This window comes from Terrapene carolina, unplaced genomic scaffold, assembly GCF_002925995.2.
Source record: "Terrapene carolina triunguis isolate 2854851 unplaced genomic scaffold, T_m_triunguis-2.0 Scaffold136, whole genome shotgun sequence".
In the NCBI taxonomy this organism is placed as follows: Eukaryota; Metazoa; Chordata; order Testudines; family Emydidae; genus Terrapene; species Terrapene triunguis.
In genome coordinates this window covers 8353224-8425312 of record NW_020664487.1, presented here as the reverse complement: position 1 = coordinate 8425312, position 72089 = coordinate 8353224, and the positions used below count along the sequence as shown (strand labels likewise).

The 72089-nt window shown below is 47.0% G+C and overlaps 2 protein-coding genes across 2 annotated transcripts in view; both read right to left on the bottom strand.

The window, feature by feature from the left end:
- The window catches only part of LOC112113544 (transmembrane protease serine 11C-like), a 59273-nt gene extending 56319 nt beyond the window's left edge, over window positions 1-2954 (bottom strand). The window contains exon 1 of the mRNA XM_026653282.1: window positions 2863-2954. Within this exon, the coding sequence (XP_026509067.1) occupies window positions 2863-2954 (92 nt within the window). The remainder of the gene's footprint in view (window positions 1-2862) is intronic.
- Window positions 2955-19871: 16917 nt separating this feature from the next.
- LOC112113542 (transmembrane protease serine 11E-like) lies at window positions 19872-40602 on the bottom strand. Its single transcript, XM_024209858.2, has 9 exons — window positions 40503-40602; window positions 38916-39034; window positions 37568-37635; window positions 37077-37240; window positions 33618-33656; window positions 25109-25286; window positions 24395-24660; window positions 23103-23245; window positions 19872-20033 (listed from the first exon to the last, which is right to left on the bottom strand). The coding sequence occupies exons 1-9, from the start codon at window positions 40600-40602 to the stop codon at window positions 19872-19874; spliced, it is 1239 nt and encodes a 412-aa protein (XP_024065626.2).
- Window positions 40603-72089: the final 31487 nt, after the last annotated feature.

Genomic DNA, 72089 nt, shown 5'->3' with positions numbered 1-72089 from the left:
AGTCAAGCTAGTGTACTCCCTTGCTTCCCAGATCTACAACGATTTAATTCGGAGATTTGCCCTGTATTTGCAGGATAAGTGATGCAATTCTTTTACCTGATCTCCAAATGGCAAGCTTCCTTTCCAATCAGAAGGAGGCTACACACTTCACTCAGGCCTGATCTATGCAGTTTTTGTACTAGCATAACTATTTTGGTTAGGGGTGTGATTTTTTTTCTTATAACAAAATAGTCACATTGTTACAACCCCTATCATGGACGTAGTTTTATCAATATAAAAAGTCCCTTATACCAGTATTATATATTTCCCGTCTCTTAAAGGAATAAGCTACATCAATATAAGCACTTTTATATCAGTATAACTGCATTCACAATAGGAGGGTTGTACTGCTTTAAATATACCATAAGATACTATTAAAATATAGGTTTCAGAGTAGCAGTCGTGTTAGTCTGTATCCACAAAAAGAACAGGAGTACTCGTGGCACCTTAGGGCTTGTCTATACTTACGCGCTGGTTCGGCGGCAGGCAATCGAACTTCTGGGTTCGATTTATCACGTCTTGTCTGGACGCGATAAATCGAACCCAGAAGTGCTCGCCGTCGACTCCGGTAATCCTGCTTGGCGCGAGGAGTACGCGGAGTCGACGGGGGAGCCTGCCTGCCGCGTCTGGACCGCGGTAACTTCGAACTAAGGTACGTCGACTTCAGCTACGTTATTCACGTAGCTGAAGTTGCGTACCTTAGTTCGAATTGGGGGGTTAGTGTAGACCAGGCCTTAGAGACTATCACATTTATTTGTCTCTAAGGTGCCACAAGTCCTCCTGTTCTTTTTATTAAAATATACTACACCAGCTTGTGTATAGACAAACCCCTGCGATGCAGTGTCACATCTAGATGCAAAAAAAACCCCTTGAGTTCTCTGCTTCGAGAAATCACAAATGAAAAACGACTGTGATGTTTTTCTATCCGGTTTCATGCTCTGAGAGGCAGCTCCATGGCCCATCTCGTCCTCACTCTGCATTAGGGTGACCAGACAGCAAGTGTGAAAAATCGGGACAGGGGGTGAAGGGTAATAGGAGCCGATATAAGAAAAAGCCCCAAATATCGGGACTGTCCCTATAAAATCGGGACATCTGGTCACCCTACTCTGCATTCCATCATCACTTACATGCACAAACTCACCACTGTGCAAGATCGCACTGAGGCTTGGTTTTCACATTGAAATGCAAAGTAGCTGAATAGATGCATATCCTATTACAGACAAAAAGTTGAAAAGGGTGCTGCTACGGTTAGGAAGGACATAGGTCGAACTAGTTCTTTTCCTTTGTATTGGTTTGCAAAGACAATGCCATATTTTGTACAATCTTAAAAAAAAAGTTTCACTGCATTTAAAGACTAAATCTCACCAACCCAGAGCCAAGATATTTTTTTGTTTCAAGCTTCCAGGGAGAGATTATAACCAGCAGTACATTTAAAATATGTTAAACTTCATCAACAGTAAAATGTCTTACTAAATTAGACCACAGAGCTTGCAATGCAATGGCATTGCAGGATCAGGACCTTATTCTTTTAACGCCATAATAAACTACTCCCTGGAGATAATAGTTTCATTGTCAATTTCAGTGGGACCACGTGTGGAGTACGGAGCTACTCAGGGAAAGGGTATCACAATCCGTCCCTGAGTAATTAGAGTCACACAGGCAAAAACACAGGATTCATGCCACGGAAGCTTTGCCCTTTAAAAAAAGGCACCTTACATTGTTCAGCTTGGGGGCGGGAGGGTCAGCTAAGTTAGGGGAAATATAAGGGAACAGCCTCAGCCACTAAGGATTTCCACTTGAATTTGCTTTTCCGGCCCATGATCCAACTCCCGCATCAAACCCGGCTCTCCGAGTCATCCCGCCCATGAGCCCCACCCACCCATCAAACCCCAGGTTCCCTTCGCATCCAGCCCGTGAACCCCCTCAAACCATGACCCCCCTTTTATCCAGACCAGTGGCTCTCAACCTTTCCAGAATACTGTACCCCTTTCAGAAGTCTGATTTGTCTTGCATACCCCCGAGTTTCACCTCATTGAAAAATGACTTGCTTACAAAATCAGACATAAAAACACAAAAGTGTCACAGCACACTAATACTGACAAATTTTTGACTCTCATTTTTACCACATAAAATAAATCAATTTAAATATAAATCTTGTATTTACATTTCAGTGTATAGTATATAGAGCAGTATAAAGTCATTGTGTGTATGACATTTTAGTTTGTATTGACTTCGCTAGTGCTTTTTATGTTGTCCGTTGTAAAACTAGGCAAATATCTACGTGAGTTGATGTATCCCCTGGAAGACCTCTGGTTACCCCCAGGGGTATGCGTACCCCTGGTTGAGAACCACTGAGCCAGGCCATTCCACCATCTTGCGCTTTCAATCTGTGACCTTCCAGTTAGTTTCCCCTCCTCCTGCTTCCCCTGCAGTGAATCCCTTCTCCTCTGGGGGTCTGTACATTTCAGAATGGTCCATCATGAGTAGGGTGACCGGATGTCCCAATTTTATAGGCACAGTCCGGATATTTGGCGCTGTGTCTGATATAGGCGCCTATTACCCCCACTCCCCTCCCAATTTTTCACACTTGCTATCTTGTCACCCTAATCATGAGCAGCATTCTGCCTAAGCATCCTCACGGGGAGAGATGGGGAGAGGTTATGCCACTGGGCTTTGGAATGGGGGAAGAGAGGAGATGACTGGGGGCCTCGCTCCAGGTCCTTCAGACACATCTTAACGTAAACAAAATATCTCCACAAACAGCATCCCTTGCTACCATTAAGCCCCCAAGTCCAGCTCAGAAGGATTAAACACGTCACCTACCTTTCAAGGTCCCATGGCACACCTCGGTAGCTCTGGTAGCCTCTTTGGGATCGACTGAAGTCTCGAAAGCACCGCGAATGCTGCTGGTACATGCAGTCATCGCATGGCTGGGTGTTGCAGGGAGAATAGGATGGTAAGCGAAGAGTCTTCATTGAGCTGCTTGTGGTGCAACACTCAGCAGCGTGTGGGTTTATTGCAAAACGCGGGAACTGGCGGGCAAATAAAACCTCAAGCAGATGGGAGCATGGAGGCAACAAGGAGACTCCAAGCTGCCGATCAGCACTCAGTTGTGCTTGACATTGATGGGCTCACATGGCAGAGTGGCCACACCAGCTGGGGGAGAAGACTTGTTCTTCACCAGACAGGATTCATAACAGGAAGCTCTTCACATTTCCCTTTGGTATTACTCCCTTTTTGGCAAGCTGGTGTCACCGGGCTGTGACCTAAATGCTAGCACCCTCTAGCGCGAACTCCAGGTCAAGTCCCCGTTCTTGAGCCTGCATCATTGGCTCTCCTGCAGCACCCCTCCTAGACGACGAGAGAGAGTAAATAAAGGAATACAAAAACAAATGGCTTCCGCCTGTCCAACTCTCCCCAGCTGCTCACTCCTCCCAGACTCGCTTGGCATCAGGGATCACAACTACGTATGCATCTGGCTGGGTAATTATATGTTAGGCACCTTGTGATTAGCATAATCCCTGCCTTTGGGCCTGCGTAGCTCAGGGCTGCAGCCCTCACACGTGATGTGGGGCAACCTAGAAGGTGTACCAAAGAGTTCTGTCTTTCATTTAGAGGGAGTGTCCATCGCTCTCCCTTGCAAAGACAACCTTGAGCCCGATAAAAGCAGACAGGAGCTGACTGCTGGGGTTGAAAGCTTGCCACTGATTTTTCCTAACGATCAGGTAATTCGCACTCCCCCAAGACAGACTTTTGGGGTCTTTGGAAATCACAGCGGTGGGTCCCTCTGTTTTTGGTTCAGTTCGCAGCTGGGTGCGGGCGCTGCTACCCAAGGTTATGCTGATAGCATTAGGCCTGCTGTATGCTCCCCCCGCAACCAGCTAACTGGATGAGGTCAAGCCCACTCCTGTGTCGGCACCTAGTGTGACTTGTCCTCACATGTAGGGGCAGCATAGTCCAGTGGACTAAGAGTGAGATTTTCAAAAATGCTTATTTCCTGAGAGGAACTTTCAATAGGATTTGGGGGTCTCACTCCCATAGGTGTTTCTGAAACCCTCACCCCAAAGACAGGTTGGAAAGACATTCCAAGTTTGGAGCAGCTCCTACCCATCTTATCTGTTCCAAGTCGAAGGTCAAGATGTACAAAACTTAAGCAAAGGGGCTGACTCCCCTTCTGCAGAAGAACACTGGGAGTCAAAGGGAATCTTTACAAACTGGTATATACACACACACACACACACACACACACACACACACAGTGCCAGCCCCCAGCATTCAAAAATCATGAATCTGGTCCCAAAAATTCATGATTATTTTTAAGCCAATGATATTTTATTTTTAAAATTCAGTAAAATTCCAAATTTTTTAAATTTATTACATTCAGGTCACATTTTAAAGCTTTTCTCTGCAAAGATGAGGGCTAGTGAAAGATGAGATTCTCACATCATAACACGATACCACCACCACATAATATCACGATCCCATGAGCGGGCGCTTTAAGAAAAACTCCAAATCTCTCAACCACAAGACATGGCAACATTCCACACGTGCACACTCACTTGGGCTATATCTACACTTAAAATGCTCCAGTGGCACAGCTGTAGAATTCTTCCATCAACATAATGCTGTCTACACACGGATTTAGGTCATCTTAGCTGTCACTCAGGGGTGGGGATTTTTCACACCCATGAGTGATGTAGCTGGTTTGAGCTAATTTTCTAGTGTAATCCAGATGAAAATGGGACTAATTAAACTAGGCGTGTCAAGGATCATCTTACTATGAATCTGTCTACACCTAGGCTATGTCTACACTACATAACTTACAGCGGCGAGCTGTACCGCTGCAGCACTTCTGATGAAGATGCTCTAAACCAATGGGGGAGAGCTCTCCCATCAACTTAACTCCTGCCTCCGTGAGAGGCGGTAGCTCTATTGGCGGGAGAAGCTCTGTCTACACCAGCACTGAGGTTGGTATAATTCATGTTGCTTATGGATGTGGATTATTCACACCCCTGAGCAACATCAATTATGAGTAATTTGTAGTGTAGACGTAGACTTGAAACGCTCCAGTGGCACAGCTGCAGCGCATCACATTTAGGGCTTGGCTACACTTGCAAGTTAGAGCGCATTAAAGCAGCCCCAGGCGCCCTAACTCATGACCCGTCCACACTGACAAGGCACGTAGAGCGCCTGGATTCTGCAGCTGGGCCGTTCCTGGTAATCCACCTCTACGAGAAGCATAACACTTGCTGCGCCTCGGCTGAAACGTCCTAGTGCCAGTGTGAACGAGGTGTTGCATTACTGCGCTCTGATTGGCCTCTGGAAATGTCTCATAATCCCCTTAAGTCAAGTGGCCACTCTTGTCATTGTTTTGAACTCGGCTGTAGAAATGCGAATATGCCCTTTCAAAGCTCCGTTTCTGACAGCCGGCTGCTTATCTGCTCTGGGACAAAGCAAATCATTACTGTGGAATGTTGCTTGCTGTGAGTGTGAGAGAGAGAGAGGCGGGGGGAGGGGGATCTGCTGCTGTCTGAACTTACAAGACAGCATGCTGACATGCTTTCAGCCCCCCCAAAACCCACTCTCTCTGTGACAGTGCCCCCCACAAGGCTTTATGGAATATGCTTATGAAAGTATATATGACATAACTAGAATATGTTTTATGCTACGTATGCCATGTAACATCTCTATGCAAAGGTTATGATCTACTGAATACATTCCTCCTATTTGTATGCATGTATCATTTTTGTACTTGAAGTTAGGAATATTGGCTGTCTACTTGCTTGATAGCCTTACTAAAGCATTTGGCCAGCAGATTAAGTGCCCAATCAAGAACCACTTAAGCCAACAATTAACTTGGAGATGCCAATCCACATCGGAGCTTTCCCAGGAATGTGGCTTGGCTGGTAAGAAACTCAGTCATGCATGGACATGTGACTTGCCCATGTGACTCCAAAACTCCATCTTAGAGCTGGACTTTGCATAGGAGAGAGGAGGAGGTCTCCACCCACAAGAGAAAGTCTATTTAAACCCCTGGGAGACCCCTCCATTTTGTCTTCAGCTTGCTAAAGATAGAGCCTCTCCTCCCCCAAAGATATCTGAAAGAGACTGGCACAAAGGACAGTAACTACAAGGGGGGTAAGTGATTGCTGGACCCAGACTAGAAGAAGACTAGTCTGTGAAAGGAAGCTTACTGGAACGGGTGAGGTTTTAACTGTATTCAGTTTTGTTACTGTATTAAGCTTAGATTTGCCTGTTTTATTTTATTTCACTTGGTAATTCACTTTGTTCTGTCTGTCACTACTTGGAACCACTTAAATCCTACTTTCTGTATTTAATAAAATCACTTTTTACTTATTAATTAACCCAGAGTATGTATTAATACCTGGGGGGAGCAAACACTGTGCATATCTCTCTATCAGTGTTATAGAGGGCGAACAATTTATGAGTTTACCCTCTATAAGCTTTATACAGGGTAAAACAGATTTATTTGGGGTTTGGACCCCATTGGGAGTTGGGCATCTGAGTGTTAAAGACAGGAACACTTCTGTAAACTCCTTTCACTTAAGTCTGCAGCTTTGCGGCACGTGGTACAGACCCTGGGTCTGTGTTGGAGCAGACGGGCGTGTCTGGCTCAACAAGACAGGGTGCTGGATTCCCAGGCTGGCAGGGAAAGCAGGGGCAGAAGTAGTCTTGGCACATCAGTTGGCAGCTCCAAGGGGGTTTCTGTGATCCAACCCATCACACTCTCCCCCCCCACACATACACACAACACACTCCCTGTCACACTCCACCCCACCCCACCCTATTCCCCTTTTGAAAAGCATGTTGCAGCCACTTGCATGCTGGGATAGCTACCACAATGCACTGCTCTCTGTGGCGTTGCAAGAGCTGCTAATGTGGCCACGCCAGTGCGCTTGAATCTGACAGCGTGGACACACAGCAGCGCTTTCCCTACTGCGCTCTCTGAGGGCTTGTTTAACTCACGGCCAGTGGCGTAGCCAGGTTCTAAGTGCAAGGGGAGCAAACATAAAAAAGGCACCCCCCCTTGGCTCCTCCTCGGGCCATGCCCCCCTTGACTCCTCTTCCAGCCGCTCCGCGCCCTCCCCCCGGCTGGCTCCTTCGGCCGCGCCGCACCCCTCCGGCTCCTGCAGCCATGCTGCGCCCCCCCTCGGACGCGCTCGGTCCCTCGGTCGCAGTGCGTCCCGGCCCGGCTGAGGAAGTTTTTAGGGTGCGGTCGGGGGGAGGGGGGGAGAAGAGGCGAGAAAGTTTCACGCGCCCCCGGGCAGGACTCACCAGCTGCCGAGCGACCTCGGAGGAAGCCATGACACCATGCCAGGCGGCCGCCGCGGGAGGGGGAGGGGAGAGGCGCGCGGGAAGCTCCAGGCAGTTGGAATGTAACCAGCAGCTAGAGGGTCAGCGCGGGGGTGCGGGGCCAAGCAAACAGGCAGGGAGGGGCGTAGTGCAGGGGGGTGGGGTCACGGGGGCGGCCCGAAGGGCGGGGCCGCGCTGTAACCGCTGCGCACCGCTGCCCCAGGGCGATCCCCGCATGCGACGGGCTGGAGTCTCGGACGTGACGTGAGCAGGGAGCGGACAGTCGGTCCCTCCCCCCCTCCCCTGCCTGTATAATGGGCCGCAAGCCGCTGCCGGGAGATGCTGCTACTGCCGCATTAGCAAGGGGCGGGGAGCGCTCGGCCGCCAAGCCCTGAGCCGCCGCAGGAGGCGGCCGCAGCGATGTTGGGGCCGTGCTGAGCGTGGGGCATGATGCCCGAGGAGCCAGCCCCCTCGCTCCTCCGGCCACGCCCCCCCCCCCCCCCCGCCCCCCCCCCCCCCCCCCCATGGCTCCTCCAGCCATGCTGCCCCCCCTTGCCTGCAGGAGCCCAGCGCCGGCCCGGCAGGCCAAGCTTCAGAGCAGAGCGTGGGCCCTGCCCACTGGCGCCATGGTAACCCCTAACTAAGGCGCCACTTTTGGAAAATGGGCTGAGGGGAAGCGGCTGCTTCCCCTGCACCCCACCTAGCTATGCTACTGCTCACAGCGCTCTACATCTGCAAGTGTAGCCCTGCCCTTACTACAGCAATGGACGGTGCTAAGTACCTGAAAGAGAGAGATTATTGCCAGTCCATTTTACATGGAAAGTGCCCAAATTTTGTGATAAGCACTAGCACAAATCTCTTAGGCATTTCTGAAAATTGTATCTCTGTCTCTCTACCTAAGTGACTGAGGCACTTTTTGCAAATTGTATCCTATATTCCCACCTAATTACAGTTTACAATCAGAAAAGTCTCTCCCAATGTACCCAAATCAATCCCGTGGCCTGGCGCTTTGCTTTTGTATACATCTTAATCCTTTAAATACCCAGATTGCATCAATGAAGACGCTGAGCAAATAGAATAAAATAGAAAATGTTCCTTGACATTTGCATTTGGTGGAGCAAGACCTTTTTGCTGCCCCCTCCCCCCATCACCCCCCTTTCCCCGTACGTTAGTGCAAACCTGGCCAATTTCCAAATACTTCATCTTTCCAAGATGTGGAATAATCTCTCTAAACAGCAACCGCTCTTCAACCAGCACTATGGTGCAGCCACCATGGCCCCCCTATAATATTAACAAAGTCCAAAGTCCGAGGAATCTTTTAAGTGAGAATCTTTACCAGGAAATTCCCAGTCCAGGCACGGAAACAGACGGCCGCAGCGCACATCTCTGCACTATGCACCAGTGCTCTCTGTCCTGAGCTACCAAGTGGTCCAGCGAAACAGGCCACACAGCACTTACCTCCGGGTGCCGGCTGGCGAGGAGATGGAGGAGCCCTTCTGTCCAACCTACACTCTGCTCTGACCTCTCAACCTGACAGGTGACATCTTCAGCATAGATGTAAGGCTTTGATGGGCTGGATTAGGATAACGAAGGTGTAACCCTTGTGTCCAGTGAGGTCGGCAGCAACAAGGGCTGGGTTCAATGTCTAGGGGGGTTTTCCAGTCAGCTCTATCTTTAAACGATGCAGAGGGGCAGGTCAGACGGTATCTAGGGCTCGTTAGGCGTCTATAGCACCACGTACAAACACCTGGCCTCACTCAATCTCTTCTTCACTGGGATTTGCCATCCCTTCCCCCTGCTTAGCAAATGAGCTTCAGTTTAGGGGGAGCCCCTCAATCAGGGCAGGCAAAGCACAGTTCTACTGCCCTTTACTCGTACACTAAGGATAATCACATTTCATTACCCCATGTCACACTGTCTGGAGTGGCTCACAACCAGGAGTGCCTAAGGTCAAAAACAGGGCAGACACCCCAAGCTGGCATAGGCGCCAACTTTCTCCGGTGCCGGTGGGTGCCCGCGCCCCCCGCCCCTTTCCCCGCCCTGACTCCACCCCATCCCCAAAGTCCCCGCCCTAACTCCGCCCTCTCCCTGCCCCTATTGGATCCCTTCCCCAAATCCCCGCCCTGGCCCCGCCTCTTCCCCCAGCGCGCCGCATTCCCCCTCATCCCCCCTCCCTCCCTGCCCCGCGAATCAGCTGTGTCGCGGCGCAAGCGCTGGGAGGGAGGGGGGAGACGCAGGACACGGCGGCGCGCTCACGAAGGAGGCGGAGGTGAGCTGAAGCAGGGGGGCGGGGCAGGGCCACGGGGAGCTGCCGGTGGGTGCTGAGCACCCACCAATTTTTTTCCATGGGTGCTCCAGCCCCGGAGTACCCACGGAGTTGGCGCCTATGCAAGCTGGTGGTGTGATCTATAATTAGTTTTCACCAAGCCAGTAACAAATGTGAACTCCTGGATCACTAAACCAGTCTTACCATGGAGTCACAGACAGTCCCCTGAGACTTTTTAGTCTATCTTGCCACCCAGACAAACTGGACTTAGTGATAAATGGTCACTTGCACCAAAGATCACACCACATTCAGGTTGCTTCCAGTCCCAAGAGATCAGTCACTGACCCCAGATCAATTGGTACCCTAGGTCTTACACCAAAGACAACACCTGTGGCCAATCCTGAAATAAACCATAAAGATTTCTTAACTAGGAAAAAGAAATGAGAGTTATTTACCGATTAAAGCTAGCAAACATATTCACACCCATGAGTTACCATCTACATCCTAAGAGTGACAGAGTTGTAGTGATTTGTCAATTCAAAGGGTCTTTCAGGGTGGACCCAGGAAACAGCCCCTGGGGATCTCTGGCTTCAGTTTAGAATCTCTGACCCTTCAGCGTTCAAAGCCAAAAAGATGGAAATTTTTCCTGTGACTGTTTTATTTCCTTCATTCAGCTTCCAAGCCCACAGGACAAGCTTCCTGGCATGTAATATTGCCCAGGTGCGGCTAGGGCCATTAACCATTCCTGTGTATTGCGATGAGCCTTGATGGCCCATCTGATTTTGATAGTCCTTCTGGATGGGCGGGGACGATTCCTGTGCCTGAATTCATAAATTCAGGGCAAACATTTTCAAAGTTATAAAGCAAAACTTACATATTTTCTTACAGCACGGAATACAGACACTGCCAGTACAATCAATGCAGGCAGCAACTGACAAGCATTTCATAGAGGCTAAACACTGAACACATTCTTATAAGACAAATAATATCTATTGTGAACAAAACTAACATACAGGTGACCTGGCTCCAGCGCCGAGGATGTCAGTTCTTAGCTAATGCCTGCAGCCTGGGAACAAGCTGACATCTGGCCTGCCAGCACCATATCCTGCTTTCAAACCCCAAAACAACCAAAATCAATCACTTTGGCAAAGCAGTTCCATTTAGGGTGACCAGACGTCCCGATGTTATAGGGACTGTCCCGATATTCATGGCTAAGGCTACGTTTTAGTCACAGGTATTTTTAGTAAAAGTCATGGACAGGTCATGGGCAGTAAACAAAAATTCACGGCTCCGTGGCCTGTCCATGATCCCAGGCCCCTCTGCAGGCTCTCATACTGACACTTTGGAATCAGACTTGAGACCATGTGACAACATAAAAGGGTCCATGGCATTTTTTTTTTTTTGCCAAGGTAACGGATTTAACTCTCGTGTCCTGTTGTTATTTATTTGCATGCTGGCAGCACATCCAAGCTCAGGATCCCATTGTGCCATGTGCTGTACAAACACAGAGCAAAGACAGTCCCTGCCCTGTTCTAAATTGTTGTGGGCCTTTAACCTGCGTTTCACCCCAGGAGTGGCAGCATTTCAGGAGTGGTGGCACAATCTCTGTGTATGGGAGCTTGTCAGAAACCAGAATCTCCGTTCCAAGGCAAATTCCAACATTTTTAAAAAAATTGTTCTGAATCGGAATGAAAAGGTCGAGGTTTCTAAATTTCCCATGAGATGGAAAATTCCAAAACTTTAATTCAGGACCATCAAAACATTTTGTTTCAGTAAGATAAAACTGTCACTTTACTAAGGTAAGAAAGGGTCATTTCAACATTATGGTGATTCATTTTGTTTTGATGTTCATATAAATATTATATTTTAATGTTTATATCCAAAGATATTAACATTAATATATGGAGTCTAAAGGGAATTAATCAAAACGATAACGCTGAAAAGAAACACTTTTGACAGATGTTGATGTTATTTAAATGAACCAAGTTGGAATAACTCGTTTAGCCTTTTCCCACCGAAAATGGCCAAATTGACGCCTTCCTGCAAAACATTTCAATTTTGCCAAACTGCAGTTTTCTATGAAAACTGTTCTGGTCCCATTTTCCCAACCAGCTCTCTGGTGCAAACCAGGCCAGATGCAGAAGTTGGCACAAGATGATGCAAATTATACTGCTCCGTAACCCCAGGCCTCTGCCTTTCTGGTGAGCTCTCCCGCTCGGGAGGGCAGGTGGTGTACCCTCCGTTGGGGTTTGTGTCATTGAGGGGGCATAGAGGAGGCGTTAGGCTGCAATCAGCGCTCCTGACCAGTCCAAGCAGTTGAGAAGGTGAGCTGAATCATATTGCCCTGCATTTTGGGGAGGGTATTTTGCCCCTACAGGGCTGCCTGGGGAAGGGGAAGTTGAAGCTGTTTTCTGGTACTATCTACTGGCAGATCTGGTGCATTGCAAGCCTCATGCCTGGATACTAGCCTGGATCTGGGCGTTGGTGTAAGTGTAGACGTGCCATTAGCTTCAGCTCTTGTGAGAATCCAAACAGCAAAGAGATGAAAAATCTTCCAGTCAGCACTTTTTATTGCCCTCCTCCAGCATTCCAATCAATGGGACGAAGCCTCCTGCATGTACTTCTCCATGGGTGGATGGGGCAATCAACAAAGCTTTTGTCCTACAATGGCCCACTTAATTTTAATAGTCCTTCTGGATGGGCGGGGAAAGCCACTCTTCCTGTCTGAGTTCACAAGTCAGGACAGGCACTCTTACAATTATAAAACAAACCTATGTTTTACCTTGTAGCCTGGAATACAGAAGTTATATGAGAGATTAATTCAGGCAGCACCTCACAAGCATTTCATATAAGAATGTCTTTAGCAGTTAGATTGTAAGACTAATACCTATTTTGAACAAAGCTAACATGCAGGTGAGCTGGTCTGGTTTCCAGCTATGAATTTTTCTTGGCTAACGCCTATGGCCTTGGCCAGCACTGGCCATTGGGTTACCAAGTACAAATCCCCAGCATGCCGGAATATATTACATAATAGGACAAGGCTGAACTTCTTGAAAGTCAGAGCCGGGCCTGTCAGTCTGGGTTACTGCACGAGGAGAGCAGACGCAGCCCATTTTTGAAATAACCAGCTCCTGAGATGCTGATGTTCTTTGTCTGCATAGAAACAGCTTATGCATTGATTAATAACACTTTGAAATCTTTACTCAGTGATTTGTCCCGACTGTATTTTTCAAATGGTTGTGTAATATTTGAGTCTGCTGGCAAGTTGAGGGGAGCCATCAAAATTTCGTGAAAGCTACATTCAACTACCCAAGAGAGCAAGAGAATCTTTCCTGAGCTCAAGCATTCCAATTCAAACCGGTCAAAAGAAACTCCACCCTCAGAGTTGCCCCAGCAAGGTACAAAGTTACAAGCACAAGAAAAGGAGAGCACCCTCAGGGGTTGATCAGACCTTTAGGTCATGATATACTTACCTAACTACTGAGCCATAACAAGGGATGCATTAAAACAATCAAACCAAGTGTTTCTTAAGCCGCCGTGTCTCTGACTTATGGCTCTTCATTGCATCTGGTCAATGCGTAGGTACTGAGCTTTGGGAAAAGCGCTCTGTGCACTTTGCCTTTCCATACAGTAATTGGGGGCATTCCTAGAAAAGAATGCAAGATGGGGAATCGGGCGCTGCCTGTACTGTTTTTGCTGGATCTTGTCTCTGCTGATGCTCTGGGAACTTCTCAAGTGGACATTGGCACTTCAAACTCAGACACCTCCTGTGCTTCCGAACGACTAGTTAGCATGTGATCCATAGGAGTCTTCATACATCCCACCTTTACTTCTAGTGAGACTACGGCTGGACCAGGCGTGCTGTATTGTTCTTGCTGGATCTCTGCGGATGCTCTTTGAATAGGCCAGGTTTTCTCCACCACTGTTAGGTGCTACGGAGCAGATCTGATGAGCTCTAGAACTTTTCATTCACAAAGGGCCCTGTCTTCCCTGTGTGAGACTGGCTTGCGCAAGGGACTGGACACCCAGTACTAATTTTTCCTTCTGCAGAAGCGAGCAGCAGGGTTTGCTCCCCTGCGTAAGCGGCAGCGGCTTCAGCCCTCCAAAATCAACAGATCTGAGAGGGATCTGCCAAAGGTGTAAACTACTCTGCACCGAGACGGTATGTCACTGCACTGCCTCCCAGCTGCTCCTCCAATGCTATCACGATGCCGGCGGCTCTCCAAACTGCTGCCTGCACTTGGACCCCACATTGTGGGGGAAGTAAGCCCAGAACACCAACACATGCTGGGCTGCCCCGTGGACCTGGGGGAAGAGAGAATCAAGCCGAGCACAAGCCTCATGGGTGTTGGAGCAAAGCTGTACCGATAGACGATGCATAGGCATAAGTGAAGAAAGTAATCACAATGAACCTGCAGACCTGTATCCTGTAAGATATTGGCTTAAGCAGTTAGCGTAAGGCTTTGAGGCCTGTGAATTTTGGCACAGTTAAATGGCCCGCTGGCTTTGGGGAACTGGGAAACGTGTGTTGAAGGGGGAAGTGTAGATCAGGTACCACGAGAATACTGAACTGATACCAGGTTTTGGCTATTTTAGGACAGGAACATCCACAGCTTTCTGACCACAAGAGTGCCATGGCAACGAATTGACATATATGGTAAACTGAGCTCATTAATATACTACCCTATGGGATAAGCGCACCCGAACATTAGTAGGGTGAGGCAATACAAATAAGGAAAGGGGATGAAACCCCTACTAAATAGGTGTTAGACCTAATGGTGTCATCAGCATAACACATCATAAAAGCTGTACCCCAGCCTGTGTGGTTGGGGGAAAGACAGAGATGGAGGTACTTGACAGCCACGGGCGATGGTGATGGCTAACGTTCCAGGTTGTTCTGCCAGGGATGGTGAGAGTATATGGCTGTTCAAAGGTACACGCTGCATTAGCTCTGTCTACCTTGCAGGGTTAGAGTGTTGGTGCAGGGTTTTCCTATGTGTGAGTGTTGCATCCGTGCATCTTGGGGTTCCCACCTGAATAGTAATTTTAATAATACTGGGCCTGATCTTGGGCCAAGACCTATCAAACCTCAAAGTGTTAACTAGGAATTCTTAAGTAATCAATATAAAGAATACATAATCTATGGATCAGGCAACACGTTCCCCAACCAAACCACATCACCTGGGGTCAGCTGCCCATCCCACACATAAGCACGGGGAAATAGAGTTTGGTGCAAACTCTCGGAGCTCCACAGGGGTATAAGTGAGGTCTTGTATCCAAAACTAACTGCTGTGGAGACCAGTAAACAGTGGAGCTGGGCAAAATCTTTCAAACAAAACTTTTTTTTGAGGCGGGGGGAGAAGACACACACAAAAATGCAGATTTGGAGACACCAAAATGTTTCACAACTTTGTGTCAGTTTCACTCTGTCAGTTTAACCCTCTTCCCCCCACACACACCACCCCAAAAAATCCCCCCCCCAAAATCGAAATGTTTCATTTTTCAAAAAGAAATATTTGGGGGGGTTTGGGTCTGAAAGGACTTTGTTTCAAAATTTCTTTTAATTTTATTGTTAAAAAACATTTTTAAAATGTAAAAAAGTTCAAACCCAAAGCAAACTATTTGCTTTATCCCCAAACCACTTTTTCCAACTTTTTGCAATTGCCAGAGAATGTACGGCCCTCGGCCGACCTTTCCAAACCTGGGTGCCTAAAGTGAGTCTCCCGCATCCATATTTTGGCATCAGACCTTTGCAGGTCAGGTCACTTCCAAGTAGCTGGCTAGAAGACCTGAGTTTAGGAGCCTAGCTCTGGACAGCCAGGTTTGAGAAATTTGTGCATCTAAGGCTTGGTCCACACTGGGGCGGGGGATCGATCTAGGAAACGCAACTTCAGCTATGAGAATAGCGTAGCTGAAGTCGACGTTTCCTAGATTGAACTAAGTTTACTTACTGCGGGTCCACGCGGCGCAGGCAAGCTTCCCCGTCGACAGCGCTTCCTCCTCTCGGCGAGCAGGAGTTCCTCAGTCGACGGGGGAGCGCTTCTGTGATCAATTTATCGCGTCCAGATGAGACGCGATAAATCGATCCCAGAAGATCGATCTCTACCCGCCGAATCAGGCGGGTAGTGTGGACCTAGCCTAAGTGAGGGACTGACTTCGCCCTCTAGTGGCCAGCATGGTAGCTGCAGAAGTTGTCTTTTACTCCTGCTGTCTTTGGAGCTGTTGTTTGTGCACAAAGCTATCAGCTACAGCTTGTCCCGAACAGCTGAATCTAACTAGGGTCTAGGGGCAGGGCCGGCGCAACCCATTAGGCGACCTAGGCGGTCACCTAGGGCGTTGCGATTTGGGGGGCGGCGACCACGGCGGTATTTCTGCGGCGGGACCTTCTGCCGCCTCTGCAGGGGGGCAGCATTTCGGGGCGGGACCTTCCGCCGCCTAGGGCAGCGGAAAAGCTGGCGGCGCTCCTGTCTAGGGGCACTGTAGGGCTGGTTTTGGCTGCAATTATCAAAGGAGCCTAAGGAAGCTAGCAGCCCATCCTAATTCCCACTGGTGTCAAGGGGGTTGCCCATGTGAGTAAGGCTATCACAGCCTGTCCCCCTGCGAGTTAGAGACGTTTGAAGTCAGAGAAAATTGAAAGGCCTGATGCTCATTTAAATGAGCCTTAAAAGAGAGAGTAGCTGCAACTTACATCCACTCTAAGGCCCCCGTATGCTACCAGAGCAGTGCAGAGCAGCCTTCGCAGGACATTTCTAAAGCACCTAAGGGACTTAGGAGCCTAATTTCCATCTTTGAAAGTGACTTAGGCACTCAGGAGCCCATGTCAATGGGAATGAGGCTCCTAACTCACTTAGGTTCTTTTGAAAATGTTACCTTTAGTGTCAATGAGAGTCAGGCCCAAAGAGCGCAGGCCACAAGACTGGGGAAATAATGATATACAATTAGTATAAACGGTTCTGAAACGTATGACAGTCCCCAGGATCCAGTTTCTTCTTATAAACCAGGAAAGACAATCACACAATGACCATTGTTAAAAATCCATTTTAATAACATTACATATGAAATTTACATTGATTTTGACACCACTCCTCTTTTCCACCATGAATCATATCAAAAGATATTTGCCGTTCCATCTTTAGTTCTGACCTGCATTCCCTTTTTCTGACAATGTTTTCTAGGACAGATACTGACCCTGGCTTCAAAAACAGGCAAGAACTTATCAGCTACAGAGACATAGGAGGCAAACAATCCAACTGTTAACCCAGCTAGTCAGTAAGGTCCTGAATTTTATGGACATGTTGCCTCCTCGGACTGCTTTGGTTTTCCGCACTTTCTCACAGGGAAAATTTCTGAAAAAACTAAAATGCTTCCTTTCCTCCAAAAACCGGATTGCATACAAGGGCCCTGATCCTGCAAAGACTTACTCACTTGCTCAAAGTTATGCTCTGTGACTAGTCCCATTGACTTCAGTAGGGCTACTCACAATCACAGCGTTAAGCATGCGCTTACGTGAGTCTTTACAGGATTGAGCTGATAGAATCCGATCCCGGTAACATTCCATCCAAGGGAGTAGGATTAAACCCACTGCTCTCACTGTAGGATAGGGACCTGTCATTAAGACGACCGATTTTGGGTGCTTCAATCTTTTGGTGCCCATCTCGAGAGGACTTGGCTTTCGCAGGCCCTACTGACTTCAACTGGAGTCGTGGGTGCTCACTAATGAAAATTAGGCCCTAGGGGGTCTCAGCTTGGGCACTCTGTTAGTGTCACCTTTTGCAAATGCTGGCTGTAACCTTTTCAGCCTTGTATCTGACCTTCTAGAACGGTTTCCAATTCAACCTTTTATTAGATATGAAATATTAGGGCCTGGTTTTTAAAGGGTCTCAACCCAGCCTCTGATTTTGCACCAACAATCAACAGCAGGTGCAAAATTATGGAGGTAAATTAGCCCATTTAGACAGCCGGTTACCTGATTTCTGGGCACAATCAGCACTAAGGCCTAAGAGAGCCTAAGGGAGTTAGGTATGTCATCGAAATTCAGTGGGATTTGGGTGCCCAACTCCTTTAGTCCCCTTGGAAATCTCAGCCCAAAGTACTTTGCCAACTAGTTCACACTCACTTGCATAGGGGGGTCTCTACACGTAGATTCACAAATTAGATCGCCTTCCTAGAAAGATGACTGTTATCACCAGAAGAATCAGATTTGCCCTTTGTATCTCGCAGTCAAGTAGCCTGTATTATGCAGTACGTTTGTGAAGCTACGTTCTGCTACAGTGATTATGATGATCGCTGGGCTGAACATACGGAGGCTCCCTCAGAGATGCTGGTTTTCATGTACTGCATAAAACAGAGCCCTGAAAAACAGCAGAGCCTCTTACTGGGGCTCAAGGGCATGAGACACATCAACCTAGAAATGCATTGAAGTGCCAGTGGTAAGAGCAGGTAGGAGGTTTACTGGTGAGGATTGTGCGCGGTGATGGATTCATTGACCCCAGATCTTCCAAGGATTGGCATGAGGCTGAAGGTGGTGGTTTTTGTCTGGTGTATGAGGTAGCTGTGGCTGGTAGCACTGGACTGGATGCAGCTGTCTGCAACCCAGCATTTCCTCTGTTGATTTCTCTCTCCTCTGGCGTGTACTGGTGACGGCTGGATGCGGGACCTCATTGATCTAGCAACTTGTTGGCGATCTAGCGAGTGACAGGGCTGCTCAGCTCCCCAGGGGGGCAGAGTTAAGGTGAGGCACGGGGGAAGCTATGGGGATTCACTGGATGCCCAGTGCAGAGCACGTGTGCTTGACACACCTGCACATGGCTCTGCTCCACAGTAGTGAGAAGTAGAGTATTGGGGGTTTTTTAAAAGGCACAGGAGAAATGGCTATTTGGAATGAGGAGTGGAAGGACTGGCCTGTATCCCGATTGGTGCCCAGCAAAGGGATACAGACTCTACTTGGCTTCCTGATGGGAGGGAGGGAGGAGAGACTAAGGCTTGGTCTACACTAACCCCCCAAATCGAACTAAGGTACGCAACTTCAGCTACGTGAATAACGTAGCTGAAGTTCGAAGTACCTTAGTTCGAACTTACCTCGGTCCACACGCGGCAGGCAGGCTCCCCCGTCGACTCCGCGGTACTCCTCTCGTCTAGCTGGAGTACCGCAGTCGACAGCGAGCACTTCCTGGTTCGACTTATCGCGTCCAGACAAGACGCGATAAGTCGAACCCAGAACTTCGATTGCCAGCCGCCGAACTAGCGGCTGGGTATAGACGTACCCTAAGGGGTTATTTAGACTGTGAGCGCTTTGGGGCAGGGACTGTCTTCTATTCTTGGTCGGGTCTTAGGCACTACTGTAATGTACATGATCAGTAAGTGCGGTCTCCTGAGTCAAAGCTCCTCCCCCAGGAAGTTCAGCCACGTTGGAAGTGGGTGTTCCTCTCTTTTGGGGTTTCTCACTGCTGGAGGGTAGCTCTAAATGTTAATTACACACTGGCCAAGGATTTCTGTGTGTGGCGTGACCCAGTTCACAAGTGGCCTCCCTGGGCCATCCGTTGAGTACTGCCATCCGTTGAGTACTGCCAGTAGAAAGTACTCAGTGACACGGCCCCATGTCGTGCTGCAGGAGAAGACAGCGCTACCTGCCTTTGGTTCTAACATGGTTCTGATGCCAATAGTGATGGTACAGTTTATAGTCAAGTGCCGTGGCCTACTGCTAATGCCCTGTGCTGCCATGGAGTAAACTTTGGTTGATTTCCACCGCTGTGGTGGGGTAATGCAGGAGGCCAGGCACTCGGCAACTGGAGGGAAATGCTGTGGCTCAATTGCAGCCTGTCCAGGTGACTGACGATTTGCGTGGATGGGCTCCAACCAGGGGGACGTTCTGCTCAGCCTGGAAAACGGTGGCCAAGACATCTGATCCCAGCGGGAAGTGAGTAGCACAGAGGGTGGAAAGCAGGGTTATTCTCAGTCCTGGGCCGAGGATGCAGAATAACCTGCCTTTCCTGGAAACAGCAAATGCACTTTCCTAAGTGGTAAATCAGTCAGTAGTTTGTGCTCCTGGTGCAAGTTAGAATGAGTCTGTTCCTCTCCTCTGACAGGCCAGAGCAATTCAGTTCAGAGACGAGTCCCTGAGCGATAGGAATATCCCCACAAGCTAAGCCGGCGCTTGCTTTGGACAGTAAACAGAGCATAGACTGGTAAAGAGTGTTTTGAAGTTCCTGGCTTGTATACCCAGCCTGTGCAGTTTAACCCACTTGTGACGCCTTCAGATGCCAGTTTTTGCGGCGATCCAGTCCCGATAGTAAGTCACTCGAGTGTAGACGCCCGGTTTATTTGGTTTAGCACATTCGTCTCCCCAGCTCACTATTCCAACAAGGTACCAGATTCCTCTACGATCTTCAGTGACCAGGGGGCCACCGGAGTCACCCTACAGGGGAGAGAAAAGTGGAATTCAGCAGGCAGGAATTGAGAGCAAAGCAGGGGGATTTATCTCAATATTAAAGCAAATATTAAAGCTAATTGTTCAAATTCGTTTACTACGTAAGTAACATCACACTTGAGAATAAGATCACAGGCTACTGGTAGGTGGGTAAGTTATTTCTGGTATTCCAGAAGGACTTTTTCTACCAACTTCGCTGATAGAAGCTGCATCTTGCCCTCTCAGTATATGCAAGGTGGGCAGAGGAGCTCTATATTCTTCCGTCCTCTGGCGGGAGACTTACCCTAATAGTGTTGTGTGATTTTATCTTTACACAACGATAAATGAAGAAGCTACACAGGCATTCTGGGGCCTGAATAATTATGTATATTGAATTAGGGTGACCAGATGTCCCGATTTTATAGGGACAGTCCCGATTTTGGGGTCTTTTTCTTATATAGGCTCCTATTACCGCCCACCCCCGTCCCGATTTTTCACACTTGCTGTCTGGTCACCCTACACACAACGTGCAAGCCTTGGCTACCTATACACACGGCTGCTCTGGTCGGGCTCTGTGGCTTCTAAATCATGTAATACAGTGAGCACCACTAGAGGGCTCACAAACGATTTTAAGGGATATTACCCGATTCCTAGCCACTAACACGTGCCTTTTAGGAGTCCGTTAAAATCCCAGCTTTGAAATAGAGCAACATTTTCAAATCTAGCCACACAGAGTTAGTCTCCTACATTAGGCACTGAAATGGAAGAGACCCGTGTTTCAGAAGTGCTAAGCACCCAGAGCTCCTTAATGTAGCAAACCGGATGGTCTCGTGCTCTCTGTGAATCCATCGACTTTTACTTAGATGCCTAAATACAGATTTAGGGCCAATATTTTCAAAACTAGCAGCCTCAATTCAAGCTCCTGTATCCTTACTGAAGTAGTTAAATAGGTGGCGTGATTTTCAGACGTTCCTAGCACGCAGCAGCTCCTCTTGACTTCAGTAGGGGCTGTTAGGTACTCAGCACTTTTGAACATCAAACCAATTACTTAGGTGTCTAAATAAGGCTTTAGGAACCTAAACATAGGCACCGAGGTTTGAAAATCCTGACCTTACGGCCCATTCACTCCTCATTAGTTTCCCCATCTGTAAAACAGGTGCAATAACTCATACAAACCTCACCTACAGGAGCACTATGATGCTTCAATGAATGTTTACAAGCCCTTTGACGATTAAACAGGGTAAATATTTTTGTAATTATCATAATTATCCAAAGTGAATCCATTTAGGATAAACGAACTAAGTCATCTCAAACCAGTCAGCTAGCCTGAGGAAATTCACTGCTGCAGAAGGTCTTAGAAGGTCAAATACTGTAGCTGGAATTATCAAAGGACTGGGGAATTCTATACCCAGCAATGACATCTGTTGCCATGCATGCTTTAATAAAGGTAAACTACTCCCACTCTCCAAATTGATCACCTGCGGGGGGACAGGAATTAATTAAGTGGTTCCCAATATAATAGTGGTCAGATCAGCCAACCTTATATCATGGGCTAGCCCCAGGGTCAGCTAGTGAACGTCGGTATTTATTCATGTACACCTCTACCTCGATATAACGCTGTCCTCGGGAGCCAAAAAATCTTACCGCGTTATAGGTGAAACCACGTTATATCGATCTTGCTTTGATCCACCGGAGTGCGCAGCCCCGCTCCCCTCCCCACCCCCCGGAGCACTGCTTTACCGCATTATATCCGAATTCGTGTTATATCGGGTCACGTTATATTGCGGTAGAGGTGTAATTACAAACTGAAAGTACGTGTTTTAGATCGCAAGCTCTTTATGGTTTGGCCCATATCGTTAAATGTGTTTCTCTAGCGCCTGGCAAAATGGGGCCCCAATCTTAACTGGAACCACTGTCAGCCCAGTACTAAAAACGGAGGGTGGGATTTTCAAATGCACTCAGCCCTAGCTCTACTCCTGCTGGAGCCAGTGGTAATATTCTCATTGACTCCAGGGGTGCAGAGCTACGCCAGCACTAAATGCATTTGAAAATCGCGCTCTAAGCTGCGTGCCAGGGCAGCCCGTGCTAACAGCTGCAGCCATCACAGAGTGCACTGCACTGCAAACTGGAACGTGCAGGGGACGATGATCCGCAATGTTCCTGAGTCCCACCGGACAACAGGGACTCCGTTGTCGATTGTGAGAAAGGCATTAAACAGCCTCCGTAGAAATCAACCTTCACTGCGTTTATTGAGAAGATGGTCAACGTCATTGTGTGTCCACCTCAAACATACGTTGGTGAAACCTTTATACCATACCACACCCTCATGTATATACTCTCTCCCCTACACACACATATATACACACACACACACACACACACACACACACACACACGGCCAAAGCCTCACCTGCTGTAAATCAGCCTGAGACTGCTGAAGTCAACGGAATTATGCTAATTTATACCATCTGAAAATCAGTTCTGTCATTGCAGTTGTTCAGGGTACATGCCCCATGTTCACTATTGCAAACCCCCACCCCAGGGGCGTGCGCAGGAATTTAAATTTGACCCCTTTTGCGGGGGCACAGAAGTTCGCTGCCCACCCCCCCAGCCTGATCTTCCTTCCCTCCACCCTGCCCTAGCCCCGGCCGGAGCTCGATCTTCCCTGCCTCCGCGGCCCCGGGGCTGGAGACGTTCTATGCCCCCAATGATTACGGGGGGGGGGGGCGTGCCCCTGCTTGTCCCCTCTTGCGCACATCCCCTGCCCCACCCCCTTATAGTCTCCTATTTCTTTCTTAGAGTCATCCCTGGATTTTTACAATCTCCAAAAATAGCAATCTGCTATCATGGGTCTCTTTGGCGCAGCCATAACTAATCTGCTCTGAAGTTATGGATCGTAATAGACTACCCCTTCCCTCCCCGGCTCTCAGTAGAGCTCAAGGCTCTGTAAATCAGAACCCTGAGCCGGACGCAGGGGTAGCCTGTTAAAATGTGTATGGTCAGAGACCACCAGGCACAGGGAAGTATCTGTCAGCAGTTCTCACGCTGATCAGTTCTTGGCATTGCCATTAGACCTACCTGGCAGGCATCTATTTTCCCCTCCAAGTATCCAGCACACACCATCCCAGGCGTGATGGCCCCATTGTACACTTCTGGTCTATTGCAAATGTCCGTGCCTATGATCTTCACTTCCCCTCGCCGAAGATTATTAATGCTTGGACCTAAAAGGGAAAGAGAGGATTTAGAATTTACAAGGCCTGGGAGGAGCAGGAGGAACCAGACCATCACAAACACTCAGCTTCCATTTCAGCACCTAAAGGAAGTGGCCAGGTTGACACTTTGGGAAGAGAACAGTTTATCCTCCTTCAGCCTCTCACTTGCTCCAAACCCAGCTGCCGTTCAGCCTCGTCCTTCCCAAAGTGTGCCTTAATCCAAGTCCCCCACCCCATTCATTTTTCGACTTCACTCCTCTAACATAATGAGCACAGGGATTTCCGGTGCCGAGGTCCCAGTGTGCACTGTGGGGAGTTAATACAGGTCTGTGAGATCAGAAAGCCCCAATCAGAATATGGCTTTGGACAATCCATGATCACAGCAAGAGTCTAATATAGGTATAGGCTCCAATTCAACAATGCTCTTAAGCACATTTAGCTTTAAGTCCCATTGGTGTCTTAAAGTGAAGCATGTGCTCATGTGCTTTGCTAAATTGGCACTGAATTAGGACCAAATAGCAGTTAGGTGAAGAGAACTTCTAGGGCAAGTTTAAAGGTTCTGGAAGCTAGATTACGCCAAGCTGATGCCAGATGTAAAAACAAAGGCAATGGTCCAGAAAGGAAACTGGTGACTGAATGCATGAACGAAATCTGCTTAGCCTTGGTAATGGCAGAAACAGCAATGAGTGACTCTTTTCTCATCCTGGCACTAGTGGCTTGCAGCTCTGCCATGTCCCAGACCACCACTGGAAAGCCAGAAAATGCCGAATACAATGAACTGAGCCAACCTGTATAGAACACGCAGATGCTCAGCCTGGTAATAGATTTGAAGGTCGGAAGGGACCATTCTGATCACCTGGCCTGACCTCCTGTAAAATTTCACCCAGTGACTCGTGCAGTGGAAGGAATTATTCTTCGCTACTACATAAGCGAACCCAACAGCTGCTGGTCGAGCTGGGACGTCTCATTTAGAAAGATAGCCAATCCCGATTTAGAACCTGTGTGTCAGAATGAATGTCCCACTTCCTTTGGTAAGCTGTGCCCATGACTAATTAGCCCCCAGACTAATCAGATAAGAAACTACGTTCAATTGCATAACGAACTGAAAATGAACTAAATATGTAACGTCATGGGAGGGCTCTTTGAGGAGACACTCACCTTGATTCTGTAAAGCGCCCCATCCCGTGACGAAGCAGGTAGTGTCATGTGGGAAGACGTAAAATTTTTCGGGGAGACAGACCATGCGTATGTCGCTGGTAAATTCCACCGGGGAGGAGAGCTGCACAACAGCGATGTCATAATCGTGGTTTGGAATGGTATTAGTGTATTTTTCATGAATGATTATGTTGCGGACAGATCTTCTGCTTTTCGGAGGTCTTATAACAGTCCCAAAGCTAGCCGTCCACCTAAGGGGATTCAGTTGTCTGAAAGAGATACAAGATTAGATCACAGGCATGCACAGACAATTTTTCAAAGAGCTCAGCTCCCAGTTAGGCACCCAAATGCCGGGCTACATGTGTTGGGAAGCACAGAGCATGGCCAGAACACTGCTGTGCTCCAGCAATCCCCTGAGGGATGTTGCCAGCTGGTATAAGTTAGAACAGCCCCAAGGTTGCTCTAACTTGCACTGGTGGCTGAACTGACACCCAGCAGCCCGAGGGTTGGGCGGAATTGAAAGGTAGAGTACAGCCATCTTTGACTTCCACCACCTCTCAGGTCTCTCCCCAAGTACAGCTCAGCCAAACTGGAGGATCAGAACCCGGATACATTTAGGGGTTCTGTTTTGGTTCCAAAGGTCACAGAAATTCCAGGTTGGTGTCTGTACGGGCACACAGTCTTTTACAGCATCCTCTCCCCAAGCTGGGATCTTACCCTCTAAAGCAGTGAGCTGCAGTGACAAGCCACGTGTCACTGATCAGCGTTGCGCCGCAGCGATGGATACCGCTCAGCTGAAGACTAGCTTGCCATGGCCACTCGCCATCCTGGGCAGACACGCCTCCGGTTATTCTGTCCGTGTAGGAAGGTGATTTACTTCCTCGTATCCCACAACCTATCAAAGAAAGGACCGACTTAGCTGGACTGCTCCCCAGGAAAGAAAGAGAAGCTTTTGTTTGGAGTATGTTCCCAGCATGCTGAACACAAATGGCTGCTTGCATTTTGTTAGAACATGGCTGTCATCAAATGAACAGCATTCAGATAAACAGATGTGACACCACAGCTGCATTGATGTTCAACCACAGTCACACAAGGTGAGACTTCACACACACACACACACACACACACACACGCACACACACACAAAATTAGGCACACAGAAGACATACATAGCCAAGTATAATGATAACAAAAACCAGACAGTCTTAAAATAAGAATGAACCAAAATATATTATATTTATAATTATGCCATTTAAATAACCACCCCTTGTATCTAAACGTATTAATCCTTCCATCTAGCTGCATAAAGAAAAACACAGTTATTATTACAAATAATGAGAAGATCTCTTAAAGAATAGTAAAATCATTTAAAAACTAAAAACATATCTAAATCATAACCCAGAAGTAAAACACAATTGCAGGTAGGACTAAGCTAAACTCCATCTATTACTGACATTACCTGTAAAGTCAACATTTGTCTGGAGGATGTAATAAATATGGATTTTCGTAGAGATCTATTAAAGTATATTTTGTACAACAGATTGTGTTGGGTCTAGAACTGAGCAAATAATCGATTTGTAGGTTTGGGGACTGAACTAAAATATCCACGTCGATGAGAAAGAAAACCAAATTTTGTTCAAAATTTTTCGTCAACTCAAAAGACGGGTTTGAATTGATAACAGACCTGAAATGTTTTGGTCGATTCAAAACTTTTTTTTTTTTTTTTTAGTTTTTGTTTCAATTTAAGCAGCTTGGTGTTTTGTTTTGTTGTTGGTGGTGGTTTTGGTTTTTTGGGGGGGGAAGGGGTCTGACAAAAGTGGGAATTTTCTGAAATATTTTTATGATTCCTATGCATGCCTCAGTTTCTCTCTGTACTTTGCATTGCTACCGAATGGCTACACAAGAGTGCTCTTGGGGCAAAGCAGGAGTCAAAGTGTTGTGTCATGTAACAGTCTGGGGTGGAATGAGTGGGTCGGTAAAGGACTGGCTGAAACCGATCCATATCAATGGCGGGTCCGCAAAGATAACAGAAGCCCCAAGGACTGAGCAATTGACACTTATCCAAGGGCAGATACCTGGCAGGTGGAACGTGTGAACTCAGCACTGGCCTGCAGGAACTGGACCCTGGACAGAAAAGCGTCAGGGAGCTGAGATAAGGGTTGGCAGCTCTCACTCGGGACTGACAGAGAGAGATGGCAAGCCAGGAGGACTTCTTGGCAGCTTTGCTGGGTGGAAAGCTGGCTTGGCCAAAATGGACTATGTCTATTTCTCCGTGCTAACCTAAGGACTTCCCACTGCTGTGTTCTAGGTGACTAATAAATCCTACTCGGTTTTGAAAAGGCTGCCTGGGGTCACTGCAAATGTTTGCTGAAGTGCACTGGTCCCTGAAGAGTGTGAAAGTCTCAGCCCAGGCATCTATCTCAGCTGGTCTTTCTTTTTTTCTCTGTTTGACAGATTCACTTTTATTTATAAAAATGGTAAACTTGTACTAATTTTCTGCCGGATGAAATTATTCCTGAGTTTTAGATCACTGCCGAGGCACAGCAGATAAAACTCTGAAAATTCAGTTACGAAATGTTTTTGCAAGTCAGGTTGATCAGTACTGTATGTTGTTCAGCAGCCTTCAGTCATCAATAAACGTTAATCTTCCAGGTCCTTCATTTCTCATCCACTGCCTGTATCTCTTCCATCGAGAGTCCATGGCCATCTTCTTCTTTAGCTCTTCCTCTTGTTCTTGCTTGTAGACCTCATAGTTCTCTCTTATCCATAGCTGCCGTTCCAGAAGAGTCTTTCTCTGATTATCTTCCAGACTGTCAAACTGAGACTGCGACATTTTCATGTATCTGTGTATGATATACAGCTTCTCTTCCTCACCATATTCTCGCCCTTTAATATTAAAACAATAAATCCACCAACAATACCAACCTATATACTTGCATAAGTAAAAAGGAGCGAAGAGGCTTTCTTGCTAGGCAGAGCTCTCGGTGTGAGGCAGAGGGGTGGAGCCCAGAGATTCAGTCTTTGAGGTGTTGAGGCCATGTGGCCAACCCATGTGGGTCTGGCACACGGACAGGTTTCCTCCCAAGGGCTATTTAAAAGCTAGGCTGTAGCACAGATCCTGTGCACAGGAGTTCACTCTTTTTGAATATTTTCTTAATTGCCCAAATTTGAATTTGAAATGCCATTTCAAGATGAAAAGTCAGAACAAAACAACATTCTGAAATGAAACATTTCTTTGAATTTTTTCCATTGTTTTCTCAGCCACAACTATTTGTTGACCCAAATTCACAAATAATTTGGGAGCACAGAAAAAAAAAAGGCATTTTTTGATCAAAAAAATCTATCAGTCGAAAAACTTTTGCCCAGTTCTAGTCAGGTCACGTTTAGCTTAAAATTCAGGTGTTATAAGAGCACGCCTTTGTAAAATGAACAGGAATGTTTCCATTATGGGTTTTTAAATGGAAATAGTTTAACAAGAGTTCTTTTGCAGTGTCTGCAACCTCAATACTGCAGGGTTGTGCTAGTGCAGGATAGCGAGATGGTGGAATTGACTAGAACCCAATTCTAAAAAAAAAGAGTGAAACTGACTAGTCTATCTTCATTGCCTAAGCTTAGCAAAATGCAAAAAGCAACGTAAATTAGATGCTTAATATTCTTTGGGTTTAAACCTATCGGGAGTCCTGAATAACTGACGTAAAGATTACATCTAAGTGCCTGACTCGGCCTTCTGTACTCCTGAAGTACTAGCTAACTCTGCACGTGTTTCACTAGTGAACTCTATGCCAACTGCAGAGTCACATACTGCTCAGCGGGAATGAAGTCAGGCCCCAGAATAAGCCATTGCTCACAGGCATTGTCCCTTTAAACTTCTGCCTGTACTGAGGCAACAGAAGGCTCTTACACCATATTGTGTAGCCAGAGGCAACCCTAGGCAGAGACACTTTCAACTACCTCAGCAACGGTCTCAGTACAGTACGAGGATGGTGCCACAGCTCCATCAGCCAGTGGTTCAGACCTGAACCCCCCATCTCCAAGTACCACAATAGGTCTGCTTTGCCGAGAGGCACCGGGGTCCAAAGAATGGGGCACTGAACTAGACAAGCATTCAGGTGACCTGGGTTTTAGTCCCATCTCTGCCACTTACCTATTATATGACCTAAGTCACTTTACCTGTTTCCTCTCTCTCCTTGTGTCGATCGTAAGCTCTTTGGGACTGTCATAACTATAAAGGGAAGGGTAACAGCTCTCCTGTGTACAGTACTATAAAATCCCTCCTGGCCAGAGACTCCAAAATCATTTTACCTGTAAAGGGTTAAGAAGCTCGGGTAACCTGGCTGACACCTGACCCAAAGGACCAATAAGGGGACAAGATACTTTCAAATCTTGGGCGGGGGGGGGGGGAAGGCTTTGGTGTGCTCTTTGTTTAAGGTTGTTGTTCACTCTTGGGACTGAGAGGGACCAGACATCAATCCAGGTTCTCCCCATCTTTCTAAACAAGTCTCTCATATTTCAAACTTGTAAGTAAAAAGCCAGGCAAGGCGTCTTAGTTTTACTTTGTTTTCTCAACTTGTAAATGTACCTTTTACTAGAGTGTTTATCTTTGTTTGCTGTACTTTGAACCTAAGACAGAGGGGGGTCCTCTGAGCTCTTTAAGTTTGATTACCCTGTAAAGTTATTTTCCATACTGATTTTACAGAGATGATTTTTACCTTTTTCTTTAATTAAAAGCCTTCTTTTTAAGAACCTGATTGATTTCTCCTTGCTTTAAGATCCAAGGGGGTTTGGATCTGTATTCACCAGGAGTTGGTGAAAGGAAGGAGGGGGGAAGGGTCAATTTCTCCTTGTTTTAAGATCCAAGGAGTTTGGATCTGTATTCACCAGGGAATTGGTGAAAGGTTTCTCAAAGCTTCCCAAGGAAGGGAATGGTGGCAGCGGACCAGAACTAAGCTGGTAGTTAAGCTTAGAAGTCCTCATGCAGGCCCCCACACTTGTACCCTAAAGTTCAAAGTGGGGATACAGCCTTGACAGGGACAAAGACCCGTCTCTTACTCTGTGCTTGTACAGCACCCCACACAATGGGGCCCTGATCTCAGCTAGAGCCTTTAGCCACTGCTGCAATACACACAACAGGGGTCTGGGTGATCCCCAAATAAAATCTATGTCCTCAGCCTTGTCTCTGTGACCTGTGTAAAGGCCTGGGAGATGGTCATTGGCTTTCTCTTCCTCCCCAATGAAGCTATATTTGGTCCCACATCCTCAATGTCTAAGTATCCCCCCTGAACATCATCTTCCACACGGTCCCCCAGACCTCAGTCAGGTACGGTATGCTACGGTCAATGCCCGGGAAGGAGCACTGACATAGCCAGAGCACGCATCAACACCGGTTATGGAAAAGCTGCCAGCCCAGGCTGAACTGGGGCGGCTGGTGCCGAGGTTGGTCACTCTGTCCTCGGAGTCACAGCACAAGGCTTGACTGAGCGTCTACGCGGCACTAGCATCAGGACGATGCATTGTCAGTCCAGGGTGAGCACAAAGACCAGAGAGCGCTGGCTGAAAGAAGACATGGAGGCCTACCGCTGTCCCCTGCTGTCGCTGCGGGGTGCCCGTCGGCCACTGTGAGCAGGAATGGGTCTGGAGCAATCGGAGGCTTCAGTCAATTGCTTCTGGAGGCTGGTGAGAAGTGGGACGCTCAGCGCTTTGCTGGCAGTAATTACACAACCAGGGAGGAGCTGTGTCAAGCACCAACAGGGTATGCACGTCAGCAAGCATGAGCAGTGTAGAGCCAGCAAGCAGTGTATATACAGACACTCATGGCTGGATCGGTATAAGTGCTCAGTACCCAGCGGCTCTCATTGGAAGCAGAGCTCTTATCAGCATCCACCTGGGACTCAGAACTGTGGGCAACTCCTCCTACAGGGAGGAGACCAGCAGGGACTCCAGGCTCTCCCTCCATCCATGATGACATTTGTGAACAAATCTCAGAGCTGTCTGGTCCTTTTGGAGGCAGCCGTATCTGCTCAGGAGAGGTGCAGTCCAGTCTGCATTTGGAACTAGAGTGGCCGGGGATTTTTCAGTGACACTTCTTTTCCTTTGGAAAATCCGGATTTGTCAAAACCAGAACGTTCATCAGGATGTCGTCTCAGGTCCAGGATGGAATTTCTATGGGTGAGTGAGAGACATGAACCCCATCACCACCCCAGAATAGCCAGAGGCGTGGTGTTTAGAGCCAGGAATGGCAGAAGCTCCCTAAAAGTGTGTGGGGGGGGGGCACTGGCATCCAAACTGTGGCCCTGCCTTGCCCCTTCCCCGAGGCCCCGCCCCCACACTGCCCCTTCCCCCAAGGCTCCGCCCCCATGCTGCCCCACCCCCCACTCACTCCTCTCTGCCTCCTCCCACCCATTGCTCACCCTTAGGACCGGTAAAAAGTGGGAGGACTATGTCCTCTCACTTTTAAAAGTGATGGGGCCATGGCCCCCTGGCCGCCCCATTCTGGCACCCCCGGTTAGGGCAGTCAGCTGGGATGTGGGTGACTCATGTTCTAGCCTGTGCTCTGCCAGATATAGATCAGGGTCTTGAACCCACATCCCAAGTGAGTGCCTGGACCACCAGGCTGTGGGCTCTCCTGGGCTCTCCTTTGTTTCTGAAAAGATTCAAGAGGCTTTGGTTTCATCCCAATGCAGAACAGGAAATCCCACACCATTTTCATGGGATGGGAAAACCGTTTCTCACTAAGCTCTACGTGGAACAGCTCTCGAAGTCAGAATATAAAACCTGTCCATGCCGCACAGAGCCATACACAGCCGGGCGGACGCCAAGACTCCAAGGATACAGCAGTGAGGAGCTAAACATTCTCAGTACCTCTGGGGTGCTGCTGTCATCATTCTCAATCAGCACTAACATGCAAGTCCCAAGGGCTGGGAATGCCCATCTGGTGGACTGACACAGCTGGTACCTATTGTCAAACCACTAAACAAGGCAGAGTTGTTGTGGGGAGCAAGGTGGATGTGCATCTACTGCAGCCAGTTGTAGCTACTCAGTTGAGCTCCTTCATGACCAGAGTTGGAGAGGAACCAGCAGCTGGAGCAATAGGGGACTCCTCCATTCCACCTCATTCCAGCAGTGGTAGGATAGCCACCTTGGAAGCTCTCACCTTGGTCACACACAGCAGCACAGTAGGGCAGCGAGATAGCCGGGGAGAGGCATGTTCTCCAAAGGCTAACCTCTGCAAGAGAGAGATCCCTGTGGGCAGGCAGGAAGGTCCATGCCTCTCAGGTATGACTGTGGGTGTCATTTCTGCAACTCAGTGTTCATGGTGGCACCTCACCAGCAGGTGGCCTACGCCTCCACATATTTGTACGAACAAAACGAAACTACCTTTCCCCCCCCCAACAAACAAGTTGAGTGACAGGCTTCCAGCACAGAGGAACGTTTCCCCAGGCAGCAGCAGGGAGGAGGGATGAATCAAGCAATCAAAGCAGCAGAGCAAGGGACTCTCCCACCTGTCAGTGGGATGGGTGGGGAGTTACAACCCGTCACAGCTCGTACATACCATATCGGTTAGCTAGCTTAAGGACAGCTCGGGACCAGGACCTGCAATCCCAGCACGTACATGAGACATGGTGCTGCGAATGGGAGCTGTCTGCAGGCACTGTGGCCTGAAAACCTGTAGGACAGGTACGTCCCTTCCTTTCCATTACTGCGGTGTCCCTGCGCTAGTAACGACGCACAATGGAGAATAAAAACTGGTATAAAACTGCAAAAAAGTGACAGTGTCAAGTCCATGAATTGTGAACAGCTGGGAACTACTTCAACCATAGTTACTGAAATTGCAACACCCCACCCAACTACTGCGTCATTTCCAAAGAGATGCACCAATAGTCTAACTAGAATGCTGAATAATAATATGGCAAAAAGACAATCAAGCCCAAAGACTCTGGGCTTGATGCAAAGTCAGTGGAAGTCTTTCCGTTGACTTCAGTGAGTTTTAGACCAGGCCCTACTGATGGAATGTAGATTGCCTACTAGGGAGTCCTGCAAATAAATCCTTCACTTCTTGAGTCACCAGGTACAAATAATATCAGTTACATCTGTCGCCAGAAGAAAATCCATCTCCCTGTCCCTCGTGTGATTATTAATGGCTAGAAGGTGCTTGGATCCTGTTTTTAAACACTACAGACCTAGGGCTGGGAGGCACTGAAAATATATGCTAGGGAATAATTCTGGCTTCTGTTTAGAGGGGCCAGCAGAGATCAGGGCCCCATTGTGCTAGGCCCTATACAAACACAGATAGAGTTCCCGCCCCACAGACCTTAGGGTCTAAATAGACAAGGCAGACACAGACTGGGAGACAAGGGGGATTATTATTACTAGACACTTTCTGTAGGAAATCGAGGTCCAGAGAGATTAAGGAAAAGACTTACAGACTTACTCTCACACTTAACGTTAAGCATGGGGTCGGCCCGTTGAGCGGATGCTGGGGAAGCCCTACAGTCAGAGGTTGGGAGGAGCAAAGGGTCATCTCTCCAGCACCCTCTCTAAGGCCCAGGAGGAGAGGAAAGGAGCTAGCCAGTACTCTGGCATGAAGGCTACCCCCTAGCACTTCTAAACGACCAGGAGAAAGAGCAGCAGTGGCAGCCGGGAGGAGCAGCAAGGACCGAGAAGGCTTCCTGACTCTTCCACGTGTCCAAGAGGCAAGAAGCAGGACACTTGCTCTCTTTCATCAGCACTAAAGTCACCTCCCCACCTCTTAGAGAGACCTCTCTGGAGCCCACGGCCACCAGGAGATGCAAGCTAGTCACCAGCGGGGGGAGGGAGGGGAAGCTTGTCCCTACTTCTTCCTAAACAACACACGTCACCTCCGTTTCAGCCACAGGGGATAAGTCCCCATGTAGACAATGCCTAGGTACGTATATGGCCCCCACATCACCCCACTGTCCAAGCACCCAGTCCTATGAGCCCTGCAGCGCCAACCCAGCTACAAGAAAGTGAGTTGATTTCCCTTCTGTCTCATGCACCCTCAACAGAATTGTTACCTGCATTTCAGCTGCGTGATCCCCTTTCTGGGTGCCAGGCTGACCTGCGGATTTTATAGCACGGTCAGTCAGAAGAATCACCTTTCTGCTTGTAGACTGAGCACACCTCATGTAGAAGTCACTGAAACCCAGAAAGCATGGAACCCCACAATGGCATGTCCCCCAAGGACCATTAATAAACTGCTTGTACTTACAGTTGTTGAAAAGCTTTTCTCCATTTTCCTTCTTCATCTCTGAAATGAAACACACAGCAGACAGTCAGAACAGCTCACACTTCCTGTCTCAGTTGGTCAGGGTGGATTTCCTTAAAGTCCTTGTGGGACATAAGTGACGATTGTTTTGGGGTGGTGCCGGGGGTATTGTAATAGGAGACAGATGAGCATGCCTTACTATTTGGGGAGATTTCGCAGTTAGTAAGTCTATTTGGGACTTGATTGGGCTACTGTGGGGTCCCCCAAGTACGAGCCCTCAGATAGTCACTTTGCTTCAAGACCGGTCTTGGATGGAGTGTCTGTAAGTGCTGGTCTAAAGTAACCCTGTAAATGCAACCAACTGCTAACATGCTGTGAGGATGTGCATGGTATAAAACCCTAAATGGATTAGTTTAGACAAGATAAGGCTGGAAGTCACTGACATCACCATTTGCTGGATCCAAGTTGTAATCAGCTACTGTTCTTTCATACAGAAAGTTTACATGACAATCTAATGAACGGACACCCCTATTTGCTCTCCCTCATAATACTAGAGCAACAGGGCAATCAATTACATTACAGGTGGCAAATTTAAAACTGATACAAGGGTTCCCCCACCACACACACACACACACAAATAATGCACAATTAATCTATGGAACTCATTGCCACATGATACCACTGAATCCAGGAGTTTAGCAGGATTCCTAAGGGGGTTAGAGCCATTTATATGGATAATGAGATCATGCACAGGGTTTATTAGATAGGAAAGATATATAACGGACATAATCTCCTCTGATTCAAGGGATTAACTAACCACTAACTGCCTGGCATAAGGGGAAATTTCCCATAAAGGCAGATTATTCCATAATGCTCTGTTACAGTCATTCTTCCTCTGGAGCACCTGGTATTAGACACTGTTGGAAATACGATACTGGGCTAGATGGACCCCTGACCTGATCCAATGCAGCAATTCCTGTGTTCCTACAAGTTACACAATATGGCTAGCGTAATTATCCTGACATCGTTGCTTATGTTGAGGCCAGGATAACCAAGAAAAGCAACTGAAAGATAGCCACTGTACTTCACAGCTATAAAGCTGATCAGATTATGTCTCAGTGTTCCAATTTAAAAAGTAACCATTGCCTGTAACTGGATCATTAAAAAACTATCTGGTTGCATGCAACGTATCAGCACAATTAGTTATTTAAGCACCTTTGCCAACACCTCACCTGCTCAGTATAAAAGGAGCATAATTCTCACTGTAAGCAATCAGACGCCCATATGGGAGCGTTACTGTCCAGGGAGATGGAGAACTACACTCCAACTCATTGGGGGGCAAATCTCACATGCTGGTGAAAGGCACCAGCTTCTCTGCTCCACACGCAAAAGCTTCTTCTCTTCCAAGGAGGGCCATGATGAAACCATGTTAACTGGGTCCAACTCCATTCCTTGGAGGCATTCCATCCATTACAATAGAACGGCGGCTGGCTGTCATCTCGGCCTGGGAAGACCCCGAGATCCAGCAAGCATGGAGTTTGACCCTGTGCTCCTGCACTGTCATGGTTACTCCTGATGCTTCCACATACCCATATGGCCTGTACCTATCTGCAAGGGATAGTCTAAAATAGTGTAATGATGAAGTGGGGTAGGTGTCTCCAGCCCATTAGGGATTCAAGTGTTCTTCTAAAACCCTGGATTCCTGTTACCGGGAGACATGCTTAGATGTGTAGTGCATTATCACAGGATGGAGGGATTGGGTGGCTCCATGCATGGAGCTGGGAGTACATGGAATGGCAGCACTTCATGATGGCACAGGTATTTACCTCTTCTTTCCACCCAAGTATTCACCCTGAACAGGGGGTGGTTCCTTCCCCAAAGGAAGAGAGAATAAATAAAGTTCAGCCCGATTCACACGCCAAGACAAGAGCCTAATGTATTGCATGGAAGTGCCGCAGTACAGCAACACAAAAGAGGGAGCAAGAAGAGTGGGAAACAGAGATCCTTAAAGTGACAGATCTGTAACATTTGATCTGTCAAAATTATAACACCGTTACTTCTAAAACCAATGGGAAAACTTGCTTTACAATATGTATCTGCCTTAAGAATATATCCTGCAAAGTATTTTAAAAACCACTTCTCCGATTAATCCTATTTTACAGCTTTTCCCTAAAATAACGGAATCTCCTTAGAGAGTACAAAATGACTACACCAGGCTGATGAGCAGAATGGTTCAACTGCATCATTTGCTGCAGTCTAATGCTAAGCGATCAATCCGACGTCCACTGGGGAATATTACTGTCTCTTGAGAGCAAGAACTAGGCTACAAAACTCATTGAGTAGGGGACTGTCAATAAAGCAGGTGGGGAATTTTTTGATGAAATATTTATAGATGAAAAATGCCAGTTTGTCAAAACAAAACTTTGTGGAACAGGGGCAGTTCTGGCGACTCCCCCAATGTGAACATTTTTTGAAAAAAGTTTCAAAATTGTCAAAAGGTTTGTTTCAACCTTTTCTAAAATGAAAAAATTCTGGTTTTCAGGTTCAGAATAAGTGTTTCAAAAAGTAAACTAATCAGACTAAAAGAAAGAGGAAGGCGGGAGCTCAAAACTGAAACCAAATATTTCAACTGAGCCAAATCCAACCCTTTTTGTTTGTTTGCAAAAATCTGAGATTGATTCTTCATCCTGATTCAAGATAGGAAAATGTTTTGAACTCTCAAAAATATTCATGAGATGAGAAAAGTTTCTTGCCCGGTTCTGTCGTATGATAACAGTGAGGACAGAAAAACAGGGGCCCGTTTGTGGAATGCTGCCAGTTTTGCATATTTTTAATAGTGTGACGGCTTTATATTTGGGCACCTGACCACAGAGTGGAGAAGGGACCTTTTATTCATTTGTGTCCACACCAAAATTCATTTTTCTCTGTGGCAGGCTGGGAAGGGAGAAGACGGAAGGACACAAAAGCATTGTTCATTCAATATGGAGTTGGATTCTGGGGCAAACTGTGGGGAGAAACAAGTCCAGAAGGGAGGCTGCAAAGCAGGAGACATAAGGTGAACCAACAGGAACGCTCTTCGCACCATTGGTTTAGAAAATTTGAAAGCAGAAGCAAAATGCTCTGAAAACAAAGGAACCTGGAGACAGAGCTTTTGCTGGTGTAAATCAGTGTAGACCAACTTACTTCAACGGGGTCACACTGATTTATGTCTGCTTAGAATCTGGCCCACTGACTTCAGTGGCACTAGGTAAATTTGCATCAGCTGGGGATCTGGCCCACGTTTGTATCCTTGTTCTAGCTTTATAGTACCCTTGGATGAGGATGGCAGGGCTGTTTTGGGAAGAGGGAAGAAGGAAACAGCAGGGACTCACATCAGCGCTATAAAACAAATCACATTGCACAGAGGAAAGGGAGGCCTGAGCAGCAAAATCAAGGAGACAAGGGAAAGCTCAAGAAACTTGCCTGAGAATTTAAAAGTTGAGGGGTCAATTTCCAAGTGCCCTGTGTTTGTCTGCAGCTGCCTAAGCAAAATGCTCTTGATTCTTTCCGAGAGAGCCGCTCTGTTATCGTTTGAGGCGAATTCAAACATCAGCACAAGCTCTGCCACCACTCCGCTGGCATCTGGGCTGCAAACCAACATGACATTAAAGACAGAGGTGAGTGAGCGTGTTTGCTACTTGTCCTCTCTTTCTACATGGCTTTAGTTTTCATTAGGTCCTCTGGGCCTTACCTGGGGACTGATACACAATAGAAGACAGGGGATGGGAAGGATCTAAGCAGCTAGCAGGGGATTTTGACAGAGCTCATCCTGTCAGAGTGATCGGGGAGGTCAGTGGGAATCTCGCCGAGAGCAAAGAAAAAGCTGGGGGCAAAGGATGATGTTAAGGAGAGCAATGTCCCAACTCCAGGAAACAGACCTGCTAAGGAAGAAAGCGGCATTTCATTTTACATACCTCAGCTTAACGACATAGGACCTGATATACTTCTTATTTAAAATGGAGGCTCGAAATGTATTGGTCACCTGTTAAAAGGATAGAAAATGTTTGTGAAACAACACAATCGGGTGTAACAGCAGCACACTCTCAGCTAAGGCATTCTGTTTGGAGAGCATCCAGAATACAAGACTACAGTGGTCAGGCTCCTAATTCTATCAAAGCCCATAGATGAATGTCCTTCATCCGACCCAGGTCTTGATTTCAAAGAACCATCCAACTGGCATGGCGCAGTCACGGCCCATTCATAGGGTTGAAGCCGTTCACTGTACTCAGTTTGACCTTGTACTAACACATCACAGAGTACAAGGGAGAGCGAATGCATTGTTCCCATCAATCAGGGTCCCCCGCCCAACCGGGTTAGTGAGTTAGGGGACAGCTGCCCTGAGCTATGAATTATGGGATTTCTGCTCAACAGGAGAGCTTCCACTTGTTGCTTCTGTTCCCATATTCTCAGCCGTGTGCCCACCTCAGTAGCTGCGGAGAACTGCAGCCTGTGCTGTGTTTGGCTAATTGGCTAGCATTGTATGCCTCCCTGGCTTCTGGCTCTGAGACTCAATAGTGAGACACTGATCGGGACTGCACTGTCTAAGCATTCACACAGCACCAGCGTCGGGCTTGAGCCAAAACTCAGTGAAGCCGGTGGAAAGAGTCACATTGATTTCAATGGGCTTTGGATCAGGCCCTCAGTTCCCAAAGTGCTGTTCCAGCATGTCCCAGACTTGCTGTAAATGAAGTGGCAGTAGCTGTTGTGAGAATACACACATTAAAGATCGTGAGGCGCTTAAATACTACTGAGATGAGGCCAGAGAAAGGCCTCAGACAGATAGAGTGCAGTCCTTTCTATTGGATTATCTTAGCCTGCTTTCAGAGGGGTAGCCGAGTTAGTCTGTATCAGCAAAAACAACGAGGAGTCCTTGTGGCACCTTAGAGACTAACAAATTTATTTGGGCATAAGCTTTCGTGGGCTAAAACCCAATTCATCGGAGGCATAGAGTGGAAAATACAGTAAGTGGTATATATATGAAAAGATGGGAGTTGCCTTGCCAAGTGGGGGTCAGTGCTAATGAGGCCAATTCAATTAAGGTGGAAGTGACCTATTCTCAACAGTTGATTACTTTTGTAGTGCTAATGACCCCCCACTTGGTAAGGCAACTCCCATCTTTTCGTATATATACCGCTTACTGTATTTTTCACTCCATGAATCTGATGAAGTGGGTTTTAGAAAGCATCTCATTCTGGTTTCCAGTCAGTTAGCCCAGGACTTTCAGGGACACCCTTGGGGGGAGAAAGAAAAGTTCTGATTTACCAGCATCTGGACGCTTGTGCTCAGGTCTCTGAACTCTTTTGAGGTGTGCTTGTCAAACTCACGGTTGTACTGGACATTAGTGATTTTAAAGGTCCCATTGTAAAAGTACATATCCTGATCTAGAGAGGGAGAGAGAAGGAAAGGTCAATGCCTAGGTTACCATTTGGAGATGGGTAGCGTGGCAGAACTCGGGAGCAGATGTCATGGCTCCCAAAACAGGAATCTGGGTTTCTGGTTCTAATCTCACTTATTCCGTGTCAATGGCGTTACATGGACTAGATCTGCAGCTGAGCTCTGCTCAGTGCTGTGGGCAAAGGTGGCTTTAAGCCACCTTCAGCTCCTCTGATCCTTGGGCAGCCAGAGACTCACTTTTGTCTTCAGTATTAACCTGAAGGAGCCTTTAAGATGCTCTAAGGTAGGCCAGCTGCAATAGAGCCCTTAGGGACCACTCTGCCAGCCAGGGATTGGCAGCGTACAGGGCACACCAGCCACATGCCTGTTCCGTCCCAGCACAAGCCTTCCCCTCTGCTCCATGCCCTGCCCTGGCATGTCCCTATCCCCAAGAGGGAGCAATACAGGCAGCACAGTGCTGGCTACACCACCTTGGACTTCCCTGCGCAAGGATTGGGCCACACAGGGGTAAAGTGGAGGATTAAACCCAGGATATTGCATCCGAGCCTACATTTATTTACAACTCTGAAGCAGAGACAGCAGAAGGCACCGTGCATCACAGAACCAGAGCTACAGAATGACTTGAGGCTTTCGCAGCCAGCTCTATCGCCGCCCTCTACAGGATGGACCATGTACGAAGTTTATGAATTTGCAATCTCCTTTCAACTAAGGGTACGTCTTCACTTACATCCGGGTCCGGATGTAAGCAATCGGTTTTCTGAGTTCGATTTATCGCGTCTGGTTAAGACTCGATAAATCGATCCCGGAAGTGCCCCGGATCGATCCCGGAAGTGCTCGCCGTCGACGCCGGTACTCCAGCTCGGCGAGCGGAGTACGCAGCATCGACGGGGGAGCCTTCCTGCCGCGTCTGGACCGCGGTAACTTCGGACTAAGGTACTTCGAATTCAGCTACGTTATTAACGTAGCTGAATTTGCGTACCTTAGTCCGAAGTGGGGGGGTTAGTGTAGACCAGGCCTAAGAGTGGCTTCTTTAGCTGAAGCAGTAGGGGCTTGTGCTTTTGGATCCAGACATCCTAGGTTCAGTCCTTGAAGACAACCCAGCCAGGGACATCATTATATAAAGCACTAAAACGGGAACATAATCCTCCAGTGGCTGGATGCTAGTAGATCTCGGACTTACTGTGATAACTGTCCATCGACCGCTCTACCTGGACCCCAGCACAGGAGACAGAAATCGAATGGACAGAAACTTTAAATCCCTGCTAGAGACAAACGGCTGGTTTTGAATAGGTGTTTTTAGGAAACTGTTAATTACACCCTTAACATGGGACTAAAAGGTCCTAAGTAGACTCACGCCCTGAGGTGAATTCCATCCTTTGTACATCACATAAAGATCACAACTGTAAACTCCCAGCACGTACAATTGACCCATGATAGCAAGACTGTCGCACTTACCAAAGAGCAAAAAATATACAAGCAGGCCGATGACTAGTGCCATAAAGAGCACGACGGCCAGAGCAATAAGGGCTAACTTCCATGGTTCCAGAAGCTTCATTCTTGTGTCCAACTGGGTCAGCCTAAGAAGGGGGAGGGGGGGAAATAAATCAGACTTTGTAATAACTATAATAATGATCCCCTGAGCCAGATTGTCTGCGCAGCTCCATTGACTTCAATGGAGTTACGCTGCTTTATCGGAGCTGGAGATCCGGACAGTTACCTTCACAAACACCCCCTCCTGATGGAACAGCAACGACATTATGCTTAGCCAGGAGGACGGCTCCATGGGTGCATTGAGCATTTCTGCACTCAGAGGAGGAATAAAGGAGGTGCCAGGTGCACATACTGTACCTCTCCTTTCAGGAGCGTTCTAGCTGACACGCGCTCTGTAAGGCATTTACTCTGAACCCAAAGGGCAGACAGGAAATGCTCATTTCCTAAATCGAGTCTCTATTTTAGTAATTTTTAAAAAAAACAAACATGCTTTTGGATGGTTTCCCAGCATGTGTCACATTCACCATGTTCTTCGATCACTCTCTGTTTATGTCAATCCAGTGCTGTGGACACACCATCATCCACGCTGAAGTGAATATCAGGAAGTCCTGGATGCAGCAGAATACTTTCCGCTAAACTCAGCTAAAGCAGGGAGCTCATTCCCATCGCGGGAACTTGCTGGTCTCGCTGTTAGACATTACAGGAGGTGCACAGAGAGCAAAATAATTCCCTTCTATACCCTAGGGCTTGGAGAGAATCCAGGCTCTGGAGGTACGTTCCATGGAGAATGCTGAACACAACTCACTCTGTCTCTACAGAGACGCCAGCCACAGACACTGCTAAAGTAAGGGCCAGATTGTACCTGGTGCACAAGAGATAAGGAAGGTACAAGGAACCTCACTTCCCTTGCTCAGGGGCCAAACCAAACTGCATTCCCTTCTAGTTCCCTTAGGGGCACAAATCAGCCTAAAAGGGGACACAGAGCCTATAGGGCCACCCGCCAATCAGCAGATATGGCCTGCTGCAGCGTGAGGAGCACCCTGGAAGGAGTGTAGCCATGAACACGCACTCCTTCTCTGAGTACAGCACACGTCGCCACACTCTGAACCACTCTGCAAGCTGCTGTGAATGGCATCTCACTCTGGCATCTCGAGTGGGTGGACCTTGAGCTGTGGGGAGAGCTGATAAAAGTACCACCAGTACTATTTTATTTCCCATTTTAGCCCCCTTTTCCATTGTGGGGGAAGAGTCAAAATGACTGGGAGGAGGGGGGGAAATTCTAGGAAAACCTAGAGAAAGCACTAAAATATCCAATAAAATCAGTCACCCCAGAGATGTTTGGTTAAACAACAAAATATGTCTGCACATATTATTATTGAATATTTGGACTGCAGTAGTGCCTACGACCCCCAATCATAGATGAGGATCCCATTGTGCTAGGCACAAACACAGAAGAAATATGATCCCTGCCCCCAAAGAGCTTACAACCTAAGTAAAAGGCAACTTTCCTCACACATCCCCCAGTTCTAGGGACAGAACTAGACTGTCATTCAGCGAGAGGTTCGACAACTGCAGATAAAGCAACACCCTGACTTTTGCCCCCTCCCTGGGTGAAATAGTTAGGGAATACCTTGTCAGAGAGCACTGAAGTTCTGGGAATAGAAACGAGACCTAGAATACATATTTAAAATCATGCCATAAATTAAAGCAACAGGCTCAGAAAGAAAAAAGAAAAAGAAGAAAGATTTCCACTCCACACTGTCAAAGGCTTTCTCTGCATCCAAAGACTTCCAGAGACAAAGAGCCCATTGCACAGAGCAATCATCTATTATTTATTACTTAGCGCCTTTCCATGTCAAACTCAGTTTGATCATGTGACAAGAGGTTTCAAGAGTGAACATACGACCTTGGAAAGTATTTGGACATCTAGATTAAGAAAGAAAATCTGGGACAATAGGACCCACACACTGTATTTGAGATTCTTATCAGGTTTTAAAATGAGAGTGATATTGGCCAGATTGGAAAATAATAGGAGGGTCCCGGTGTCAAAATATTGCAAATATACAATAAACCCATCCCTCAATCCTGCAATTATGCGGGTGAATTGCTGTGCACATACGGAGCCCCATTGACTTCAATGGTGCAGCAGGTGACAGTCTGCCTGCATGCTGTCAGTTGCAGGGTTAAATTCACTAAGGCCTTTGAAATTTCATCCCCCTGCAAGCTCATGAAGTCCAGAAGGATAACATCCTACCTTAAGGGGAAAATAGTAGAAATCTTACATTGAACTGGCCATCTATCTAGCAAAAGTGCTTATCTGGTCCCCATCACTGTAATATCTGAGCTCCGCACCATTTTTAATATATTTATCCTCAATACCCTGTGAAGTAGGGCAGTGCTATTATCTCTGTTGTACAGATGGGGAACTGAGGGACAGAGAGTCTAAGAGACTTGGCCAAGGTTACATGGAAGTTTGTGGCAGAGGAGATAACAGAACCTGTCTTCTAAGTCCCAGCTACCATCCTAACTCCTGGGCCTTCCTTGCTCCCCACTCCCTTCCTCTACTTTGCCATTCTTCAGGAACCTGATTTGCAATTCCTTGATCCCCACCCCCCACCCCACCCCACCCCCATTTCAAAAAGATTTACCTCTGACTCCCTTTACTGGTTTGGGAATCTGACTGGCTACCTCTGTGGCTGTTTTCTACATTACTATCCTTTATGGGATTCATTTCCTTAGAGAATCTAAATGGATGCTCTGGATACGCTGAATGCTGAAACAGAGAATAACCCACCATTGGCTTCTCTCTCATCCCCAGCTGCGTGGCTTGGTCCATCATTACATTAATAACAGTCTGGCCTGAGATTAAAGTATTACTGGTGGTAGCTGATGAGACATATTCTACTAAGGATCTAGTTTGGAAAGTGAACCAGGGAAACTGAACCAAGTAAATGAAGTGAAGTTGGATTCCTCAGTGTGTAACAACCTCCACATAACAATCAGCAAAAGGTCTGCAACCAAACCTCTCAGCAGACTCCAGCATAGCCTCTTGGGTGGGGGTATTTGAAGTAGATGAGATTCTGGGCTACAATTAAAATCCCCACCCACCAGGATGCGTTTTCTTACATGAACAAAGGAAGGGAGAGGACTCTGCTAAAAATAAAACCTGGGATCAGGATTGCTGGGTGCATAAATATTATAGAAGATTAATTCTTCTCCTTATATCATTGTCCTTATTATTATTCTACCTCCCTTATCACTGAAAGTTGGCTTATCTGTAAAGATATAGGTCCAGATTCTGTACTGCGAGGAGATGTGCTTGGTGTGGTGCGGGGATGAAGAAAGTAACCCCTCGCTGACTCTTATGACATATTTGTGCCAGTCATATCAGTGTAACTTGGAGCAGCTTAGGGGCTGCTCTAATTTACATCAACTGGCCCTGGTTTCTATGGGACCATATGCTCTTTGTGTTGAAGGTGGATGCCTAGACCAGCTCCACTCAGTCCCTGCACAATTTAGTATGCCCAAGAGTGTTCAGATAGCTGAGGGATAGCTACTGGCACATCTTGCCTCTTAATCATGACTAGAATGTGCTTTCTTTTACATTCTGTGACAGTGAGTTTAATCCCAAGACACCCATTTAATTACAGGAGCAAGTACTCGTTTAACAATCTGAAGTAATGAACCTGTCCCAAAGCCAAATAACAAGGCTGAAGAGGAGTCAGTTGTGTAAAAGGGCAAGGTAAAGAATTAGGCAAATTTCCTAGTGTAACAGGAATTGTTCCTTGAAATACTACAGCCCAAACTATTGAAACGTACGCTGCAATACAAAATCAATCAGTATAGCAAAGTCCGGGGTACGTCAGATGTCCTATACCAGGGGTCGGCAACCTTTCAGAAGTGGTGTGCCAAGTCTTCATTTATTCACTCTAATTTAAGGTTTCGCGTGCCAGTCATACATTTTAACATTTTTAGAAGGACTCTTTCTATAAGTCTATAATAGATAACTAAACTATTGTTGTATGTAAAGTAAATAAGGTTTTAAAAATGTTTAAAAAGCTTCATTTAAAATTAAATGATAAATACAGAGCCCCCCGGACCGGTGGCCAGGACCCGGGCAGTGGGAGTGCCACTGAAAATCAGCACGCGTGCCATAGGTTGCCTACCCCTGTCCTATACAATATGCTGGGCATAAATTTAAATTTACCACCCAATCAGAAACCAGGCGAGAAATAGCCATGGAAACCAGGCAGCGGGAGGGGGACACTGGAGTAGGATAAACCTGACCTGAAAAATCTCTCTGTGGCCCCAGTCATAGTAGTACCTGACCTCTTCACAAACTTTAATGTATTTATTCTCACAACACCGCTGTGAGGCAGGGCACTGCTATTATCCCCATTGTACAGATGGGGAACTGAGGCAGAGAGAGACTAAGTGACTTGATTAAGGTCACACAGAAAAATCTGTGGCAGAACTAGGAATCAAACCTGGTTCCCATGCTAGTCCCCAAACCACTGGACCAACCTTGTGTTTGGCCACATCTGGGGGAGATTTCCAAAAGGCTTGTGTTACTAAATTCTTTAGGTGCTTTTGGAAATCTAACCCCTAGGTCTCTGATGACTACCTTTAGGTATCTAAATGTGTCACCAGGTGCCCAGCATTTGTGAAAATAAGGTCACTTGCTTAGAGGTCTAGAGATGGGTCAAGGAACATAACTGTAGGCCCCTGCTTTTGAAAGTTGTAGTCCATGTCCTTATCACCTCAATGCTGGTCTTCTCCATACTGCTCTGCCACTCAGCACTTCATGATAGCTCAACCCACGACTGCCTGCCTGTTGGGTAGGGTAGGTGACAGAGAACATTATGCTTGCATTGCCAATTTCACAGGCTGCCAACTCACTCCGAGATACAAAGCCCTCCTTGGGGTAGGACCTAGATAGTTCAGAGACTATTCCCCGCCACCTTCAGCAGGAATCCTTCTGTCCCCAAGGACAAACTCGCAGGAGATGCCAACGGCAGCAGGGCCTCATCCAGGGCCTTTCCTCCCTGCAGAAATCTACCTTATCCTAAACTGCTCCTGGCTGCTTTTGCAGTCTGATTTAAAGTCCATTGAAGCCAAAGAGGAAAACTCCCACTCATCAGTCTCTTGGGACACAGCACAAAACGCCTGTCTTGGCTCAAGCTTTTTGCAAAAAAATAAGTGATGGAATGTCTCCAGCAATTACTATTCTAATTTTACAACAAAACTTTGTTCCCACATAAAGCAAAGTCAATGTGTCTGGATATCTTCGTCTGGCAATTTCAAACACAACCATGCATGTCCTGAGAGGCAATCATCAGATTATTCAAAAAGAGTGCACAATTAGTCTCCTGGCTGGTAATCCCCTGACTCCGATCCATGCTGGGAAAGTAGTTTGGTCACTGATGGGAGAGGTTGGGGGGAAAGTGTTGCATTCCCTTGAGCTAAGTGAGGTGAAGGGAGCCCAGTTACCAAGATTAGGGGCAATGTATAAATGCGTGAAGTAATCCTCTCTGTTTAGATTTTATTCTTTCATTCCAGTTTAAGGCAGCTGTTGCCACTGGATTTTCTTACGCATGAGTATTGTGCAGTCAGACATACCAGTAAGATGTGTAACGTGCTTGATTTCATAAAGTAATTTGAATGCAAGCGTAACACAGCATGGATAATTAAATCCAATTTCTGCATGCTTTGTTTCAGCTCTGTGCAAAAACACCCAACCCATGAGCCAATCTCCTTGACTGTTCTCTGCAGCAGCTATATCACAGTAGCACCCACAAGTCCCCGCAACTGGGATCAGGGCCCCATTGTGGTAGGTACTGTGTAAGTACATAGCAAGAGACAGTCCCAGCCCCGAAGACCTTACCATCGAAATAAGTGAAAAACTAATATAGGGTGGGAGAAATGTCGACATCCCCTGTTCACAGATGGAAGAACTGACACAGAGGTAATGGCTTGCCAAAGCCACAGTGGGTTTTGTGGCAGAACCAGGAACTGAATCAGTGGGGGAAGAGAATCCACAAGGAGCCCCCATCACTTAGGTCCCACCACGCAAGGGCTGGCCGATCACAAGCCAGGCACTCCTTGGAGCACAGGGTCTGCTCCCACTTAGCAAATCCCAGGTCTGCAGCCTCATCCAAGGGATCAGGGAGAGACTGGGAAGGGATGAGAAGGTGGGATATTGGCTATATCCCACTGCACCTGCCAGCCAAGCTGGCCAGCCATAAAGAATGTCAAATGCTGCACTGTCCTAAGGGGAGGAGTTCTGGAATAGGGTGTGGTGGGTCCGTATGGCTCCCTAGTGCCCATCAGCTAGAATGCAGCCTACAGCCTTACAGCCTGCAATCACAGGGGTTGAGAATTCACTGGTAACTGATATGCCAAAAAGTTATTACAATAGCACACAGAACTCCAGTCAAAATCGGGGCCCTGTCGTTATAGGCACTGTATAAACATAGGTTTCAAAGTAGCAGCCGTGTTAGTCTGTATCCACAAAAAGAACAGGAGTACTTGTGGCACCTTAGAGACTAACACATTTATTTCAGCATAAGCTTTCGTGGGCTACAGTTCACTTCTTCAGATGAATAGAGTGAAACACACAGACAGAAGATATTTATACATATAAACATATAAACATTTTTGTATAAACATAGGGGACAATAAAGTCCCTGCCCAAAGACGCTTACAGTCTAAGACAAGTGACAGCAGAAGGTTGCGGGATGGAGGGATTTAGGCCTATAGCTACACCATAGTTTTATATCTGTACACACATACACACACACGTTTGCATTCATTAGACACAGCAGAGTAGGTGCTAACTCTCCCCACGCGCTCCTCAGTGCAACCATCACAGACTGGCTGATGTCTTAAAAGCTCCCCAGCTGAGGTGGGCCACGTGAGAGGAGCATAGAGGGGTACAGACCTTGCAGATGCATTCCGGCAGGCTGTCCCTTGCATGCGGGGCAGCGAGGCAGGCGGCATGGAAGGTGCTCGTGTGAGAAGCTGACAAACAGGTGGACGAGGCTAGCAGCGCGGCACCATACGAAAGCAAAAGGAGGGGCTGAGTGGTGAAGGTGAAAACAAGCATCTCAAACCGGAGGCGGCCAAACAGGGAGAGCCAGTAGAGGGATTCAAGGATGGGAGCGGTATGATCATCAGAACAGCCAGAAAGGAGGATGAATCTAGCAGCGGGGTTTGAATGGACCAGAGAAGGGCAAGGTGGGTGCTGAAGGCCCGGAGTGAGGGAGCTGGATGAGAGAGAAAGAAAGAGAGCGCTCTCGGGGAAAGGCCAGGTCTGAGGAAGGCCATGGAGGAGGTAGCAGCGAGATTTGGACACAGCCTGTACGTGCGCGGTAAGCGAGAGAAGAGATGGAGATGACTCACATTTTAATCCTTCTATAGGAAGGCTTGTCTGAAGCTATTGCAGGCCCCTGGCGGACGTCCCCGCCCTCTCCTCTGGAACAGCCAGGTCAGTGGTGCGCTGCTGGCGCAAAGCGATCATACTCTGGGGGGCAGACAGGTGGAAATAATGCCAGACCAAGATCCCCACCCACGCAAGGCAACAATCACTGCACACGGGGGGCAAAATATTGCGGCTATCCTACATGGGCCACCAAGGTATTATGCTCTTGGGGGCACTGCACTGGAGGGGGTAGGGTTTCTGCCAGGCAGGAACGGTTACCCCCACGACATAGATGTATACTGGTGACAAGGGCCGTGCAGATTCTCTGCCTGAGAGACAGCAGTTCTGCTCCGGCACTGGGCAGTTCCAGCTTTACTGAACCTCACCAACTCCCTAACAGATTAGCTCTGTTTACCAAGCACCAGCTCTGCTTCCAAATGTCAACCCGGGTCTTTCCCTCTCTGGCATCATCACTTGGAATGAAGATTCTGCCAGCTAGATTATTTCCTCAGTGACGCTTGCACAATCCCTTTGTTTCACGTAATTTCCTCAACAACACTGGCTCAACCTCATTAGTCTTGGTGGGATTGCGCAGGTGTTGATGAGTACATAATATGAAGGCTGGACAGGTTTAGTTGAGGGCATGATCTGAGGACACCACAAGGCCACGTGGACCTTCACCCCATGCAAACCCCATTTATATCCTGTGGGATGTCTTCTTCAGGGAAGAACCAGTGGCCTGCTACCTCCCTCCAACCTGCTGGACACAAGGACCTCTCTTCCATCCCATGTCTTTCAGGAGGTCCAGGCCTTCAGCACTAAAATCCTGGAAAGCCTGTGCAAGCCTTTTGCATGTGCCGTTCCCCAATCCACCCATGCGATCATGGTAACTGCATGCACAAATGAAGTGCACAACAGCATATGCATTTTTGCTTGAGCAAGTGCACGTGTGAGTTTTAAAGAGACTATCTTCAGGAGAAGAATTTTTTCGGAAAGTCTCATCTGAGTGGGATTGAGAGGTTTAAACAAGGACTGGGTTCCGAATAAAAGACCACCAAACCACTAGAGTCAACAGAGGCTGCAGTTCTCGAGTTTTACAGATACGCTGAGATTTGCCCTTCACCTATTTGCAGATGTGGGGACAGAGGGCTCTCCTGCTTGCTTTCCAAATGGCAAACTTCCTTCCCCGCCAGAGAGAGTCCGCCCACTTCATTGAGATGCAGCCTCACAGCAAGTTGGGAAACCTTAAGCTCTCAGCCCCTCCGCTCAGAATGATCAAGCCTGGAAAATGAGAATGCAGCTCTCAGTTGGACTTGGTCCTCTGGCAGTGCTAGAGCACCTCTCCTCCCTGCTCATTTTGCATAATGTACAAACTTCATTATGTAATAAGTTTTAGCTGCTGCTCAAAATAAGTGCAGGAGAAGCGTGAGCCTCCCACGCTCTCGCCTCCTCCCCTCCTAGTGCACATTTAACAGATTTGCAAGGGGAAGGAGATGCTTGGGGGAGTAGGGAAATGAAGTAGATTGAAGGGGATTCAGAAGTAGAGGTGAGAAATACTCCTCCCATCTACTCCCCTTTCACAATGAAAATCTCGGCTGCATTACAGTAAAAGGTGTGGTGAGAGAACCCCAAGACTTATCCTCCTTTTCACAGGAAAGAGTCAATTTCACCAACTGTCTCAACTCCAACTTTTTGAAAAAGCTTTTCTCATTTTTAGAATGAACTTCCGGTTTAAAATGACTTTACGTTTAGAAATTTAAGCTAATTAGAATAACTTTTTTTAAGTGGTTGAAAACAAAAAAAATTTTGATTGACCTGAACTGCATTTTTTTAAAATTTGATTTTTTGTTCAAACACATTTTCAATGTTTCCACTTTTTGTCCTGATCCAGGATGGGGAAAAGCTTTTGAAGTCTTGAAAATTCATAGGATGGGAAACAGTTTCCCACCTAGCTCTAATCTGCAATCTACCTGAAGTCACCCAGTGAGAAGACACTCATGAAAAAGGACTCAAAAAACAATGCCTTATGCTTCTCTGAGAGAAACTTCTCTCCAACAGTCTGGGAGAGAATTTCCCACCTCTACCTGAGAGGCCTCGTGCTAAGGGGAGTGGAAAGTCGAAACTGAAATACACCAATGCCTTGGACCTATTCATAGTTTTGCTTTTGCTTCTTCAAAAGCTTCATTTGCTCCCACTTCACAAATTTTTCTTGAGACTGGGCCGGTTGACGTTGATAGAGTTGAAGTTAACGTCGTGTAATCGTACGTAGGCTTGGTTGAAAGTGACCCAATGGAATGCTTTTCTGTTGGGCAATACCAATTTGTCCCAATCTGCACATTCTCCAGGAGTGCATCAATTGCAACAAAAGCCATTTGAAAAAAATGGGACGTTTTGAAGTACTATATTAGTCGTTACAATGTAATATAAAAAGTCAGAATGTAAACAAAACATTTCTATTGAACCGAAATCAATTTCTTCCAAAGCTGTTTTGTAGGAAGTTAGTTCGTTGGGCTTTGCTCCAGTTCAGAACCAGAACAAATTTTGAAACAGAGAATCTGCCTCACAACAAAAATTCCAGTTGCCGTACAGCTGTATAATTTAACATCGCCCAAGAAAGTCCTCAGCTCTGAAACATTTTGGCGGGGGGTGTGTGCAGATCAATGTTCTAGTTCCCAAATAAGCGACTTGATTTGGGGAGGAGACAGTCTTTCCTTTCTTTAGCTCCAAAACCATATTTTTTGCATGGCGTCTGCACCCTTTGAGGGTTCCACCCTGCTCCACTGTCATCTTCCCAGCTGTTAATATGAACGCAACCCAAAGAGGAAACTATTTAATCCCCATGACAACCCACTCCATTGCTCTCTGAAATGCTGCTGAGACACTGGCTACACCAAATGGGAACAATTCATAACTAAACATTATTTATATTGCAGTAGCACCTTGACGCCCCAGGACTCCATGGTGCTAGTACTGTACAAGCAGAACAAAAAGACAGTCTCTGCCCTACAAAGCTTATGGTCTAAGAAGCCCGTTGTGCATGCTCTCCCAGCTAAGACTGTTTGGAGTCTGACTCTAAAGGCACTTCCCCCTTGCGTGGGACAGGGCAAAGGATGGCGCAGGGCACCGTACTCCGCAGGGGCAGCTCTATGTATTTTGCCGCCCCAAGCACGGCAGTCAGGCGGCCTGTGGGAGGTTCGCTGGTAACGCGGATTCAGCGGCATGCCTGCGAGAGGTCCACCGGTCCCGCGCCTTTGGCATACCCACTGCCGAATTGCCGCCAAAGCCGCGGGACCGGCGGACCTCCCGCAGGCATGCTACCGAACGCAGCCTGACTGCCGCCCTCACGGCGACCGGCAGGCCACCCCCTGTGGCTTGCCGCCCCAGGCACGCGCTTGGTGCGCTGGTGCCTGGAGCCACCCCTGGTACTCCGATTCAAAATAAGCGGACAACAAATTCAGGCTCATTTCCTTCAGTCACAATTAGCTACAATCAGGGCCGGCTCCAGGCACCAGCCGAGCAAGCTCGTGTTTGGGGCGGCAGATTCTACGGGGCGGCATTCCGTCCAATCCTAGGGCGGCACGGCCGTTTTTTGTTTTTGTTTTTTGGTTCGCCGATCCGGCCACCCTGTAGGGGGCGGCGGCGCGGAGGAGGGGAGCGCCCTGCTGGGAGCGGGCTGCGTGCTCCGTCTGCCCCAGTCGGTGCCAGGTCTGCAGCAAGCCCGGCAGGGCAGCCCGCATCCTTCCCTGCCCGGCGACTGGAGTGGCGCGGAGCCCTCCCGGCAGGCGGCGCAGCGGTCGGGGCTGCGTGGCGAGCGCCCAGCTGAAGCCCTGGCCGCCCCCCTTCTCTCTCCCCCCCGCTCCCTCCCCCTTTCCCCTGCTAGCTGGGGCACGTCTGCAGCGCAGGGAGTCCCCCTGCACCCGCGCTCCGGCCACCCCGCAGGGTTGTTTGTTTTTTTGCTTTGCCATTCTGGCCGCCCCAATTTTTTTTTTGCGCGCTTGGGGTGGCAAAAAAGCCAGAGCCGGCCCTGGCTGTAATGGTAGAGAGGTCCCTTTGTCCTTTACAGTGACTGGAAGGCATCCTATTGTTTCTCTCTCCCTGGCTAAGATTTCCAAAGCTACATCAGCTTGTCAGTTTTACAATAGGACATGTATACTCCGCCAGTGAGCGCCGCCACTATATCCAGTTCTGCTCGTTTTCAGAGTCTTCGTGTTTTTGTTAGCCTGACACGGAGCACTGACTACCATGCATTCTGCATTACATGCTGTTCTGGCATAGCTTTGTGCTGGCCCTGGGGGCTGCATCCTTCCTGAGGGGAGTTCCTCTGCAGTCGTATAGATAGCCTGGTGATTCACGCCCGTAGGCGTCAATGACTTCTCCATGCATTTTTCTCTGTGTGCATGAGAGGGGATATGCTGCCCAGGTCTGGCACTCCAGCTTGTTGAAGAAACACTGCTCCAGCTGATGAGATGTTCTCAAGCAATGGAAACTTGGATTCCTCCAGATGGATGAGGCACTCTAGAACATGGTGACCTGGGTGTCTCCTTTGCCTGTAGACTGGCCCATGTGGCAAGTGGGCAGAAGAGCATCTCCTAAGAGAAGAGCATTTTCCTTGGTTGACTTGAACACCAAAGCTACCTCTGCAACTCCCTCCAGGGTCATTTCCTTTCCACGAGCCTCTCCCCTTATGTCCAGGCAGGACCAATGTGTCATTTCCTGAGATACCCAGGGTTGTGAGGCCCCTCGCTACCACCTGCCCTTAGCATGAGAAACCTGGCCTGGGCCTGCCACAGGTCAGCTCCATGACTCCACCAGCCACAGGCAACACAAGCACTTCCCCGTAGGCCTTTCAGGCCCTGTTGTCTCTCGACAGGTTAGCAATAGGCACGCTCCAGCCCATGAGCCCTCCGAGCATCTCCCTGGAGTGTGCAGATCCGAGTATCCAGTGGACCAGCACTGTTCACAGATTGGCTGCTGCCAAAGAAACAGTACACCCCAGCTTACCAGTTCCATCTCAGATCACCGCTCCGCTTAACAGCCAGCACTGAGACATGTTTACAGTGAATGAAGAATACGTTTATTTCACAAAGCCTAGAGAGTCAAGTGAGAGGAAGTAGAAGTGTTGGAAACAAATGGTTACATAGAAAACACAATCATAAGATACATTCTAGAGCCTAAAACATAATTAACAACATACTCGAGTCTTTTAGAGCACTGCTTACCCAACATCTTTGCACCATGTTACAGCCAGGCCTGCAGTGACCTGGCTTTCAGGAGACAAGCACGCAGGCAGCTTGCCACCTTGGTGAAGGATTCAGTGTTTCCTTGCATCCCAAGATATACCAGAGCAATCCTTTGTCTTTACTCATCAACAGGACTCCCTGTGCTATGTGAATTGCCTCTCTTGTGGATTTTGCAATCTTTCATTCTGCCCCAGCTCAGTATGCGAATAGGCCTACATTGTAAGGCCTGCAATACACAACACACATACGACCAGACAGAGAGACAGGTGTCTGTTACCTCCTGCCTGAAAGGAACATGTTCCACTCCAAGACCTTAGGAACATCGTTTTCAGTATAGACACAACTCCTGTAGAACAAGTATAAAATTAAAGAATTAAAGTTAGTGTAAGTTTCGTTAAGGAAATAGATGTGTGCTGTAAAGAAAGGTGCTAACTAGCAAGTAGAAGGAAGACCTTGAAAATAATGCGTTTTAAGGCCAAAAGAACTGAAGTAGGGAAGACGTCTGGTTCAAAAAAAAATAACTAAATGGAAAGTTTCTTAAAAGAAGGCCTCTGACTGACAGGGGTGACTGCAGATGGTGTTCAATAAGACAAAACGGAATCTCTCTTAAAAGGACCCAACATTGCCCTTCCCACCCCACAGCCCAGTGTTATCTCCTCTGTGAGCCTAGGGGCAACCAAAAAGCTGCTGGCTAGCAGGAAGGAGGGGAAGAAATAAGGAGGAAAGGCCTATCTGGATTAAGACTGGAAATAAGGGTGAACTGTCTCCGATTCGTTTTTAGCTGAAGTCAGTAATTGGCAAGGACATCACTGGTTTGTTATAGGGCATACAAAGTGAACTCTTAAAGGGTTCGTTGCTAATCCCGGCCTGACCATGTTGGAGCCAACCAATATGGGTCTGAGCATCCTTGGGCTTAGCCCATTTGTAAGTACACCCCTACCCCGATATAACGCGACCCGATAGAACACGAATTTGGATAGAACACGGTAAAGCAGTGCTCCGGGGGGGCGGGGCTGCGCGCTCCGGTGGATCAAAGCAAGTTCAATATAACGCGGTTTCACCTATAACGCGGTAAGATTTTTTGGCTCCCGAGGACAGCGTTATATTGGGATAGAGGTGTATCTTGATCAAATGCTTATAAGCGTTTTATCACTGTTTGGCTATACAGTATGCCCTCACTATAGCACCCTTCATAATAACGAACCTTTGGATATAACGAAGCGAGTCCTCGGATCCCACCTCAAGCCCTGCCAGACCTGTGGCTACAGCGGGGGCAGGAGGAGCTGTCACGCCTCCCGACCCCCCCCAAAACCCCTCACTATAATGAACAAATGGCTTGGATTCTAAGAGGTTCGTTATAGCAAGGGTGTACTGTAGTAAATTGCTTATTAGTTAGGCTCTAGGAATCTTTACAGCAACTGTATAAATACCATTTGGCCTTTGGATTTAATAAAGGAATTTATGGTTAAATTAGTATTTGGTGCTTTCCCATATTAATAATTTCAAATAATAATTCCAACATTTTGGCAACCCACGTGGGACCCCAGACATTAATTTCAGTTGCTCTGAACCCCCAGGGTGAAGGAGGAGTGACTGACCTCTGGGGCCAGTATAGAATTCTCTCCTAAAGAGAAATTCAGTAACATAAGGGGACTAGAGGGAGGTACTTTGGATACCCATGTAAAAGAATGTTTGGCAGAGGACGGCAGAGATCCACTGAATACCATAAATGAATTCCTGGCAGAGCGCCGCAAAGATCAGTTGAATGATGTAAATAGATACATTATTGGCAGAACACGGCCACTGACATTTTAAAAGCAAATGCCCCATGGGCGCCCATGGAGACAAATACCAATACTGCCTTCTTAAACAATCCCAAGGTAAAGAAAACACAGAAGGTTACTGCATTACAGGGATTGTACTTGGTGGTTAAGTCTTTCCAGGCAAAGTGCACCATCTTGAAGAATGAGTGCAAAAAAGCCCAAAAATAAGCTCAGTGCCTCCGAGAGAAATCAGCAGAGGAAGGGGTTGCTTTGGGAGATAAATGATTGAAGGAAAGAGTGTGGAGTTAAAAGGAGCGTTTGTGCACATGACCACAGTGCAGAGGGAATTAAACAGTAGGCGGTTATGGAAATGTTAAAGAGTGAACGTGTTGTAAGAGGAGAATGCTTGGTTTGATAATAAAACCCAGTTATGGCAGTACAACTCGGTACAGTCACACCAGGTGGAACCCTGGCAGTGAAACAACGGGGGCTGGTTGTGGCTACCACCACCCAGGGATGCTGGAACTCGGGGTGCAGCAGCAACCCCTGGCTTGAAGTGGTTTCCATCATGTACAGGGTTTACAGTTTTGTTCAATGGCTTTCAGCATCCCCACTATAAAAATTGTTCCAATGCCATTGCTACCACCAGGGGTGGTTCCAGGCACCAGCGCACCAAGCGCATGCCTGGGGTGGCAAGCCACGGGGGGCGGCCTGTCGGTCGCCGTGAGGGCGGCAGTCAGGCTGCCTTCGGCGGCGTGCCTGCGGGAGGTCCACTGGTCCCGCGGTTTCGGCGGCAATTTGGCGGCGGGTACGCCGAAGGCGCGGGACCAGTGGACCTCCCGCAGGCATGCTGCCGAATCCGCGTTACTAGCGGACCTCCCGCAGGCATGCCGCCGAAAGCAGCCTGACTGCTGTGCTTGGGGCTGCAAAATACATAGAGCCACCCCTGGCTACCACTACTATGTTTTTGTCCCCAGGTGCCTTTACAGCCTTTCTGAGGGAAAATGGGCCCTTTTCCCAAAGGAATGGTCTGTAAATAATCAATTGTAAAGAACTTCTGCAGGCAGAGAGACAATCTGATTGGAATCAGTTGACTATAGACGATTTAGTCAAAGTCACTAACAGGAAATAAGGGGTTTCCACTGGAACTTGACGGCCTCTGAATGTACAAGAAGGGAATGTAATCCGGGTACAGTTGTGTACAAATAATCAGAGCAATGCAAGGGATGTTAAGCAAAAATGTTTTTTGGAAAATGTAAATATGTTTGTGTAATTGTGTAAGGTGTTAAGGACCTAAACCAACACAGTCCTGGTTTGTAAAACCTTTATTTTAAAATGAATTTGCTTTTTACAAATGGCACTAAAAAGCTATTTGAATCTTTCATTCAAAGGTGCCAAACCGAACGCCACTTTTTGCCCGACCCAGGAAGCTTTGCTATTTACCATTGAACTCTTTGGGTACCTCCATTCTTTTATAAAGTCCAATATCTTGTTAAAGAAACACCAAAGGAGGTCGGCGTGGCTGTGGCAGGGCAGCCAGAACCAGGAGAATGGGGAGAAACTCTGGATGCTTTTTCAGTAATAAAATAGCAGCTATAAGCTACAGGAGAAGAATGAAAACATTAAAAAGACAGGGCACCTCTGGGGCAATCGCTGGGAGGAGGTGCCCAAGAGAAGCAGTGTTAGGAACGCTGAGCTTTGAGTAATCCGACTGTCACTTTAATGAAGGTACAGGCAAACGCTGTAAGCACCAAACAAACAGTTACACTTCATATGAAAATGGATACGACTAATACAATGCTATAGCAAATCAAAAGTGGAAGTTCAACTATGGAAGGAATGTGCATTTCCCCATGTAATATGCAGTAAAAGAAATGTAAACAAAACACGCTACTTAATTAAAACCCTATAAAGGCTCCATAGAGGAGCCACAATACGGTGTTTTGTTGTTGTTTTTTCAGATTGCTGTGTGCTTTGGAAGCAGAAACCAACCCAGCACCAAGAAAGTTCAGTTTGGTTTAAAAAAAACCAAAAAAACCCCTGTGCTCAGCCATTAAAAGTATTATCCAAAAGTTATGATTAACTGTGGTGTCCAGTAAATATTAGGAAGTAAAAAAATCTATATGGGTGGTGTGCAAAAGAATAATTGTATTGAAACTCTATAAAAGATTGAAATGTCCTAGATTGAACGAACAAAACAACTCACAGTTTACGGTTAAATCTATTAAGAAAATGTTGTGCAAGAGGTAGATGATATTCTGGTGCACGCTGCTGAGGGACAAGCCATTTAAAAGTACTGGAAGCCCTGTTTAAGATTTTGATGGAAGTTGGATTGAAGCTAAACCTGAAAGAAAGGCCCATGTAGTGCAGTAGGAGGTTTCCGTCCTCCTGGGACTAATCCTGCAATCCGGCACACAAGCTCCAGACAATACAACGGGGTTAAAGTGATTTTGGAGTTGCCCCTCCCTGCTTCAGGAACAGCACTGATCGCGGCTGGGCACGACAGGGATTTCATCCCTGACTGCTCAGTCACTGCTACACCCCAGAAAAAGGTACAGTGGGAACGGACCCCCCCAGCATATCCAGGCAGCGGGTAATTTAAACAAAGGCTTTAGCCCAAGCGCCAGGCCCTAGCACTCCAAATTATACAAAACCTTTTGGACTGTTCGTAGCAACCAGGGACACACTTGGCCATTTCAGCTGCGTTACGTCACCCAGGGCTATCATGACAGAAAAAAAATCTAGTACTTGTACTTCCAGGGTCCCGAATGGTGTTAAAAAGCAGGATAGCCCCTGTGAAAAACCTGTATCGGCTGCGTGGTGGGTCCTGACACATTTCAGATCTCTGGTGGGGGTGGAACGCATACAACTGTCAAGGTGGTACAATGTCTAGTCTGAGATTAACACGGAGCACCAAAGAGCAGTCTGCCCTGTTAAACAACCCTCACCTTTGCCAGCGGGACTGTCCTCTACACGAGGATCTTGGAGAAAGTCCCTCTAGCCCTTTTATCTCCAGGGCAGTATGTAATTAAAATTCTGAAGGGCTACCCCCCGAGGATCTGACAGTATATGTTGTTGGGCCAGCCTATCACCAAAGAGGGACCCCAGTCTCAGGATTTGCGGCTTGGGCTGAACCTGTGTAGGACAGGCTGGGTACACACTCAGCCCAGCGCGCTGACTTGGCTGCTGTACAACGGCATTATCACTCTGTAATAAAGGACAAGCACTGGCTGGTGTGATATGTTCAAACTCTCCGTGGGTCCGTGATGCCTTGACAACATACCTGCTTCAGTGGAGTATGAATATATTTTGCCGTGCAGATCACAAGCCTTTATGCTATCAAGCCCTTTGGCCCAATGTATGGAAACTAGCAACTAAACTAGGTAACTCAATGGTACATGTGGTTAAAGTAAAAGCTCATTCCAGACATGGGGAAGTGAGCAAGGAAAACAACAGATTAATGATGCCGTTAACCCCAGAAAACCCCCCATATCTGGCACCAAGGTGGGGAGGCCCCTATTTTATAATGCAAATAGCCAGCACTGCAGTTTTTCTTGTCCGAGTAGAAGCAGGATCTAAAAGCCAGGCTCAATGGCTATATGCTATCAAGTTAAAAGTATTTGAATGCTCCCACCCAGGGAGCACCAGAAATTGTGTTTGATTTTTAGGCTTTTGGCAGCGTATCGAGAAGCTGTGTAATCGTGCAAGTCTACCGCTGCGGTGCCTGGAGAATGAAACTCAATAAACTGCAGAAATAATCTGAGTTTGGGAATACAAGGAACCCTCTGTCATTGAAGTAACAGCCTGAAGCCCAAGTCAGTGGTGTGAAATAAACATTGCCACTGGATATCACGTACAATTCTGCCAGTGGCCTACGAACAAGCAAAAACGTGAATTGTGTCTACCAGAGCTTGGCCAAATGGCAAAATGATAAAGGACTATTGGAAAGACTTGTTGATAAAAATGCAGAAGTAACGGCAGCCGAATCAAGTCAAAGGCAAAGCTGACAGAGTCAAAGCTGGGGAGGGATAGCTCAGTGGTTTGAGCATTGGCCTACTAAACCCAGGGTTGTGAGTTCAATCCTTGAGGGAGCCATTTGGGGATTTAGTTGATGTTGGTCCTGCTTTGAGCAGGGGGTTGGACTAGATGACCTCCTGAGGTCCCTTCCAACCCTGATATTCTATGATTTTCTCCTCCAGGAATGTAGCAGGGTGGTTTGGAGCCAGAGCAGTAGTATGAAAACAAGTGGATATGAAGACCCTTTGGGAACACAACCGAGCATTCCAACACAAACTGGCTGCCCATGTATGAAGCCCAATGAATGAGCAAGGCACTCATTACTTAAGAATTTGGGAATGTATCAGCTTTTGAATGGCTACGTGATCTAGTTCATCTGTTGAAGGAAGTACGCGTAGAGTGAATGCAATAGTTAACCAAACCGATAAAGATCATCAAAGCAGGGCATTAGCCAGGGTCATAGCAGGTTCTGTGTCTGGAGAGGATGCACTAGACAGAATCAAAGCCATTCTCACGGATACAGAACAAGGTAAATTGCTCTTTTATCACCACAAAGAAATTAAAAACTTTGGTATGGCATATCATATTAATTAGTGTAAAACAAAAAAACCTCACAGGGGGTTAATTGTGACAAGAATACAGGACTCCTTATCCCACTCATGCAATCCATCCCAGTAATTGCAAAACACCCGGTCATTCAAACCATGGTAAAAGTACAACCAGTACTCCGGAGTACTGGAAGACACTGCAACACATAAGGTTTGAAAAAAGTTTGTTTCTCCTCCTGTTGCAAAATAATGAAAAGGTGTGGAAAGCCCTAAACTTGTCCTGTTGTTTGCACCTAGGAGACACCCACACGTGTGAATATAATATCTTGCAGCCAGAGTTGCTGGCATGTGGGTTCACTCTGGGGGAGCCATCTCCAAACTGCACAGTTGAGATAATGGGGAGCTGGTGAAGTAAAAACCCCTCATGCTGGAAATAGTAAATATTGTGTAAAATAATCATTTTCGGTGTGGATCCAAAGATTGCTATTTTGATTGGCCAATATTTTGTTTCACACCAAAGTTCACTGCGGTGATAAATGGAAAAACTTTGCATCCCACTCCCATTTTTCGTAATGTAACTGAATTACAGGCTGAATTCAGATGACAGGTGAATGCCTTAAAAGCAGTACCCAACTTTGGGCATCCTGCTCTTCCCTTGAGCCTGGGTCTTAAAAGCTTAATAGCCAGGAACAGGGAATTTAGGAATTAACTAGCCCCTCCTGGTGGGAATAAGTGTACAAAGTGGGATAACATCCATGGTGCGGATTGTCATTCAAAGCTTTGGTAGTTATCAATGTCATTGTGGTAATGATCATTTTAATTGTGTACTGTCAAGTTAATTAATTGTACAAGATATTGCAAAATCATAGATGTTTGAAATGCTTAATATAGTAAAACCCTCATAGTATGTAGGGTTTTAAGGTGAGGAATGTAGGATAAGTATAAAATGAAAGAATGAGGGCTTGTCTACACAGGCACGTTAAAATCTGCACCACTGCAATGGATACAGCGGTGTCAATTTAGTGGGTCTAGTGAAGTCATGATAAGTCAATGGCAGAGCGCTCTCCCATCGATTTCAGTACTCTGCCTCGCTGAGAGGCGGAAGGTAAGTCGGTGGGAGAGCATCTCCTGTAGACATTGCACAATATAGACACCACGTTAGGTTGATGTAAGCTACATCGAAGGAGTCCATGGGTCACAGTCGCCCAAAGGTTTTGGGGGGCCCAGGGCAAAATCTGAAACTGAGCCGCCCCCCCCCAACCCCCCATTCTTTCAAAAAAATTATTACAGAGATGAAAGTGTTTAGGAAGCATAAGATGTACATAGAGACCTGATCGAGGAATAGCCACAATATAAATCAATACACTTTTGATATTATTTTCGTTGTAGAGCTCTACTTTCGAAAGACAGGACAAAGGAGATGAAGTGGCTTGCTGATCTACAATATGAACCAAGAATAAATCACCAAGTTGGACAGGCTAATTTGAAAAGAAAAAACCCAGCACTTCTTCTCAAAGAAGGTGGGGTGTGATTACAGGTGGTTGAGAAATTATTTCTCAAGAATTTTTTTGCAGGTTTTTGACAACCCCCCTCCAAAAAATTTACTGAAAGTTTCCATTTTAACCAGAAAAGCGAGTCACTTGCTGTCCAAAAAAAAAGTTTCCCTGGAAAGTTTCCAATCAGCCCTACTGCTAATACTGGTCCTGGGGCCGTACTCTGCAAATACTTGTGCGCTGAGTAACTTTGGGTTCATGCAGCCTACTTGTGTGAGTAAAGTTACTCACGAGCATGTTTAAGGGCTCAGGTCCTCAAGTCAGTTAACAGTGATTTACAACTCTTCTTCTTTTCTATTGAACTGGGACCTTTCTGTAAGGGGACATTTCTTTCTCTTTGTCATTTCATCTTTTTCTTTCCGCTTTTAAACCAAGACACTTCCTACGTGCTGCTTTGATATCAATTTGGTTTTTAAATTCCCGATCCTCATTGTGAGGTTTCATTCTTGCATTTTCCATGCACAACAAGCAAAACAAATACTTTCAGTCTGGGTAACTTATTTGAGGTTAAGGAAAACAAGCAAAGAACAAATGTAATCTCAGATAGAGAGTACACACTGTTCCAGTATCTACATCAGCCTCTCTTCTCTCCCCTCACATGCCTTTCAAGATTTCCAATTGTTGCTGCAACCAAAGCAGATCCATGCTAGTGGTGGCAGGACTATGTACACAAGTTAACCCCATTACAGTATGGTGATTAAAACACTGGCCCTTTCACTGGCATTTGCTCCACTGCTGGTTCTGGTGGAAGTTCCCTGACCAGTGCTAGTACCAATGGGGTATCATATAGTCCAGGCCACATGCGTCACTCTAACAGTCATCATGAATAGACTCACAACACTGCCCTCAGCAAGAATGCTGGTCAGGAACTGGATTTTCCATTTCATGAGAAATTCCACTATCTCAAAGTTTTGTTTTCGTTCCAAATCTGAGAACAAAACATCAAATTTCAAAAACAAAGTTTGGGAAAAAAATTAATTTGGAGTCAATCAAAATGTTTCATTTTGATAAAAACCAAGAAGTTGGTTGAATTTCTCTTTTTTGTTTCATTTTGGGTTTATTATTTTAGGTTTGCAATATACAAATGTAATAGAAAATAAAATAGAAATATCTAATAAGATCGTTATTGAAAATTGTTTAATTTTGTTCAAACAAAATGTCATTGAAACAGACACATTCTTGTGGATTTTGACACATTTGTATTTGCCAGCGGGAAAAACTTTTTGACCAGCCCTAGATGCAGGGAGTCTCCTTAAATTTAAAAAGTATAGCGCACAATCATTGTACCTCCCCTTCTTTCACACAGCGATCTACCCGGACACTTATGGTAGTCCTACCATGGATTTACACACACACACACACACACACACACACACACACACTTCACTATGCAAGGAGAACCAGGCATTCAGAGCTGTGCTGCAGAGATCCTCGTGGAAGACAATGGGGTTTTGTTTGTGTGCAGGAAGTTGCGCACGCACTTCTCCTGGCAGGAGGGGAATCTGATTATGGAGTGGTGTAGCAGTCTGTGTTTAAACACACACAGAGTACACACACACATACACAGTACACACACCGTGTGTTCCTACAAAAGGCATATGTTCTCTTCATATCTCATATGAATCTGCTGGCCTGGGTGGTACAGTGTGTAATCTGTAGCATATGTCCTGTGCAGTTTAGCAGTACAGGTCAATGGACCACTGGCTCTGTAAGCTTAGAAGCTGGAGCAGCAAAGCCAGCAGACTGTGACCATTTCATCACATGCATCCACCTTATAAATTCTGTTAGTGCCACGACCCCACTTAAAGCCCAGACTCTGGTGTGCTGCCCAGACATTGCTAGACCCACAGTATCAGTTCAGGACACTTGGGTGATACACCAGTAGGAGTGGCATGTCTGGTAAACCCCAGACTGGTCTGGCTGCTAAACAAAGAGTGAGACAGCAGGGCACGGGGGGCGGGGAGGTCTATTCCTAGCTTTGCGGCAACCTCCTTGTGTGACCCTGGCAACCTCTTGAGTGACTGGGAAATCCTTAGTTAAAAGGTGCTACAGAAGCAGTTGCTTAGCGACAATAGAAATAATTATCTTAGAGTTCAAGGTGTCACAGGGCCGTTCTTAAAGAATGGAAGAGACAATTACACTTCATGAAAGGGCCACACAAAGCAAACAGTGCACGTGCGCTTTTCTGTGCGCCGTTCTGATACAACGTGTCTCCCCACACCTTCTATGTCCCACAACGACAGCAGACACCACACCCCAGCACTCTGCTGTGAAATACTCAACACACAGGATCAAGGCACCAAGCCCCAACGGACACAACCTCACATTTTCCTCTGGTTTCCTCCTTTGACAAGCCAGTTGCAACAATATCTTGCCTCTTCCCAACTGACTCTCACGCGCTCCATACTGAGAGCACAAGATTTACATCTGTCTACTTACGTTCCACAAACATTGCCTTCCCTTAACAACTATTCCCCGCTCCACCCGTCTAACAATGCTTCAAGTGCTGTTATATCAATTTAGATGCAATAAAGCTGTTAACATAACCCAGTCACTGTCCAACTTTAAACAGTGTTAAACAAGGTCCAGGACTGGGCAAACAGAGACCTCACTCTGCTCAACACTATGGCAAACCCACCAGTAAACATCCTTTTAACCTTTTGTTCAGGATAAAGAAAAGAAGGGAAAACAGTTACAGCATTGGAAATGTAAAGTGTTAAGTCAGGCTTTCATTTTAACATCTCTTGTTCCCTTGCCCTTTAGGTGGAGAGCGTTTTAGAAGGAAAACCCCCTTGTTTGACCATCTCTAGACAGAGTCAAAGATGGTAATAATTGTCCTTTGGGAGAGAAGAGAAGTTAGTTGAGCTGGACTGGAGCTGCTGCTGTTGTTAAAGTCCCATCCCGTTTTATCCCAGGTCGTATCTGGGACTCAGCTGAAGCCAGGAAAGTAGGAATTGTCATCTGGGTCCTGCTCTCTGGCCTGGCCAGGACATCTCTCAGGACCAGGATGAGAAAGTCCCGGGGTCCCAGGATATGATTGGGGCAGCAGCCGTGATGATGAAGTTCTCTCCAGTAGCCAATTTTTCTCCCCAAAGTCTCTTTCTTTAAGAGCCCACTGATCTGGGCTTCCCCCTGCCCTTCTCCTTCTTGCCTGGTTCCCCAGCTGGCCTCTGCAGTGATGGGGACAGCAGGGACTAGGAGAGCATGACAGTACTGAGTCCTCTCCCAAGGCCTTCCCCCAAACACACGCAGAAGCACCTCAAGAGGAAGAGGAAACTCTGCATTTGCACCAGTGCAGTCCTGCCCCGGGGTGCTGAGGACAGGTCAGCGAGGGCGGAGAGGTAGGGTCCTGTGAAGCCAGCAACATAGTGAAATGGCTGGTCTCCCCTCCTCTATCACCCTCCAAACATCGCTTCTCAGGGATGTGCAAGAGAGGAGGAACTGGCACGAACCACCAGTTCTCAACCCTGGAAGACAGTTAAATCTCAGGAAACACCTAGCCAGCACGGCCCCCTGGATTAAGGCATGGCTGCAGATGGCTGCGCTATGGACCTGCACCTGTCCTGAGCTACCAGCCACCAACAGTCAAAGAGGGAACGCTGCACGTACCTCTGGGTGCTGGCTGAGGAGCCCTTCTGTTCTGTCCAGGCTACGTGCCACTCGGAGCTTCACCATCCAATGTGCAGCACCTCCGCACAGATTTGAGGTTTTATGGGCTGGATTAGGATTTTTGAAAGGGGAGTCACAGGCAAGTTAGAGAAAACAAGTCCAACGAGTCTTGGTGACAGAGGCTTTACCCAGTAATGCAGTTTCAAGGGAGTAATCGTAACATTAACAGTACACTTAGTGCACTGTCTTTCATCCAGGAATCCCAGTGCCTTTTGCAAGTAATTAATTACTCCTTACAACACCCTTCAATCACAAAAGCCTTGAGAGTTGTGCAAGGAAGAAAAATTAATCTCCTTCTGCCAGCTAAGTAAAGACAAGTGAGACAATAATGGGCAGGAGATCTACAAAAATCTGCAGAGCGCTGCAGAAATACTGTTGAAGATTCACAGCCAGATCCTTAGCTGGGGTAAATCAGTGTCATCCCATTAACTCTAATGGACAGCTATGCCAGTTCACACCAGGTGAGGATCTGGCCCATTGACTTGAGTGGAACTATGTTGATTTACACTAACTGAGGGCCTGTCTCTAAAGGTATGGCTAGACTAGGCCATGTCTACACTACCACTTATGTGAGCAAAACTTACGTCACTTAGGGGTGTGAAAACACACACCTTGAGCAACAAAATTTGCCAGCATAAGTGGTAGCGTGCACAATGCTGTTGGCGGGGGAGCGTCTCGTACCAACACAGCTACCAGTGCTGGTTGGGGTGGTTTAATTTGTTTCAATGGGAGAACTCTTTCCCACCGGCGCATGAGAGAACTGACAGCCATGCAGCTGCATCGGTACAGCTGTGCCACTGTAAGCTCTATAGTCGGAAATCCATGGTCCTCTTCGAAACTTGAGTTAATTGATTGCCAATTAGCTCAACTTAACTAATATGATGGCAAATTCTGGATTAGAAATGCCACAAGTGTAGGTGCCCTGAAAAAATGTATTCTAGTAAGTCAATCGCTTGTGTGATGTAACAAACATTTGCAACGTGTCTAGACTAGCATTCATAGTGGTGTTAGTTCTGTTGACTTGACTGCCCGTCAAGTTAAAACAAAAGCACAAAAATGAGTCTTGGCCAGTTTCTCTCAGCCTTTTCAGGTGGGAGACCCCTTACTCAAAACCAAAAAACGTTCATGAACTCTTTACATTTTTAACTCTTCTATAAAAAAAATTATCCATGATAATGATCAACCTACATAATTAACAAATGTGTGTTTTGAGAGGCTGACAGAATACTTGACCTTGAGGGGTGAAGATGTGTGCAGAGCAGGGGAGCAAGATTTTCTTTGCTTTAGACTGTAATAAAGTTTTCAATGCCTTGTGACTCACCCCCGCCCAATTGCCTTGTGATCCCCCGGTTGAGAAACCCCAGTCTAGAAAAACGAAGAGTAGGAGGAGCTCTTCCCTTTGAGTGAGTTCTGAATCAGTACCTAACTGTGCTGTTAGGGGGCGCTGTGTTGCCAGAATGACAATGTTTGGTGGAATATTAAGCACACTTTGGGTAACTGAATTCAGTCTAAAATTCCCCCTGTGGTTTCAGCTGGACCCAGTGTTCTTCATGTTATATCAAACTTCTGTACACTGCTCAACAGTCACCACACTCCGCTCCAGCAGTCACTTCGGTCATGGTAAAGTGACACCTGTTCTATATCAGGGTCTGATTCGCCTCTTGCTTCCATCGTTTGTACATTGCAGTTATTCCTGTGTCATAGTGGAGCTACTCCTGCAGGGAGACTCAGGTCTGCTATGTGTAAGTTAGTTTGTAAACTGTTGAGAGATTTTTCTGGATGAGTTTTGGCTCCCTATGCCGTATGTAAATCACGATTGTTAACCTGGAAAGCAAGGGCCTCTCAGGTACATCAGTGGTTGCAGAACAGAGACTAAGGAAGCATAGTTATCATTTGGGAATGATAGGTTGTGTAATTAAACTTTAGAATCATGGGGTTAGCAACAGTGCTTAATTTGTAATGGAAGAGTTACTGGGGCTCAAGCAATTAGGTCCTAGAGCTCAAGTAATATTTTTTTTACATTCATAACTGATGCAGCAAGCCCAGAGGTGCTGGGGCTATGAACTGCCAAGTCTAGAGGTGCAGTGGGGTGCAGCCATGGCATAACTTAAGCACCAGTTAGAAGGGACCGCCAGGGTCATCTAGTCTAACTGCCTGCCAAGATGCAGGATTTACTGTGTCTAAACCATCCAAGACAGGTAGCTCTGTCCAGCCTTCTTTTGAAAACCTCCAGTGAAGGAGCTTCCACAACCTCCTTAGGCAATCTGTCCCATTGGCTTCCTGTTCTTACAGTTAGGAAGTTTTTTCCTGAGATTTAATCTAAATCTGCTGTGTTGTAGTTTGAACCCACTGCCCCTTGTCCTGCCCTCTGTTGCAAGAGAGAGCAACTTTTCTCTATCGTTTTTTATGGCAGCCTTTCAAATATTTGAAGACAGCTAACATGTCCCCCGCTTAATCTCCTCTTTTCCAAACTAAACATACCCACATCCTTCAGTCTTTGCTCATATGACTTGCATTCCATCTCTGTGATCTTCTTTGTCACTTGCCTCTGGATCCTTTCCTTTCTGAAAGGCAATGCATCACCTAACACCAGTTGATTGGAGCACCTTGAAAGGGAAAAGAGAGCTTTGTCATGTGTGGTGTATTGAAAACTGTTAAAATTGTAAACAGTCACTTTAAATTCTATGGGGTTTTCCTGGTCCTGCTTGCAGTTAAGGGGGCTCTGTAGGGAAGCACGTGATCTGGGTCTTTTGGAGCTAGAACTGTCTAGGGGTTTGGACAACTACTAGTACAGTAGAGCCCTGACCTTGGTTGGATGCTACTCTTATACAAATAATGATTAACAACAAATCAGGAGGCCTTTACTCAGTTTTACTAATTTCCGCCCAAATTAAGTCAATGGGAGTTTGCTTGAGTAAAGAATGAGTAAAAATTATCTGAGAACCTGAGGATCTGGAACAATAAATACATAACTATTATCCCTCTGGGCCAGGTCCCCAGCATGTGCCAACTGGCATGGCTCCATTGACACCAGCTATTAGTTTGTATTACAATAGCACCCATTGCATGTAGTCTGTAGAATGGAGGTAAAGATCAATTATACCACTGGTGTCGCAGTAGATCCCAGTTAGGATTCATCTACACAGGGACAAGGCTCAACCAAGTCTCCTCGTGTTATTAAATTACATAGTGCCCTGAGGGTGCCACTGTTTGTGTTCCAGGTTCTCTCATATAAAGCCAAAGGACAATGAAGCCAAACTGAATGGTCGCGTCTGGGATGAGCTGCAAATGGAACTCTTCATCATATATATCTATTGAGGAGGGCTCTTCTTTCTGGGGCGATACTGAGCAAGCAGTACTAAGCACCACAAACCACAGGACAACTTGGATCTGCTGCAAGTGCTGCACCCGAATCTCCTCTCATTTAAACCAGCATTAACCCCAATGGCCCCCATGGAGTTTCTCCTGATTTACCCCCGCGTAAGTGACGAGAGACTCTGGCAGGCTAGGTGGCTATCTATCCTGATTCTCATCTGCCCTGCACCTCAGGAGGTCCGATGGCAGGGCAGAGCGAGGGTAGGACTCCACCATTCTGATTGGGCAGCTTTCCACCCCCACATTACATCCTGTGTGCAGCCCTTTACCCCTGTAAGGCAGGGAGCCATCTTGTGCTGACAGAGTAAGTGTAGCTCGTGCTGTTATCCAGGTCGGTATTCATTACACGCTTAGTAGTATTTGCCTATCAGTTTGTGTGGTTGTTGGCACAGCAGATGGGCGGGTGGAAAGCTAGTAGGCACTTGTTACACTCAGAGCCGGGGGGGGTGCCAGTTCCCACACACTTCATTGGTATGTTGGCAAAAAGCAGGAGAAGCAGCTGCTGGAGGAATTATGACAAATTCACCCCCCCAACTCCCACCCCACTGGCAAAGCACTGGATTTGCGGCTCCCCAGAGCTAAGCTGAGCTGGAAGCCTACATTCCCCCAGGGTGTGCACAGCCTGGCTTCACACACTCTTCCTCCACCCCCGAGTGGGGCCGGCAGTGTGGAGGCAGGGAGCTGCATCCCTCAAAGGGGTGTAGCAATGGGCATGCTCCTTTTGTGTGCCAGGCAGCTCCAAGAGGGACTCCCCAAGGCAGTACTCCTCTCTGAGCTCCCCCATCTTCATAATGAAGGAAAATAAAACTTTCAGAAGGTATTTCAAACTTCATACTTCAAGTTGATCTCTGACTATTTCAGACCAGGATGATACCTTTAGTGAGGGGCAGATTAGCCTACATCTGCCTACTGCGGGGCTCTTATACCTTCTTCTGAAGCATCTGGTTCTAGTCAGCATCAGAGACAGGACACTGAACTGGATGGACATTGGGTCTGATCCAATCTGACAATTCCCATGTTCCTGAAACATGCTATAAAACAAGACACTATGGCTTCTGTGTAGAACTGCTCACCATTTAAATACCCAGCCTAAGGGCTAGAAGCATGACCGTGAGAGCAAGAGTGTCTCTTGATCTATACACGTACAAAAAGGATTAAGGGGTTGAGGCATTCCCTTCTCCCTTGCATGTTACAATGTATAATGTCACTGTAGCTCAATTTGATGCCCCCACAAGGTAAACGTTGCCCTGAAACATCTGGCAGCACAACAAACTATTTACATTCAACCCTCTTTACAAACAGTAGCTCACAGATTCCATACATGTCCTAAGAATTATTTTAGTGCATCTTTCTTCTGTGATGTCCTTGGGTCTTTGCTGCGAAGATCTGCATATTCCTCCAAAATCAAGATTTTTTTTAAAAAATAGGAGCTTAAAATTAGGCCTCTAGGTTAGGATTTAAAAAAGGGTTCCTAAAATGAGGTTCCTAAAAAAGTAGGCTGATTTTCAAAAGTGCATGCAATGGAAGCTACTGTGTGCTCATCACGTTGGAAAATCAACCCAGCAAGGACCAGATCTGCACAGGTATTTGGGTGCCCAAAGATTCAGATAGCTGCCCAGCAGGATTCTCAAAAGTGCCTAAGCAGGTTCACTCCATGGGAGTTGGGTGCCTAACCCACTTAGGTGCTTTTCAAAAGCCCATTAAGCACCTCTCTCTGCATCTTTAGGTGTCTAAATACCCTTGAAAATCTGACCCTGAATGTGTGGCGCACCAGGAGCTTGCATGTAAGTTCCTGGAAGTTCAGCATTATGCACCGTACATGATCACTTACTCCTGGCAATTATCCTTCCAACTTTAATGGAGCAGATGGGTCAATTTTCCAAAGATAAAATTAGTATCTCATACTGGTCCAGTATAATCAGCTCATAGAAAGGAATGTGTGCTGGTACGTGCCCTGTATTTCAGCTCTCCTCTCTATCCTCTTGAGGCTACGTTCTGTTGCGGATTGCCAGTGGATTAGCAGCTGGGGTTATTTTGCTAATCATTCGTCTAACTCAAGGCAAAGGTGCCTGGAATCTGAGATAGAAACGAAACCCCCCAAAAGGCACCTAAGTTGAAATACATAAATGTTAACAGCTTAACCTCACTCTTTGAACATTAGAATATACCTGTCAAATTCACTAATAAGAAAATTACTGACAACAAATGACAGTATACAATTAACTCAGTTCACAGTCAGCTCTAACCCTCATTACTCAAGTCGTACTTTAATATTATTGCAACCACATAATCCCTGGAGAAAATGCAGGCTGAAGCATGGAAGCAAAGATCTGGCAAAGAGTTTCAAAAAGTCTCCATGTACTCAGGGGCCACATCCTCAGCCCCTTTGCACCATTCAACGGGGATTTAAAGTCATCCCCTCACAGCTTCTTCTTTCTCTCACCCACTTGGGGCCTTGCCTACATGGGAAATGGATATAATGCAAGCATTCTTATTTCAGTTTAACCTAACCCTGTTCCCACACGGCTTAAACTAAACCAAATCAAAACAACAACAACAAAAAAGCCATTTTAAACCCAAAGAAAAGTGTCAACACAAGAGTTTGTGCCATTGGGCTGTATCAGTTTAAATTCACACCTTAAGTTATACTCGTGCAATTTCCCATGTCGACAAGGCATGTTGGATCAGCTACCTCCACCTAATTACTGTCTTCTAAGACTCCAGTCAAGAAGCAGCAATTGTACTTTAGCACTTGCTAAGCTGGTTGAGTTAAAGCCTTAACAGGTGAAATAAACTCCATGCAGTCGTGGTTTCATGAGGTCGAAAGGTACTTTGTAGGATACAGTGCCAGCATGCACCCAAGGCAGCAGAACGTTACACTGCTGAGCAGGTATTCTATGCACTTTGGTACCGCAGCACGAACCACAGACATATAAGGAGCTTGTCTGCCAACTACGGTCTGCCAGACTGAAATACAAGCATCAGCCGCACATATAGCGGGCACGGAACAGAGAAACATGACAATCAAACTCCTGCATGGGAGAACACACGGTGTGACAGATCACACAGCAAAACCAGCAACAACCTAAAGCACCAGGCTTAGCATTGGGCACAGCACCAGCTGGTGTTCTTGGGGCCATGGCTTACCCCAGGGAACCCTGTTCATTCTGGCACACCCGGCGTTCTAGGCTGAGAGAAGCAGCAGCAGCATTTTCTTTGCTCAGCCCACCATGGGTCTGACACATGCCCACACCACTCAGCCAGCACCTGGGAGCAGATCACCATGGAGAAGAGCGTGACTGCATACATCCCTAGCTGGCCTCCAGACCTCAGAAACAGCTCCCTTCTCTGCCACCTCGGGATCTTTCTGATGGATCGTCCTCTGGGATCGTGGCTGACTGAAATAGGTTTAACATCCTTTGCTAAATATTATTCCTCTGTGTAGTGCAACAACCCAGTTCACGCCCCTGCCTTTATTGGCCTGCAAAAAGAACAGGAGTACTTGTGGCACCTTAGAGACTAACAAATTTATTAGAGCATAAGCTTTCGTGGGCTACAACCCACTTCTTCGGCCACGAAAGCTTATGCTCTAATAAATTTGTTAGTCTCTAAGGTGCCACAAGTACTCCTGTTCTTTTTGCGGATACAGACTAACACGGCTGCTACTCTGAAACCTGTCTTTATTGGCCTGGTTAAAAATCCAAACGTACCCACTGTTCTGAAAAGAGTACCAGACTGGTGATGCCTGAGTACTAATGCAGCCATCTATATGTTTATACTGTTGTATCAGGGTAGATATGAGTGACAAGACACTTGTCTATTGCATGATCCAACCCTTACACCCATCCCCAATACCTATGGCCCTTTTTAAAAAAAAAATTTTCCCTGAAAGATTCCCAGGTTTTTAAAAAGCCATTACTGGGGGGGGGGGGGGGGAAAGGGGGTTACTGATTTTCACCCAAATTT

What these genes read in the sequence shown, in the direction of transcription:
- LOC112113542 (XM_024209858.2), bottom strand. Translation starts at nt 40,602, where the DNA reads ATGAAGCTTCTGGAACCATGGAAGTTAGCCCTTATTGCTCTGGCCGTC. An exon ending in TGTATATTTTTTGCTCTTTG is followed by an intron (nt 39,035 to 40,502) that starts GTAAGTGCGACA and finishes CTCCCTCTCTAG; the next exon opens with ATCAGGATATGTACTTTTAC. An exon ending in CTCAACTTTTAAATTCTCAG is followed by an intron (nt 33,657 to 37,076) that starts GCAAGTTTCTTG and finishes GTTTCATTTCAG; the next exon opens with AGATGAAGAAGGAAAATGGA.